The sequence below is a fragment of the Lottia gigantea genome (genome assembly GCF_000327385.1).
Source record: "Lottia gigantea unplaced genomic scaffold LOTGIsca_5, whole genome shotgun sequence".
Classification (NCBI taxonomy): domain Eukaryota; kingdom Metazoa; phylum Mollusca; class Gastropoda; family Lottiidae; genus Lottia; species Lottia gigantea.
The window spans coordinates 1,772,016-1,844,104 of record NW_008709715.1 but is presented as its reverse complement, the minus strand read 5'-3'; the positions used below and the strand labels follow the sequence as shown (position 1 = coordinate 1,844,104).

At 30.4% G+C, this 72,089-nt stretch overlaps 4 protein-coding genes across 4 annotated transcripts in view; 3 read left to right on the top strand and 1 right to left on the bottom strand.

Moving 5' to 3' along the window:
• Positions 1-11,607, bottom strand: part of LOTGIDRAFT_228970 (hypothetical protein) — a gene marked incomplete at both ends in the record, with an annotated part of 16,134 nt that extends 4,527 nt beyond the window's left edge. The window contains 8 exons of the mRNA XM_009061832.1: positions 133-276; positions 1,362-1,487; positions 2,263-2,391; positions 5,708-5,860; positions 7,603-7,728; positions 9,051-9,188; positions 11,312-11,410; positions 11,580-11,607. Coding sequence (XP_009060080.1) covers positions 133-276; positions 1,362-1,487; positions 2,263-2,391; positions 5,708-5,860; positions 7,603-7,728; positions 9,051-9,188; positions 11,312-11,410; positions 11,580-11,607 — 943 coding nt within the window. The remainder of the gene's footprint in view (positions 1-132; positions 277-1,361; positions 1,488-2,262; positions 2,392-5,707; positions 5,861-7,602; positions 7,729-9,050; positions 9,189-11,311; positions 11,411-11,579) is intronic.
• A 24,193-nt stretch (positions 11,608-35,800) lies between these two features.
• LOTGIDRAFT_154108 (hypothetical protein) lies at positions 35,801-38,560 on the top strand (the record flags this gene model as incomplete). Its single annotated transcript, XM_009061831.1, has 3 exons — positions 35,801-35,920; positions 38,183-38,334; positions 38,449-38,560. 3 exons carry the CDS (start codon positions 35,801-35,803, stop codon positions 38,558-38,560), a joined length of 384 nt encoding a protein of 127 aa, XP_009060079.1.
• Positions 38,561-43,595: 5,035 nt separating this feature from the next.
• Positions 43,596-46,479, top strand: LOTGIDRAFT_154107 (hypothetical protein; the record flags this gene model as incomplete). Its single annotated transcript, XM_009061830.1, has 6 exons — positions 43,596-43,642; positions 44,211-44,326; positions 44,608-44,700; positions 45,366-45,485; positions 45,675-45,797; positions 46,388-46,479. 6 exons carry the CDS (start codon positions 43,596-43,598, stop codon positions 46,477-46,479), a joined length of 591 nt encoding a protein of 196 aa, XP_009060078.1.
• An 885-nt stretch (positions 46,480-47,364) lies between these two features.
• Positions 47,365-65,132, top strand: LOTGIDRAFT_228968 (hypothetical protein; the record flags this gene model as incomplete). Its single annotated transcript, XM_009061829.1, has 17 exons — positions 47,365-47,536; positions 48,368-49,312; positions 51,291-51,341; positions 51,548-51,598; positions 52,123-52,206; positions 52,398-52,609; positions 52,774-53,035; positions 53,281-53,337; positions 54,329-54,525; positions 54,771-54,846; positions 55,445-55,492; positions 57,698-57,763; positions 58,723-58,770; positions 59,024-59,117; positions 60,734-60,851; positions 62,167-62,229; positions 65,088-65,132. 17 exons carry the CDS (start codon positions 47,365-47,367, stop codon positions 65,130-65,132), a joined length of 2,589 nt encoding a protein of 862 aa, XP_009060077.1.
• Positions 65,133-72,089: the final 6,957 nt, after the last annotated feature.

Here is a 72,089-nt window from a genome sequence, read left to right as displayed (position 1 = left end):
AAATACTCCATACTTTAATCGGAAAAACAACAACATTTAAAATAGAAAATGTTATCTGAAAAAAAACTTTTTTTCTGAAGATATAACTTTTTCACAGAACTGAATTTAGGAAACATTAGTAAAATTACTTACCACCAACTAAGAGTGAGACCAGAAGATCAGACGCCATTTTGATTATTTGTTGACTATCAGGATCAGATTTCCCGACATTTGATTGGATGATTTTGATTAAGTGATTACTGAGATCTGTACTCGCTAGATTATCTTTGATTGTTTCTGAAAACATAATAATAATATTATAACAAGAATTAATAATACAACATTATCTATGAAAGACTTTTAGGACTGTCTAGTTGTCATTTGACAGGACTCTTTAGCAAAAAAATAGTTACTCTCCGACCACTTTGATGTGGGTATGCACCAATTTATTTTAAGTTAGTTATTTTAAAACATCTATATCATAGTCTAAAAGCATAGTAAAAACTGAACATTATAGCGAACGAATTTTAAAATCAGACTCACTTTTAAAAAAGTTTATAAAACAATGATAACTCTTTATGTTTAGTCATTATTGACAAAACAGGTAATGATTTTTTAGTGATAACAAGGGTATAACCAATGGGCAAAATGCGATTCAAAAAATATTTGGTCACAGAGAAGCAACTAGCCTTTGGCACGAACACTTTTCTATTCTAATTGCCATTCTCATACCTTTATAATATATTTTCATGTTATAATAGGGAAATACATAAGTTTTAAACAAATACATCATCATGTGGCAATTTATGAAATAATTACATGTCTTAGTGGACATTTCAATCTGTAAATGAGACTATAATAAATGGTGATATCACATGGAATAAGACCATCTTCAGGAAAATAATTATATGATGTTGGAAACTAGCACAGTTTACATGTATATGGCTTTTCCAGCATGTAATTAAATCCAAACTTACAGAGAAAATTGGACTATTTTACTTTTAGAAAAATCAGTATAACCAACCCTATTCAAGAGGATAGTCTCACACTTGAATATGGACTCCTAAATAGGGTGCAACTAAACAATTAGGTTACTGTGGTTATTTCTTTTTAGAACATTTTTTATACATAATCTGAGAAAAAACAATTTGATATTTCATGTTTTTTCTGAGGGCAATGCAATCGATCAAGAATCCCGATAGGGGAAATTGAAATAAAAAGGTTGAAAACCCAAAGTAAACTTAAACCGTTTATATATTTAGCTGAGGTAGTTACATTTATTTTCATTTTAGTTATCTCAGATAATTTAGTTCATAATATTCTGACATGATGAACATGGGATGACACATGAGATAGATATTCTTATTAAGTTAATATCTTACCACATTCTGTTAACAATATGAGTATATCTAGAATAGTTTCTATATGTTCACTAACTTTCTCTTCTACTAATAAATTAACTAATGTTTTTAAAACTGGAGATTCACTAATTTTATCTCTTCCACTATCTGCAACAAAATAATAAAGAAACATTGTACAATAAGGTGAGTCTATTTCAGCCATAATTCCAAGACATATAACCAAAAATAGAATTTGAGCAAATCAATTGTGTATACCTCCGTTTCAGTGGCCTCTCACGCTTGTGAAAGGTCTTATTTGGTGTGAAATTAAACCTTCTACATGCTATCTGAAACCTGGCAGACTCCCAGCCTCACCTCAAAGAGACACTTCATAAATATGGCCTCCCCATCATGGAATTTTCTTTATACACCCCTGATCAGTTTATAAATACTTGGTATAAGATGGTAGCCGCATTGTTCTTCATGTAATTTCTCGGATTGTCATTCACAAACTCAAACAATTACACAAATGGTGACAAGCAAACTGATCTATTTACATCGTATTGTCATAGTTTAGAACAGTCAACTTAATTTCCACTGGTAGATTTTTGTCTTCAAAGTAAGAGTATGATATTCCATGTGGAATATCTTTAAATTTAATGCCATAAGGCAAAAAAAATATATGGCACTACATAAAGGCATTAAGAAGGAATTAGTCTTTAGAGAAGAAAATTTATTAGGTTCAGTATTTCAGATAACCTTGAAATTGACAGCAGATACATTATACTTTCTGTTTCTACAGCATGGCTATTTTCTTTTTCTCTTTATCATTTTGTCTCTACAATGATCTAGGTTTTTTTATTCTATCAAAGAATTACAACTTTTTTCGTATTTAATCACAGAATTCTGAAACTAATGCAAGAGATAAACTTGACATATTCACCTGAATCTGATAAACTACTGAGTGTTAATAAAGCCATATTAGTTAATCCTTCATCTTCTAGATGTTTCTTCAAACACAAATCTAATATATCTAATACACCATTCTCTAATGCTTTCTCTTGTAAAACATCTGAAAAAAAAACCTCCCCTATTTATCATGTGTGGATCCTCCAAAAGATGCAGCGTCAAGATTCTGTCTAGCAGTTCAGACATGAGAAAAAGGACTACTCAACCAGGTACAAAAATCCTTATACTAGTGAAACTCTTGTCACGTTTCAAGTTCTATTTAATATTTCTATTAATTAACATTTAAAGTTTCAATTTTTCTACAAATTGTTACATTATCTGGCCAAATTTTCTTACACATTTTAGAAAACTGTTGGTTTATTAATAAAACTCAAGTTAAGTTAATGTATTTTTTGAGTTGAAAAGATTAGGTAAGATTTTTTATAATCAAAAACATTGGTAAAATTATAAACCTACATCATTTTAAATTATTTATTTATTACTTTATCCTTACTATTATATATACTACATGTGTATAGGCCTAATGTATCATTACCTTAGAATGTAAATAAAAAAAATTACCTTTTTTTTGGATAAAACAGATTCTTGTGGGATAAATTTTCATTAAAATGTTCCATATCTGGTATCATGCAATAATATTATTCTTTATATTGAAATAGTTCTGTTTATTGATTTGTTGATTTGAGGGGTTTTGTAACACAGTCAGTTAGAGCATTGCAAACTTTATATGACATTGTTGCTTATTTTGAACAGATGGTGGTCATGAATTCTAATTTTGGTCAGTGAAAGAATTCTGAACTTTATTAAGTCCTCATTATTCCAGTCTACCCAGCTGTAAACAGATAATCTGGGATTGATAAATCACAAACTGGTCGATTATGGACTAGCTGGAAAGTTTTTATCATTGTAAAAAAGTTTCCTTTGATTAAAGTGTTCAAGACAAAATAAATTTTTGTGGCGAAAAAAAATGAATATTTGACCTCAATATGAAATTGTGAAGTGATAAGGGAAGATAAAATGCAAACTTTTATTCAACAAAAGTTTTAACCTTCATCTCTTTCATAAAGTCTTAATAGTCAATAATGTTAATTGGTGTTATCTTTTTCTTTACCTTTCATATGAAAGATGGTGTAATTCACATTTATGTCATACATGCACCAGCTGTAAAATGCATTATATTTTACCATGCACAGTGTCTATGAGTAATTTTGGCACAAATCAGACAGGCACAAATTGACCTGTATGAATAACAGAATTTCTTATAGAATATAAATAGATTACAAATTACTGTGTCATAGAATAATAAATTTAGAATAGGTAATAATATAATGAAAATATTGACCATCTGTTACAACTATATAAACTTATAACTACTTCATAAAAATTTCATATGATTTAGGCATAAGTCAATACCTTGTTCTGAATACATGTATTTCATAAACTAGCATGATGGAAAATCATTGCTTTTATGCTCAAATGTAAACTAGTTTCAAAATAGGAAATAAGAAATTTACTTTGTAGAAATTTTACAAAATCAGTATTTCTCCAAAATATGATCTCAAAGCTTAAACTGCCCAAAACAAGTTGAAAATAACAGAAAATGCCTGTTTACTAGAAATCAATCTTTTTTGAATTCATTTAAGTTCTATGCAAGACCAATGTCAGTAACTTTTACATGGGTCATTTACAGACGATATATTGTCAAGATATTCTGCAGTGTCAGCTAACTTACTGAAATTTTTTTGGTAAACAATATGTTATTCAAATAAAAATGAAAGGTATGGGAACAGGCTTTTGCCTATATCACCCTAATTTAGAATATAAAGCATTTCTTGATATTTCCTCATGTATTTTGAAAATTTTTGCTGAGTAAGGCATATTGAAAATGGACTGATAAATAGGTGTTTAAACCATGTGACAAATAAAATAATCAATACATATTCGAAATAATTAGACATAAAACGTAAACATTAGACTCTAACTGTCTGTCTTCTTAAACCACCCTTACTTCTACCTAAATACATAGAATATCTTTGTTTTTTCTCTCTATTGACTGTAGATTAAAGCAGATGAAAATAGACTGAAGGAATTCTGGATTATCACTAAACAAAGGTTACAATTTGACCTTTGTATTTCTACTAAGGTTAAATGTCTTATTACAAGGTACAGTGAGAACAGGTATGCACTATAGAGTGCAGACAAGAAAACTCATGTTTTCATTCACTCTGACATTTCAATCAATGTAACATGAAAGGATGTACATGCATGAATTTTTTGTTGTTGTATGAAATATCATTAAGTTGACATGTATTTCTAACTCTGAATTAACAACCTTGAGCATGACATATCTGGCAAATGGAATTAAGTGAGCTTAAGTTGTACTACAATAGATGAAAGATGTAAGCTAAAATATATGAAAATTGTGAACTTATATACATGCAAGTTGTCAGCGTATGAAGGTTATGAGCTAAAATATTGTATTATGGTTAATTACAGTAGAAATATTTTATTATTTTATCATATATATATATAAAGGGTGCAAATTAAAAATATGAAAGTTGTCATCTAAAATATATGAAAGTTGTCATCTAAAATATATGAAAGTTGTCATCTAAAATTTATGAAAGTTGTCATCTAAAATATATGAAAGTTGTCATCTAAAGTGTTCACTTATGACATGTATAATATGAAATTTATCAGCCTTGTGTCTCATGCTAGAAATCTTTTCAGCTCAGTTTAATTTAACCATAATTACAGAATTAATCAATTAATAAACATGTAGTTAAAAGAATGGTGATGCCTTTAAAATAAAGAATAGTGTTTTTAAGTGTTTAATATGCAGGTTTTCTTCCTATATCAATCATTGCAACACTGAAATATATCATTGTCTTAGATTATTGATTGCAGGATAAAAACTTATCTTAATACCATGATCATTATTCTATATTATCTCTACATAGACATCTTTATGTTTCTATTTAAACTCCTACTTATCACCTCTAAACATAAACTCATTTCATCAAGGTTGTTATAAAACTCTTTATATATACCTTGGGGAGAAATAGGATTGTAGGGCATGACTGGATGTTGTGTGTCAAAGTATCTAATTGTTGTGAGTCAAGGTATCTGACTGTTGTGAGTCAAAGCATTGGACTGTTGGTCTCTGAATGATGTGAGAGTATTTTGTTGTGAAACAAGGTGTTTGAATGTTTCAAATCACAGTATTTGGATGTCCTGAGTCAAGGTACATGAATGTTTTGAGTTGTGAGTCAATGTATCTAGAGGTTGTGGTTTAAAGTATTTGGAGGTTGTGATTTAAGGCATTTGTCAGTCTAAGTATGTTAATCCAGATATTGTGAAATTTGAGTCAACATAATTAGTTGATTTTCAATAAAAAAAACCCAGCAAGAATGACCTACCATGAGTATTGGTAAGATTGAGTAAGAAACCACAAGCAATAGTTCTTAATTTCTCACTTCCTTCATCCTTAATATCAATTTTAACTTGTGATCTCAATAAATCTGTTAATAATTTGATACCATTTAATTCATCTATTACATTTCTTCCTGCATCTACAATTTAAAAAGAATCTCTGAAACTTGGGTCTAAAAATTCTTTTTAGCTGAACAAGATTGGTAACAAGTTATAAAAAGAAGCCGCAGATACATATCAAAGAACAAAACAGTTCTGTGATGGTCTTGCTCTAGAATGTTTAAACCTGTGGACTCATTAGACTTGAGACATGCTGCAAAATTTTCAACATGCTTAGATAATGGCCTTCACAGACTGATAGTTTGATGATCTTTTTTCTTATTCATGTTCTATAAAAACAGATTAGAAATGTAAGAAACTTTAATCAACTTTTATGTGCCCACTTAAAATGTTTCATTAAATATTGCATTAGCACATATGTAAGGAATCTATCTATTAGAGAGAGAAGTAATAGAATTAGAGGTAAAGTATTCATAAATATTGAATAATCTGTTAACTATCACCTGTCTATGAAAATTCCTGCCATTAATAATAACTTTAACTGTTTATAGTACCATTAGACGACTGGTTTAAATTACTATTTTGTTTCTAGTTACCATTGATGTACCAGTACATATACTGTTATACTGTTAAATGTTTAAATTTAACCTTACAAAAATCTAGCTTTGTATCATGTTAATTATATTTAATTATTTACAAACATCATTTTATTCAATCTATGATGCATATATATTTTCTTTCAATATCAATTCAAAATCTATTAATTTTTTGGTTCTAATATGATTTCCTGGGAAATTTGGAAATTTTGTATCAAGGTACACCAGTAACAACATAAGGTACATTATATACCTGAGAATTAGAGTGGCAGACTTGAACTTACCAGATATATTAAACTAAACAGTAACTTAACTAGTAATTATACTATAGTTACACACAAGGTGATAAACAATTCCCTTCAGAAATCAATTTATTTTTAAGAGTGTTTTAGTTTAGAAGGTAAAAAACTTATCATCAATTTAGAAACCTAAAGACTATTTACAATATATTTATAATAACTTAGTTCTACTTATACCAAGAACATTATCTCAGTCTTAGATTCACCTAAATTACCATTCCCAAGTTAACAAACTATTTACTGGCCAGGTACAGATATAATCTGTTCTTAATCAAAACAATAATTTGACTCTTTCCACAAAATTCTTTACAGGATGATTACATATATAAGCTTAAATATTAAAATGATGATGAAGGGTTCAGAAAGGATAAGCAGGATATAACTTGACTGATGTTTAAAATAAGCACTACAAAACAATAATCGATTAAATTGAAACAGATTTTTCATCTTTTTTATGTGTTTGAAACAATTATAGGAGCTATTTACAACTGCCGTGTGTGGTTCAAGAAACTTAAGCTTGATTCTGACTGCAAACATTTTTATGACACCCTCCTTCCCCCTAAGTGTACCGCTGATTGTGAACTTCTGGAATGACAAACCATGTGACATTCCAGATAGTCAGCACCACAAAAGTCATTATCTGCAATAACGTTTCCTTTTTGGCTGAATGATATCACATTTATATTCTGGTTTAATATTTTTGAAGTACAGTAACAAATGTGTTGACAAAACCAGGAGAGTTTTGGATTTCAAAAGAGTAGAAACTCATCTGATGCTTAAAATAACCCATTGTACTTTTTGATTAACATTACTAATAAATTAAAAGATCATTAGTACTAACTGCAGGAGTTATAAGTAGTGGATGATAAAAATGGATGCACATACTTAATACCGATAGTAGTACTATAAGAATAAAATTTGACTTACCATTATCATAACAAATATTACCCAGGGCACGACAACACTGTGTAGGTAATAATATATAATCACTAGTTAAATTAATAAGTAATGGTTTAATAAAGTTCAAATCTACCAAGGGTTGGCGTAATGATTCTGAAAAAAGCAGAAATTTTAATATAAAATATTTACAATGAAGAAAGATTTATATTTTACATTCTCCACCCTATTGGCCTTCTGGATTAGCATTCTGCAGAAAACATCAGAGGAAATTTTGTCTAAGTATTGACATAAGCATAAACTAATTTCTGAGCACACTTCAACAATGACAAAAAAAAATACGAAAAATCAATGTTTTCATAATGTTAAAACCATCCGAAGCCATATCATTATATTTTCTTGTTTTACAGATTTTTTCTGGAGAATTCTATGAAGCCAGGAGAAAAAAGTGGAATAAAAGACAAAAATTGTGGAGGGGAAGAAGAGAAAAACAAACTAATAAGGGCAAGGATGACCTGGAATCTCCTATTTTCTCAGTATTAATTATTTAGTTTAATGGATATATCGTCTGGATAAAGATTCTATTCTTTGGTCATGGCATGAATATATACATTTGTTGACCAAGTTTGAGAATCTTAATTTTATGTCCATTCTAAGAGGTAGTATTCCCGTATTTGTCTAATCCTCTCTTTTAATCAATGGATTAAACATGACTCCATGTTACATATCAAGAACCAATTCTTCAAATTTGAAATATATGTACAAAATAACATGCAGGAAGCAATTACTGAGGAAAATGAAGCCTCTCTTATCATGTCAACTAGTTATAGTACATGTATCTATTTGTACTTTAATAGCTTTATCTTACACATTTTATTGAATAAACAGTTGTGAGATAACAAACATGAATTTTCATGCCAAAAACACAAAAACCTTGCCAATAATTTGTCATGTATGTTCAGAAATGTAGGTGTTGAAGTCGATGTAGATATAAACAATCTTATAAACAAAATGACCTGGACTAATTAGAACATTTCGGAATGAAATTAAATATGCATATTAATGAAATTAAAGAGTGGGTATGCATCAGTTTCTAAATATTAAGAGTCTCCCTTTCAACACAAATTTCTATTAATATTTCAAGGTACTTCTTGTTTTTTTAAAAATTTAATGTCATTATTCACCTGGGCACACACTTGCCAGGAAAGGTAACATACATCCACTCGCAGCTTACATCAAGAAGGCTATTCACGTATGTGTAATAGAAAATATACGCTTTCATAACCATATATCCATCAAATGTCCAAATCATAAGTGTGGGTGGGACAACCGGACAATACCTGTTACTTAAAGCAACAAGAATTGTGAGCATTGTTAATTTTGAGGAAAAATTGAAAGTTTGACAATAATTAGCATCCAAATCTCACCAATTATCTAGGGTTTGTAAATCAACATATAATATCAACAATAGAAACTACCTGATTTAGCCAGTTCAGCAATCAGTTGTGCACATTTAGCTGATAATTGTGGAGTTTGTGAGTTTTCTAATAATTGATGAACTTTTTGTAATATACCACTATCAACTAGTGATACAGCAATATCTTCACTTTTCTCTTCTACAATTAAAGAAATACATCAATTTTTAAAATAACAATTATACTTGTATCTAGTGATACATCAATATAAATACAGATTCAAAGTATTGATTTCTCTAAAACATTAGTTACACTAGTACTGGCATGGAAATTTTCAGTTTCATATTTTCTTAGAAAAATATAACATTCATTATCATTTGAACTACTCTGCAGATTGCTCTTTTTGGCAAAGACACTCCAGTTCTGATTGATTTTAGGTAATTTAGGCATACAAGTTTTCTAAATTTCCATTCAATATCAAATATAAATTACATAGTAGTGCAGAATAACAGTTGTTTACTCAATTTGGGTTCAATAGCCAACATTTTTGTCAAAAAAGCAATTTCTGCAACATAAAATTTGCATGAAAAAACTGTCAAACGATTTATATAAAATTACAAGATTATAAGTTTTCTAGCAAACTTCAGTTTTGCAAGTACATAATTTCTTTTGAACCCTGATATTTGTAGATGCAATAAATCAAACAAAACACAAGCTATATATAACAGAAAGATAAAGTAGAACTTTCTGCAATTAACTAAAATAAAAATTAAATAAACAAATTAAATGAAATAGTTATTTCAAATTTATAATAATTTAGCAACAAAGTTTTTTTTTCTCTGAAATTTCTAGATTAGGTGCCCCATTTTTGCAACCAATCTTACTTTGAGCCTTCAAATCCATGTGTGTCTGGAACTATCCAGAATGTTTGAAAGATAAAAAAAAAAGACCCCAAAATAATGCACCTGCCCCTTTTAGATACAGTGTACATCAAAGAGTGGAAAAAATAATAGTTGGCAGTCTCAGCAATTAATGCAAATTCAAATAACCAAATCTCCAAGGAGATTGAGAAGTCAGAGTTAATCAATCAAGTACGCTCTCTTCACAGAAAATATGCAAATTGACTGGAATTAGTCTGACCCAAGAAGACAGAATTTCCTTGAAATCATCGTTATATTTCTACCGTGTTTCACTGGGGCAGGTTAATTTTTTATTAGGTATTTATTTTTCAATCCATCTAATCAACAAGAAACAAAAAGATCATTTTACATTTTGATTTATATATATATATGTAACAAGCATGGAAAATAAATGAGAGTGGAAAGAATTAAGGAATTACAGATTCTGCAGTCCTGACGACAGATTTTATATATCTGAAATTTTGGGTTGTAACACAACAAGATCATGTCAATAATAAAAAAGAGGAAATTTCATTACCAATTCTACCCATGCTTATTGTCTAGGCATCTACAGCTCCAAGTTTAATTTGGTTGCCCAGGATATTCCTAGAATACTTTATGTAGAGAAATACAGAATTTGGTTTATTTAAATATCAATAATATCAGACATAAACCAATTCTATATTCTCTACATGCTCTTCTCTTAACATCACTGATTTATTGATCAATACAGTAATAATACAATTAGATACCAAATACATTGGTCAGATTGGCTTGACTGTGTAAGATTTGTCACCTAGTTTTCTGGTGCATGTATAAGAAGACACACATTCTAATGCATTAAAAACTAAACCTGTACAAACCAATACATGGGGGTCTTTTTACACAATTCGGCTTGCCTTACTTTCATTTGATCACATCAATATCAACAAGAAATATTGCTATAATCCAAAATCAGATACAGATTTCAATTAAATCATTGCATGCCTTTATTGATACAATACAAAATATACCAATTCAGTTTGTTTCAACAATACAAGGTAACTGTAACAATTCAACAATTTGAACAATACCTATTCCAATGGGCTGAAGGGCAAGATAAAATTTTTAAATTCAGCTGCTGACATAAGTCACTGATCATTTAGCAATATTCTTGGCAAAACGTACTGAGATAAAGCCATCTTTTAAGCTTCCAGACTCTTAGAATCTAGGATATTTTAGTTAATCTCTAACTATGTCTCTGAAAAGGTCTGTATATAGCCTGCTACTCATGTAAGCTTAAATGTCATGCATTAATTCTTTATTGAAATCTTTGACAATTGCATTTTTCAATATAACTGATACAATTATCAAGAAGGAATTTGCAGTTTTTCATATCCTTTTCACTCTCGCCTGTAAAAAGAGATAAAAGAGGATGTTCCTTACCATTATTGCCGATAATCTGTGTCAGTTCATCTAGACAATCAGCTTTCATACTGTCATCTTCTTCTACTTTTAACTTTTCTATTAATGGCAATAATTCATCTGTAAGATACAAAAACTTAAGCAGGTTTTTTTTTATTAGTAATGATGAGGGTTTCTATAAAAAGGCTTAAGAACTTGCTGTCTTTCTACCTTTGTCAGTCAATCAAATTTCAAATAGATTTTCATGCAAATTGGAATGAAAGTAGTGATCTTGTAAGAATGATTTTACTTTGTTTAAAGTCAGCACAGACTTTCATTTTGAAAACTTTTTATTACGGAAGGCAGGTAGACTTGAGGTCATAAATGGTCAGAATTTCTAGGTGTGTTTATATTAAATTCAAAGTTGATCAGCATAAATGAATTTACATGAAAATAAATGGTAAAAATACATTTTCTATCAAAATAAAGGTGAGAGAAATCATAAAAAGGTTTACAAAAGCTGAAGTTAACAACACATCATGTGAGTGTAAAAATCAGTTTGTAGCCAATTGGAATTCTATCTGCTGTAGAACAAAATTTGACTACCACATCAAGATTTTCGAAAAGTCATCACATTTGCAGCTAGGGCTGGGTAAAATGATTGAAATAATTGATTATCGATGCTGGGGATTTTTAATTTCGATTATCCATTATCAACTTTCATAATCGATGATATGTCACAGTAACACTTTCTCCACATTATCCATTAATAAGAAGTAATACTTCCTCATAGGTTCCCTTGAGCTCATAATTTACCCATAAGCTATACCAGTAACCAAACAAAGCAAGAATATACTACAGAAATAACCATGAAATTAAAACATTTGGCATGTTTTTAACTTAGTACCATACAGTGTTTCTCATTTAAATTTTTTCCGATTATTAATTGATTATTGATCAGTAGTCTGTTATCGATAATCGATCTCAATTTCAATTTCTTAATCGATACCCAGACCTATTTGCAGCTTTTCAACAAACTCCCACTATAAATTGTGGTTTTATTGCAATGCTCCTGTTTAATGAAAACATATTTTTTAAACAGAAGCAATATAATAATGGAATTTGGAATTTAAAAGTTACCTAACTAATTGATATAGGACAGAGTTCTCATTGCAGTAGTAAACACCAATGTAAGCATATTTTTCTGGCAGTTATTTTTTTATTTCTGAGAGCATAGAAAATTAACAGTATCTTAAACAAACATCAAGTCAACTGTTCAGATGAGAAAGATAATAGATCTACACTTAAATTTTATTTAGCCTAATCTTAAATCACATCATACTTTATGTAAAATTACTGCTGTCGAGACATCAAGTCTGAGCAAGAGTATAGTAATAGTAGAGGCTGGCCCAGCTTTGGCTCACTGCCCAGCTTCAAATTTATCATCATTGCGTTCTTAAATGCCTGGTGCTATTTTCCCCTTTGACAATTCTGTGGCCCATATTCGGCACTACACTACCTACACCCAATGCCACTAAGTGACTAATGGGCTAATGATTGCAAGTAACGCCACTGGCCATATTACGGTCTCCATGGATTTACACTATGTCATAACAGGCATAACAAAACAAACATAACTGACACAAGTCAATTTAGGAACAGGGGTATATATCTTGATCTTACATTTTTGAAAAAATTATCTCAATACTCAATCAATGAGTAGGCCTATCATTCAATTCGAAAAAAAAAAATGAAAATTGAAAAAGAAAATAGAATAACGAACCCATAGTATAATCTAGATGCAGCAAATTCAAACAATTTATTTGAAGCTGTACAAATTATTCCAGAAATCAGTGGAGTCAGTCAAAGACTTCGTCGTTTAAACATTTTTCTATAGTAATGATCAATGAATAAAATAATCAGTGGGCGCTGCCATGACACCGGAAGTAAACTGATTGGATGTTTCTTCGATCGACAAGACTGACGACACGTGCCCGTTCCTAAATAGAAACTACCCTCAAAATTTAAGCTATCTGACGTCATTAATGACATAATGAACTGACATAAGATGCATTTAATTAAGTAATCAAGCAGATGACATGGTTCTATTTCGATGCCATATGATTTTTTAAACTGTCAATCCTTATCTCTATCTCAATAACCTTTATTGGTTCAATGAACTTTTCCAGAATGTTTAATTTGACTTCAAATGGACTAGTCTATTAAGATTTGTAGGTACAGCAAGTTATTACTTTCATTCTATCAATTTGTGAGTATCCGTATTGCTGGTGTGTCTCTTCACCGAACTAAAATTGATTCATTGAAGTTATTTCGATTAGTTCGGATTAATTAAGATAATCTGTAATTGATAACAACTTATTTTCGATTTTGGATGAAGATTTGGAGATTCTTTATAAGTTCCTACAACTTTTGTAAACACCTGACTGAGATTGAGAAAACTTTTCCCTGGAACTTCTTCAACTTGGATTACTTTGAACTTGATGGCGGAATTGGTAAATTATGAGTAAATTTACTGTTGTTTTGAAAGGGGGACTTCCTTGGGGATTTCGACTGCAAGGAGGAGAAGAACCTGGTAACCCTATCGCAATTTCAAAGGTGAGCTATGACATTTATATAGTGAAAACGATATTTATGAATAGACACCAATATCCTACATTACATACGGTACATGTAATTTCTCTTGGGCTTGGGTAATTTTCAGACACATGATTGGTATGGATTGGATAATTATATTTTGTCATTGCCAGTGGTTCCTGTTATTGCAGAAGTTGATCTAACATTTAATCTATTGCATATATCATAGTTATATCAGCAGATCGATTGCGAAACATTTCATTTAAATAAAGCAGACGTTTTGATGACTGCATACCACACACACAACCCTCCTACTGTGAATATATCATCAGCCTACACACATTGACATAGATAGAATTTAAACTAATTCATATTGATAATGTCTGAACAACACTGAACTTTTTGTTTATGTTTTTGATATAAAAATCTTTGCAGAAATGGAATTCAGACTGCATCTTACAATCGATTCTGAAATATTGTCATCATACCCCAATTCTAAAAGTTTTTAGTGTCAAATCATGTACTGTAGGCCTACACCATATGACAGACTGAATAGTGAATATAATAGGATAAGATTTATTTAGACTACTTGTACTTGACAGGAAAGTGGATAATAGTCAATATGATACATCTTTTTAAGAAATGAGCAGTGGGATTGTTATTTCACTGAAATGGATATGTCCTGTGTTTTATTCCACATTTATAAAAATGTGTTTATTTGATACTGCATATTATACAAGATAGAATACATCTTTACATTTTATATATTCATTTATTACCATTTTTTAAAAAGATAAAGGTCAGATGATTGTAGCTATGTTAAGTTATGTTCAAATTATTGGATTAATGAAACAGTAATTAATGGAAAATAAGCAAATTATTGATAACTTCATTACAAAATTTTTACTAGAGAATTCTTCTCTTAAATAGCAAACTTAATTAAGATATATAAACCAAGATATCCCAGACATCTCTGACCAAAAATTGATGTGCATCATTGTCTCGACAATGTCTCTTTTACATAAGCATAGAGCAACCATTGCTATTGCCCTGAAACCTAAATTGTTGAAATGTTAACAACTTGCATAGCAGAGCAAAAAACTTTGCTCATGTATATGAATGAGAACCAAATCTTTCTACTATTACAAGCATAAATTATTAGTAATTCTAAAAATGGTACTGAAATATTTTTAAAAATATGGAAAATTTGTCAAAAGATAAACTAAGTAGATTGTAGGTTAAAAAACAAATATTTTAATAATCAGAATGACAGCTGTATATATTGTAGCTCCAATGTACTATGATTAGCATGCTTTGTTCAATCTGCTTTTCTCATATAATTTACATATCAATTCTGTCTCTAATACTGTGCAATAATACTGATTGCAAGGAAAACTGTGTGGAAGATTGAACTTGAGATGCAGGGATGTTGATTATCTTACATTAAAAATTTGCCAGTCATGTCTGATTGTCAGGCTTAAATTTGCTATTGCAGTTCCCAGATTTGTTTATTTTTGTTCATGAAAACAAGCTTGAATTAACTAATCAACTGTAAATTCATAAAATTGTATTATCCATGTTACAACCACCATTTTCTTTTGTCCAGTGGATTATGCATCTAAAAATACTAATTAATTATTATGATAGTGATCTGTATGTCTAGTTATCTAGACGATTAGTTTATGTCTTGCATGTCCGTTGGCAATAAATGCATTCTTATATTTTAAGTAAATTACTAGAGTGCCATGATGGAGAAATGGATATCATAGTAGAAGTTTGAAGTATGGTGTTTGAAGTTTGGTCTATGTTATGGTCATTATTAGTTCTAGTGTATGATTTTGATCAGTTAGAGGTGTTTTTAACAGATGTGTAAGGATAAAGTACATCAGTTAACCTGTGTGGAATGTTGAGGTAGTAGGACAACATTGGTATTCATTTGAATACTGGTACCGAACTTTTCATAAGGTTTATGTTTAAGACGTCTGTTGCATTTCAAATTTTTGTACTGGCGTTGGAAGTTTCCTACATGGCTTATTGCAGTAAGCAAACATTTGCTTTGAAATTGGATGGATGGTGAGCAGTATGTTGAGTGTTTGGAACTGTTTTTTTTGGGGGCAGGAAAACAGACCTTCAATATGCACCATTCCAATTTTCTAACCACGTCAGTGGTTCTAGCAATTTCACTAAAACTGGTAAGCATTTTATAACATCACTATCGAAAAGGGTCTTATATTATATTGGCAAATTTTGCGACAGTGATGTCATAAAGTGCTTAGTTTTAATGGAATTGCAAGAACCTCAAATGTCTGACGGAAAATTGGCAAATTTGAATTCTAACAGTGTACTTGAAACATTTAAAAAGTTTTACAATATCTTTGACTTTCAACTTATATTTTGTGGTAAACTTAATAAAACGGTATATTATGGTATGGTTATGCACTGCAATATATTAGGCCTACATATTTGAGTGTGTAAAGATATAGATATTAGGTCTATTGAGTTATAAATATGATATATGTAAAGAATGTTACTGATTTCACTAATATATCATCTTGTCACAATCTTCTCTTTTATTGATAGCTAGATATCGATCATTAAAATCACCAGGTTTATCTAGCTCTATCTACTTACTACGCTCTTGATTGATTTTGGATTGAAGTCAACCACCTGGTCCCATTAATATGTTTATCTTCAGTTTTCAGTTTGTGGTCTCTAGACATGAAACTTGGTCATATTTACGAATAATAATATATGTATATGCAGTTCTTTCATGTTGTTGCATCAAAATCAAGCCATGCCTTGTTGCATTGGTTGCGTCCAGTTTTCTAAATATTTAGTTTGTATGAAAATTTGACATTGTCCATAATTGTTAATTTTTTTTTTGGTCAAGATAATTGACATAAAAAGACAATTTAATTTTTTAACAGATATTTAACATGGTGCTACAATGGTATGGAATTTATTTTTGCCTACTTGCACAGCTAAATGCTACTTGTCTAATCTGTGTCACTCTCTAAACCACAATGGCCTCTTATAACATACTAGGTAATGTAGTAAATAAAATTGGTATAAATAATATGAATATTTTGACAAATAGTGTCTTCGTTTTTGTTTTAGTGTTATTTTAAACTTATCAAGAGTTATGATATGTTGATATAAGAATTGAAAGATAAGATAATTTTTCTGACTACTAAGTTAAAATGATCTAAAAATTTAAAGTGATTTGAGGGAAAGTACCACACCTTATTTTACCTTACTCAAATGTTTACATATGACCTATTTCTTTATCTTGTGGTATTGACAAATTAAAGCTATCTCTACAACTTACTGTTACTGTGTAATATTTGATAATGACTGGATAAAATCATTTAATCTGAATAGGTGGAAATAGTACCTATCACAGCTAGTCAGAAGCTAGTTATCCTTCAAATAGTTGGAAATAGTACAGATCACAGACAATCACAAGATATAGATATACTTCTTTAACTGGAATTTAGGCAACATATCATTAAATGCAGGAAAGCATTATTTCCTTATGTTTCATTTTGTGTGATTTCTGCATTTATTAGTTACCTGTTACCTTTTTTTTCATGGTTGCAACAAAACCAAACTTGTCCTTAAAGGCTTTCCATGGACCTACATGACAATGATTGGAGACTTCAAAATGATTGGTTTTCAGCATTTTTATATAGATCATTTCGAATGTCTTGAATAGAATGTCTTTTATACAATGTCTCTAAAAGAGCACAATTTTCAAGCACAATTGACGTAACAATCTTGAAATGATATGAATAATGTTTCTATGGTAGTTGATTTAGTTACTTGTGATTTATATGCTTCAACCTTCTGTGAATTTAACCAAGGAGTATTATTCATTGATTTGCCGCTTGATTTATGTTCACAAATAAGGAGTGTAGTAATTGTTTCCTGGTTTCGAGTCCGTAAGGTATTGAAAACCAGCCAATGACAGTAATATGTTTACGATTAAGTTTTATTTAGAATGAATTATGAATGCAACATTCCTGCATGTTATATTTTATACAAATCATATTCACGTTGAATTAAAGTTAACATGTTATTTTACTATTGGTCTTTGGGAGAGCCCATCTGACCTGTAGTCAATACATAATCATTCAAAACTAGTTCTTCTTCACCTTCTTTTCTTGGAGTTTTACGTTTGAATACAATCTAATATTTACATTTCTACTATCACTCCCTTCAATAAACCAGTTAGCCAAACTGGCGTTTATTTTCCAATAACTGTAGTTTGTCACGTGACAATAAGGCGTATGAATACATCGAAAACAAAAACAAGGATTGACCCAAGTTTTTTTTACCTAGAGTCTAATCTAATTTTACAATTTATTTAGATTTACAATTGTTGTTAATATTTCAATGGAATAATAAATATTTGATAATTCTGTCATCCAAATAAGACTGTCGATTTATAGAACTATATTGTTAGGAGCGGGTCGGTGAACTTGATTGACAGATATCGGTGAATTAAGCAACAACGGTTTCGGGTAATTTTACAATTAAAAAATAGAACATTTTAGCGTATTTTATCACAAAAGATAAACCAGTGGCCGGGTCATTTGTCTTGTCACATGATAAACCAGCGTTTATTTCCCCATAACGATAACAAGATCCACATTCATTCCTTAAATAAACGTAATAGGTGGGATAGACAAGACGGTTTCCAGTATGGTGTATGGTTTGAGAATATTGGAATGATTAACAGAATCATTTGTAAAACCAGTCTCAGTAAGAATACCACAGTTTTTTATATGCCCACATAAAATGTGGGGCGTATATTGTCCTCACCCATGTCCATCCATTCCGTCCGTCGTAAACACTCTACAAGACACAATTTTTGACTGATTTTGATGAAACTTGGTATGGATGTTTGTAATCACCCAAGGATGAACCCTTTAAAAATCACGAGAATAGAAAAATAATTAGTATGAGTTATTGCCCTTGTTCTTGAAAATGCATTCAATTTTAAGTTTGTAAACGCTCTAGAAGGTTCAATTCAAATATTTAGTATGAGTTATTGCCCTTGTTTGTAAAAACCCATTCAAGTTTTAGCCTGTAAACACTCTAAGAGGCCCAATTCTTGACAAATATTGATGAAACTTGGTAATATTATTCAGTATCGCCTCAAAAAGTTCAAAAGAAGTGTATGTCTAAAGGTTGAATATTTCATACTGGTAATAAAATTGTTACTGTACTGCCAAATATTTGTATTTAAAATCAAAGCTGCCTGTGTGCGTAGTATTACCTGGCAAGCTATCTTTGAAATTTAATTCTGTAATGGTTTTTGTGTTATCAATTAGTTTTTAGATCAGAATATTAAGGTAGCTTAAATTATATTTTAACTGGTTCAGGTTAGGGTTTATCAAATGAACGAGACTGTTTTAATCTTTTAATCTTTTAACAATAAATTTGAATATTACCAACATCAATGATATCTATTTTAGATGGTCATTTTTGTTTGGTGTATATAGGATATTGAAATGCCAAGAAAATGAATGTTGTCGTAAAAGCCAAAAAGGAAAAAAAAATGAAATTTGTTAATGGGTTTGAAAGAGTGAATATGCTTTGTTGGACATTGATTGAACATATTTCTATATATTGTTTACTACTGTTGTTAATACTATAGCTATTTGAAAGTTATCGAATAGTTTCTAGGTTGTAATTTCAATATTTGTAGTTTTATTGAGTTCAAATACTTTTTTTTATGATATTTATATTGGAAAACTATATGAGAGTGGTTTCAAGTTACCTTTGTTTACTACTTGTTGATGGGGAAAGGTCTCTCTTTTTAAGTCCTTAGAATGACATTTGAAGGTCAATTAGTAGGTGCTTTCCTTATGGCAAAATTTTAATTCTTGGCACCATTACAAAAATATTTACATTATGGAATTTTTTCATCGATCACTGAACTTTGGCTGACATAATCATTCTGTGGTTCCTTGATTTGACACAATGATACTGGTAACTCTGTTGCTTACCTACTTACCTTGTAACATCTCATACTCTTACCTATGTGATCGGAATCCTTTTAAGATAAGAAAAAATATCATCACTTCTGAATGAAGAGGCTCATAGTTTCAGGATGTAATTATGAGCCAATGTTTATGTTGAAGACTTGTATTATAATTTTTTGTCAGACCTTTTTTCAGATTACTAAAAGTGTACAAAATATTGTTGGTCATGGATTTCCTTCAAATGGTGCTATTGTTAAGAGTTTTATAGATATTACAGAGAAAGTGTTTACAATAGGTAGAATATTATAAAGTCAAGAGGAGAGAAAATAACTACCCAACTCTTATAATCAATATGTAAACAATGATGGCAAGATGTCAACAGACTATACAACAATCATCTTTTATTTTTAAACTCAGTTGATTTCTATAGGGTGTGTTCTAGTTGATGTTATGTTGTAGATTATCCCACCATTGTTAGTCTACTCGATCTGGCCAAAACGTCTACATTTGAACAAAGCAATGTAAAGCAAATGAGGAAATTGAGATTGACAAGTGAGATTTTAGAAGAGGAATTAGCGCCCAGGCTAGTTAGCATATGTGGATGGTTTGCTAAAGCTCATCCAAGATAATGAAAGAAACACAAAATGAGACCTGTTATATCATATTGTAAATACTAATTTGTTTTTTTTTAATGCAAATCAGGGACTTGATGATCCATACTACCTCTAAAATCTATAACTGTAAAAAACTTAGGGCAAGGAGAACTGTCTGTAATGGATATCAGTTGCCTGAGACCAATTTGTATACAAACAGACAGTTGTATTTTATCTGACCTCAGGTGAACTTTAGTGTATTAAATTTTTCCTAATTACACCAATTACTATAGACATACAGTGTATTTAATTACCATGACATAATGGCTGGATTTATAGCTTCTTTATGTTTATATTTATTATGGTTGAATAAACATCAATATTAGGTAGTTTATATCTTTCAAGTTATATAGTCATCTAATTTATATAGATGAAAATTAGTTCTACCTAACTTCAGATAGAAATAAGAGTTCCTGTCCAGTGTGTGTGTGCAATCAGAGTAAAAGTAATTGATTTATTTTATCAAAGTGTAGACAGTTAATTTCAAGTCAATTTTATTCAGATGTAAATAATCATGTTCCTTTAGTAATTGGAAGTCTGGATCCAAATAGAATGATTTCATTAGATTGTTATAGAGAAAACTAGAAACAGTTATGCGATCTACACAAAGCTTCAAGGATTTTAACTAGATCAAAACGAAAGATCTGAAGCGTCAGTTTGGATCTTCAAATTCTTAAAACATTGTTGTACAAAGAAAGGCTGAGATATCTTAGCTTACTTGCAGCGGTTGTTAAGAAGGTGTTTAAAGGACTACATCCCTTAAACATGCCTAAAAATACTCTAGTGTATAATCTTTAACCTTTACACAGCCTGTCATCTCTGATCTCACCCTACCATGTTAAAGATCACAGATACAAATCTTGTTTTTGTTAAAATATTCACACCTAATAACACTTCCTTTCATTTTTTAATAGCCACTTTATTCTTAAACCTTTATCATATATCTTGTGGTTGAGTTGTATTATGCCATTTTGTCATCCTGTACTGTATATCAGATGGAGGTAACTCTGCCAACATGACTTGGCAATCAAGGTTTGGTCCAATATCTGTAGATTTGTCAACATGTATTCCCCAAAATCCATGATGTAGGTAGATGAGCAAAGTTTCTAGTCCTTTAATAAGATTAATTAGTGGTGGTTTGGTATCTGAGTATAATTGTGTCTAGTTGAATCAATGTAGCCTGACCAGGAATAAGCATCTTTTATCATTTTATCTTTTTGAACCATAGTTTGATATGAAATTAGTAGATATCAAATCAAAAGTTTGATTGTAACTGTTTATCAATGAGAAAAAGTAATTTATTTGTATAGCTAGATAAAGAGATAGAGAGATATTTGGCAATAGATAAAAGATGTCTAGAATTTACTGTCCATCATCACAACCCTTATATTCTCTTCTTTTATTTCTTTAAGGTGAACATTTCATCGATCCCTTACCTTCAGTTATACCATTTACTATCTAGTGTATTTTATTATTAGTAGTCATTCTGGTACATGTATGTGGTTTGGTACACATGTGGTATTATTCTACTGTTCACAGGAAGTGTGCATGGCAGTGTTTAAAATTTAATGCAGTAACCAAATGGATGGATCTCTGATGTAAAATAACATGTAGGGCAATAGTTAGTTACAATATTATATAATTCATTCCAAATAAGTTAACCATGATGAAAACCAGATAAAACAATATTTGAGAAATCCAGATAAACAAGTATACCCTGGAGTCTATTAACTAACTAAAAATAACATAATATGCATTTCAAGACACATAATCATGGTATAGACATGACATAAAATTGCAAGATGGTTAACAGAAAACTCAATTAAAAAGATCACAAGAAATTTCAACAGGACACATAATACAATTATATTATAAAAGAACTCAAGAAGCTATTGATGTGTTGGCAGAATTTTTGATTCAAAATCACCTGTAGGCTCATGATGAAAGCTAATTGTAGTGAATGAAATTCCATTAACGGGAAAATGATAGGACATAATTAAGCCTAAAAAAGCCATCACAGATCAATTAAGAAGGAAGTCAAAGACAAACACTTGTTTGTGTGCAAAAAGTAAATCCTTTTAGTCAGGTTAACCACAACATAAAACATTGGTGACTATAAAAGAAGGACTCTTAGAAAACATACATCAGTATTCAGTTTCAATATGAACATTCATTTGGTCAAGATTTTCAAAGGCTATGTCAGAGAAAATTGATTTTTCATTTTCAGACAAGATCCCCTCAAAAATTGATTTCCTTGTTCCTAATCCATAATGTGGAGATTTATTTTGGCTAAAATGTTATTCAGATCTAATCATCACACATTCTTGACATTTTTTGCATCAAAAGGAAGTTGGTCGAGGCATATCAAATTTGTTTACAGATAGACCAAGCAACAGTATCACAAACTATATAGAATCTACTGACCAACATTAAAATATAGTGTAAAAACTCTGTTCTTTGTTGTTAGAAATAACATATTTAGAATTCTAGACAGGGAAAGAGTGGTCAATTATGAATAATGACTCAAATTACATTGAATTGGTGAATTGTGATTTGTACTCTGTATTGAAGTGGATTATGTCAATAGACATGTGTCATAAAAAACACCCTCAAATTAAACAAAAAACATGGTTGTCTCATAGTAAAGTTATTTTCAGTTCAACAAAATATAATTCAAACAGCAGTCCTAACATATGTCTTTGTATTCAATCACTCCTTTAAGTGCATGTCAAAATTTATAAGGATTGTATGTAGATGCTTGTTTACATCTAAAGCATTTGAAAGAAATTATTAAGACAGAATTTACATCCATCTCACGTATAGATTTCAATAGAATTCATTTTTTTTTTCAACTCACTGTTATACCGTTTATACATCATAATATTTGCAATGGCACCCAAAATGACTGAAAGACGAAGACAGAATTTGAGAACTATGGATTTCTCCTGATGGTATAGGGGCGAAATCATTGTGCTTTCCATACACATTTCTATCTTAATATATGTATGAAATTAAAAATGTAATTGTCTTGTAGTTGTATCTATTGTAGAGAGATCATTATGACATTACCAACTAGGCTATAAGTAGTATTAGGTACTCAACTGACATTTCAATCTGGTTGCCATTAATCTGTATATAAATATATATATATCTATATACTATTTCATTCATTACAAGAAGATCTAAACAGGAAAATCATATACAATATTCAGTCTATTTTGATATTATTTTGGGTGTAATTTGTCAATCTGATAATTCTTTGCTTTTACTGTTGACATCAAATGTCTGAAACCTCCTTTGAATCAAACAGTATGAGTAATGACTTGTAGAAACTGGCTGTTTTATAAATGTTCCGCATAGATAAGTCAGAATAAAATTTGCTGCACTACTGAGATAGAGACTTTTTGACACTACATCTTCAGTGTTGTCAAGATTGGCAGATTACACTAAGCCCAGACCATACTGTGTAATGATATGTATAAATTCATTATTCAGATCATCTTACTCTATATTATATTGTAATATATTCAGGTATTTTACATGCCGAGTGGTTTTAAAAGTCACTAGTGTGTATATATATTAACTATTAGATTACTGACTTCTGTAATCTTCTTTATATTAAATCATTGCTTTCTTTCTTTAGCCTTTCATATTTCCTTTCTTTATTCTTTACCTTGCCTATGAAATCCATGTAATACATACATAATTCAGACTTAATTTTTTGTCGCTGCGCTGTGTTCATTTATCCTTGTTGTGAAACCATAGTTTTGTTTTTATGTTTATTTGTTCGTTAAGGAATTTCCTTTTATTGCCCTTGACTTAATTTCATATATACCCTTTCAATTGTCAACTACATAATTTATGCACATACTAAATGGCTTATGTGAAGTTGGAGCTGCTCAACTAAAGAAGCTCGTTGTTAACGTTGTTGTTCTTGATAGGCAATGAAATAGGAATTACAGATTTTAACACTGTTTGCCTCTATCAGTGATGCAGATCAGATTGGATGAACAAACTGAGACAGAATTCTATGGTCCTGTGTGTCCTTATGATGAAATGGAACTGTTAGCTGATAAAATGACCCTATTTTCATATAATCTTATGATCCAATATGTACAACTATTTTGTTTTTAAGAATGTAAGTTCATTTGGATTAAAAAAATCATCTTGGGTCTTGTTATACAAACTTAACTTCGAATTTACATGTTAAGAATTTGTTTATCTGATTTGCTAATTAAAACAATTTAAAGCAATCGTAGCAAATTGACCACTAGAAGACATGAATGAATACTAAAATTATTTGAGGTAAATTTTTGCGGAACAGGCCCCTGAAGACTTAATTATTGTTTTAAACAATCAGACACAAGTTTACCATTTTCTGTGTTCTACTTTGAACTCTTTATGATTGAAGGTAGATATCATTAAGGGGAGATAAGTGAAGAAGTACTAAAGAAGTTTCACTTTAGTTAAGACAGAACAGTTAAATGTTTTTAGTTATCACCAAGGGGTATATTAATTAACAATAAATATTATAACAAAAAAAGCTTAGTTAAAATTCAATATTTACACAACAGCATCTGTTTATATTTCATAATCAACAATTGAATATAAATTAATTAAGTCTATTGTTGATTAAAATTGCAAATTCTGGTGAATGCTTATAAATGAATAATTTGTGGAGTGTTCAAGGGTAATTTGTACATAATCATTCATCATCATCATATATTAACTTAATTGATAAATAATCCTCTATCAATCCAGCTCAAAATAACTTCATGTCATCTTTAAATATCAGTATTCTCCAAAATGTTCAAGGCTTTTGTTTTCTGAGGATTGCTTTTAAGTCTTAAGTACATGCATCAAATTAGACTTCTTCTTGTCCATTTTTAAGCAGCTGTACATCTGACCTCAAGCCATAATATTGGGAAGCCAACATAAGATATCCCTGTTGCTAAACCAACTGTTGTGATGAGGATTTTTCTATATACCAGTAATATCAAGCATGAGATGAGATCTTGATCTGGAAAAGTGGGGTAGATGGTAGATAGCCAATGATAAAAATGAATGCTCCAAGATAAAAAGAAAAAGACACTGAATTTAAATACTAATAAAATACAATTATTCAAAGTTTCCTGTTCGAAAATTGAAGCTGCAAATCATATTGATATAATTTGTGGCTACTAATCACTGTTTGATGAACAAAATTTGACACGAAAACATCCCTTTCATTCCAAACTAGTAGAGTAGGTTAATTGATAGATTTTTTATTTGATAACCACTTCTGAACCTGGTATAGCTCTTCAATATGAAGGTAAACTAGGTTAATGATCTGGAGCTGGTTTTCTTTGTTTCAAAACTTTCCTCCGGAATGAAAATAAATTCAATTTTAAACTATTTAAGATCGTGACAGCTTCAATGTATGAAGTAAGTTTGGCACTGTGCCTGCTTTATTTACTCATCCTGTCTTAAAATAGTTCCTATTACTGCTAGTCTATTTTGGTAGTCTCTGAAGTGATAAGGCTTCACAGAAGTATACTGACACTCAACACATGTGTAGACTGTCAGACGGCAACCAGTTATCTTCTTCTGCAAGTTTCCTGCATTGAAGATAAGAAAGTGAAACTATAATGGCGTCTGCTAAAGTATAAAATTAAATTAAATATTCCACCATTCTCTTTAGTATTTGATAAATTAGATTACTATTCTACCTGTACTGTCCTGTATAGTTCCATTATAATATTAGTACCAGTAAACATTGTGGCCTATGATCTAAGAGGTCTGTGCCATATATGGGGTGTGTGGTTACCAGGCATCAAGGGTAAAGATGAGTAATCATGTGACTTCTGAGGCAATCCACTGAATATACCTCTGTTTGTGATTCATCTAATTTTCGTGTGTTTGTGAAAAAGAATTTTGGGACTAGAGATTTTTCGGAAGTAAGGTTGTGGTGTGAAGTAACAGGTAGGTTTTTGCTATGTGCTTAGTTTTTTCCATGTGTTAGTGTGGGTGGAGCTAGATGCCGGTACTGTAGATCTATACCTATCAGATTTCAGGTAGCCATCATGGTATATAGCCAGAATGTTCAATAGAAATTCCCCACCTGGTTTATTTCACCTTTACAATTTATTTACCATCAGGATATAATAATATAAACTTTTTGGTCAATTTAGATGATAAAGGTGAATTTTATTACTGATATCTATTATTAGATTGTCAATTACATTCATCTATACCTCTCTGTCAGAACTTCAGGAATTGAAAGAATTTAGTTTTGATGGAATTTATTTGAATTTATAGGATGATGCTTTTGTCAATTTTAAGATTTTGAAGTACAAGCCCTCTTATTTTGAAAACATGCCTAAAACTTGATACATTCTCTTGATAGGATATTGACAGCCTGAAATCAATAAGATGTACATTTGCAAAGTAGCAGCTTCATACCAGCTCTTATACATATTTCATAATTAAATTATTTTAAAGTATCACTGTGTTTATATCAAATAATATAAAATACCTTAACCTTATAAAAAAAAATAAAGGTAAAGATAATTCTTGAAATAAAGATTACACACAGAATTTACACATTTGATCAAGAATGTCAAGAATGAAAAAAAATCATTTAAGTAGGTCAGTAAACTAGCCAGCCTTATGCCTGCTTCTTAGCCCTGAGGTACAAATTTGAGGCAAATGCACCCAGGTGTGCATATTCAGCTCTCAAGGTTTTTGAGTCTGATTTACCTTCTAATCTTTATCAGACAGATAATTTTGCCACTGAACTTTGATTGAACTTACAGCAACTTTGATTGTTTCATAACATTATTTGAAGGATTACTCATGAAGCAATAAACAATAGAAATGTTTCTTTCTTATTTGGTCATTAGTAAGCAGGGACCAAAAAGGATCTTGCTGTACTTAAAGCCCAGCCTGTTGAGTTTAACGTAAAATGTTGAAGAAAATTGGTAAATTATCAATAGATCTGTCATCAAAATGTTCAATAGAAAAAGATGAAGAAAAATCTCAAGAAATTTAATCCTCATTTGAAATCTATTCATTGAGTTGTGTAATAGAAAGTTAATAACATCCCCACTTATAATAATAATAGACATTGTGCGCTTCACTGATGTTAGGATATGTGGTATTGTATGTAATGCTTTATACCACAATATCCCAGTTGAAACGGAAGAAAAGGGGGTTTGTATACTCATGTATATAATTACATTGACATTAACATTTTTACTATATACTACACTGGTCCAGTGTGTTATCACATTTACTCAGTTATTAACGATGTTTTAAACCACAGGAAATCAATGGATTATTGATAACAATATAAATCATGGAAGATATAACCTATCAAGTAAGATTTGTGCTCAGTTTTTTTTTCTACAATATCTTAATATATTATATAATTTTTCTATCTATTAGACTGGAAAATTTTAAGATGAACACTCTAGCTTCAATGCATCTATAGATGATAGTGAGATATATTACTATAAATGCACTTACATTGACTTACTTTGAAAAAGAAATTTACAACAATATTTCAATATTTATAGTACAATGATGAATGGAGTTAAAAAATTGGTTTTTAATTGAAAAATGACAAGGTTTTCAGTGGTATTTTTCCTTTGCATATTTAAATATCATGAAACTTGAGGTATGAATACCATTATAGAACTAATATTAATATCACTGATGCCATGATACGACTTGGAATCTCTTAAAGCTGATTAGGTCTATTTGGTATATATTTGTATATTTCTATTCACCTACAGAAATGCTCAATTTTGGAAACTTTCTAAGCTGGGATGTCATTCATTATTTTATAAATAAGTAAGAAATAGATCAAACAGTATAATTATATTTCTTTGGCCTCAATCTATATTTAGTACTAGAATTCAATATGGCAACGCTAATAAGTAAGAGAAATTGATTAAATTTAAAGGTAGATACAGGTAGACTAGATCTTTAGGTAAGATTATAAACAGATTTCTCCTCCTCATTAAGTACAACAATCCATTAGAAATCTTGGTGTCTCGTGTCATACTGTCATGTATCATGTTTATTGTAATCTTATTAGAGCAGAACGTCATACTGTCATGTATCATGTTTATTGTAATCTTATTAGAGCAGAACGTTATTTTTTAAACCTTGGGTGTTAAACAGACACGATAACCTGTTGTGTTGGTTTTAAAGAGACAGTCTTTTTTAAATCTCTTTATTGAAAGCATTGTAGTAAAGAATTTCAATTCAATCATTGAAGATTCAAGTCAATGCCATATTTATCTGATACTGTCCTTGCTGTAGCTAAATTCTCCTGATTGTGAAAAAGATTGCATGTATGACCGAAATTCATTTGCAAATCTGAACATATAAAGGTTATGGTCAACTGATTTTTAGTAAAAAGCTGATAAAACTTAATGTTGGACACCCATTGAGTTGTTCAGAATGTATACCAGTATCTGATCTTGAAGGATTTGTCTGTTTTAACCAGCTCTTAAGCAGAAATAAAAGGCCTTGACTGATATTATTAAAATGTCAATTGATTAAAGTCCTTCAGACGTCATTTATTCAATTTTGAAAAGCTTCGATTAGCATTCTTTGAATGTTCACGCTAATTGTATTATACTTATGTGTATCATGCAAGCATAGTACATTGCATTGTGTTTATTAGTTGTTGTGCACATTAACAAATGTATTTCAAATTGAAATCCAATATAATGTTAAATCATTAATGAATGTACATATTCTGTTATAATGGGCCCAGGTTTAGTAGTATATTATAGGTCATTGTATGCTATTGTACCTAAACTTTCATCATACAGTGCGTTACTTCGTATTTTGAAAGAGTCCCATATTGAATAGTGATAGTAGTACCGTTGCTAACTGAATAGTGACACCTCATTGACAATGAAAGCTCTATACACCAAGCTATGAATTAATATTGGTTAACATTGATAATATGGTCAATTATGTACCTCTTGTTACATACTGTGGTGAGAAAATTTCCATTTGTGTCGAAAGGTAAGTTGATTTCTTTAATGGAGTTACAGATACATAATCCTCATCAGTACAGGCAATTTTTGTAACAGTGGTTTACCATCACCTAGTGTATGAGGAGTGGAATTGAATTCTATTCTGATTTACTGCTATTTTTTTTTTTCCACACAACTTAACATCGATTTGTTATCATTTCTTGTAAGAAATATGTGAAAAAAAATCCTCAAAAATATATACAGTATTTCAAACACCAAAGAAACAAATTTTGTTGTTAGATAGAAAAGGGGTTAGGTTTGAAAACACTCTTTGATTAAAGAGATTTATAAAAAAAATTATGTGGACAGTGGAAGCTTCTATTGTTCCTGCAATTCCACTTCAATGTGTTGTATTAGATCACTATCCCAAACTTCCTTGTATATCATTAGAGCTTTGGTGATAGTGACATCATAAAATGCTTACTTTTAGTGGAATTGAAAGAGCCACGGATGTCTGACAAATTGGAATAGTGTAAATCAATGCTATCATTGTCCCCTATTTACATAGACATCTTTATAATCTCTCTACAGAAGTATGATTGTTGTAAACTTATGTTAAATCATGTTATTGTAATAGAAGATAGCAACTGACCCCAACCAGACATTGTTTATACCAAATACTTTCTAAATGTTTAGATTTTTGGTATTTTAGGTATTTGTTGGTCAGTGAATTAGGTCAGAACATGACATTCTTACTAAACTGTGTTAATTATTAGAAATTCCCCTTAATTAGTCCGCCATGTTGATTAGTATTGCCTGGGGTGAATAGTTAAGAATGATTAGGATGTATATTATATAATATTTACCTACATTGACCCTTCTTTTAGCAGTATTTTACTATTATATTATATCAGAGTTCATTCATATCTCATACACTCAACAATAACTCTTACTGACCTTAATCCAGATGTCTTTCAAACAATTTGAAAAGGAAATGGTTTCAAAGGTATGACACATTTTGCCTTTCACTTTCTTATCTGGTATTATAATGAACATGCTATTCTGTAATATCTTGAATAACAGAATCTTCATAACAAAGACTTTATCTAAACTGCCAGGACAAGTACCTTGCCTTACAGTTATGGTAAAAATGCAATATCTATTAAAGGAGTTGTAAAAAGGCATTCTAATTTTTTATGTGTATAGGACACTGATTGCATCAATTTGTACCATTCCAATTTTCAATCAAATATCTGTGGTTCCTGCAATTGCAATAAAACTGAGTGTTTGATGAGTTCACTAATGCAAAAAAAACTTGTTTCATAAAAGGCCCTATGCAATTAGTGACATCATCAAACACTGAGTTTTAGTGCAACTCGGGAACCACAGACGTCTGATTGAAAATTAGAATGGTGCAAATTGATTCCATCAGTGTCCCTGATACATAAAAAAAGTTTCAGGACAATAATAATTTATGTTTCTTCAATTATTTTGTCTTTTAAATATGATTTAACTTTCTGGTATTAATATAATATAGCTGTTAAATAGTGTTAAATATGTAGATTATGATGTAGCATAAAATTTGATCTTGTTCACATATTGATTGACATTTCTGTATCTTTTTTTTTCTATGGAATATTACATCATCTCATTATTTTGTTCAAAAAAAGGTGTCATTATAAGAACCAGATAATGAAATCACTGGCAGTTGCCAATAAATATCTGTGATTTGCTTTCCTAGTTTCTGCTTATCATTGATGAAGTTAACTTTGAAACTTTTTGTTTGGATGGACAACAATTCACAAATATATTTACTGCGTTTCTAATGAATATTAAATAGAATTCATTCTGATTCAGAATCATCCAAGAGAGATAAAAATGATTGAAGTATTATAGGATGGGGGAGATGCCAGTATCTGTAATGATAAGTACAGATGAAGAAGTTAAAAATGTATAATTAGTAGCAGATGTTAGTCAGATGGTCAGTCAGTTAGTTAGCTAGTACAGGTACTCAGGATGTATTAGTACTATCAGTAGGTTTAATTTTGTTATCTTACTGAATATTTATACTAATATTTGGAGTAGCAGACTTGTGGAATTGATGAAATCATTTAAGGTATGTTAGATATGATTTCTGTTTGTTTGGAAAACTTTGATTATTTTCCTGGTCTGGATGAATATTGTTTTATTAATATTAATTCAGTTGTAACTTGTTATTGTGGTATGGTACTGAAACATTGAAATTCTCTGATGAAACTTCTAAAACATCACACAGGTTCCACACTTACATCTGCCTACGACTTCAGAAAGTTGAGATAGTCATGCATTCATGTTCATCGTGTAAGCTTATTGCATGTGGTGGCTTGATACATTTAAGTTTTTATCATAGTTCAAATTAACTGCAAAATTACAATCATTTGTATGCAAGGTCACAGACTTGTTCGATAAATGGTGCCTGATAGTTGTCCTATATATAATAGTTGGTTTGAAGTATAAAATGTTAAGTGTATCCCATTTCTGTAAATTGAATAACGTGCATTGTTGAATACATTTTAAGCCATTTAAGTTTTTCTCTTGTATAAATATTTAAAATATGTAGTGTTACGCTATGTAGTGTGAGAAATTTGTTCATGCTTGAGATCTTTGTGATATTCTAACTAAGAGTTGTATTCATATACTCTCATATTTCTATAGATAATATTTAACCTTTAATCTTAAAATAGGACAGATCTAAATTCCGATCTTTTAAATAGATTAGTGTTAAATAATAAACACTAACTTGAGTATTAAACCAGTGTTTATATTGGATCTAGAATTAGTTACAGACCATAGACTATAATCATCACACAATCTTCTTTCATTTTTTACATCAATTCTTTTAATGTTTCTAATAAATTCAAGGCTGGTGGTAATTGATGTTTGGTGAGATGATGAAAGATTTCAGCATGTCCAAAGCAAATGACAACACAAGACTCTCTGCATTTTTTGATCAATCAGCTTGTGCAGTCATTGGAGAAAATGTTCACTTTAAACATCACTTCAGAGCATTTTGTGTTGATTCATATGTATGGAACTTCTGATGCTTACAAATATGTATGGTCAATTTGACATGAATTCTACAAAATCATCTCACCAGAGGACTCAGATATAAACCTTCAAACATTTGGAATACATATTATAAAAAATTGACATGTAGATAGTTTATAATAAACATGCTGTTTATATATTATAACAGGAACATCTAATATAAACATTACCACATGTTATTAATTAATTAGTCAATATTATAAACTATTATTAGTCTTATACCTAATAACATCATAACTTATATAAACTCATAGCTTATTTTCCTACCAATATGTTAATTACTATATTAATTATTTTACTAGTATAATAACTATATAATGACTATACCAAACGCAATGGTCTTAAAATCAAAATTTTCCTTAGGGACGTGATTGGAATCCATGGCACTGAATTGTCTGGCAGACCCCCATCCACCTTCAGAGGTGATTTCAGTTAGAACTAGACCAAATTCATTACACTCTCAACAGCATATATTTATTTTGTAGCTAATTGATACAAAATGATTAATGCACCTAATTTGACTCTGTTCCAGTGGCATGGCCAGCCTTCTGATACTTGGGTTACAAATTTGGGGGAGACTGACTGAATCGTTAGTTGGTATTCCCACTTGTGTTGCCACTGGTTTGTTTTAAGTTGAAAATAATGATTCATAATAATGCTTTTTGCAGTTTGCTTTTAATTGCACATTTCGTTGATTCTGGTTTATTATGCTGGATATTATTAATATGTTTATGCAGGAAGCTGTTTATCTAAGGAATGTTAAACACTGGTCTATTTCAAGCTTTTTATTTAACTTGATAGTTTGAAATTAGACAGTATACTTTAAACCAATGAATGGAAGAAGTGTTATTTTTAGGTTATTTTTTTACCAATCTTATCAAACAAGTTAATACAGAACAGTTCAACATAAAATTCTCTTAGATTACATATTTATGTGAAATATTTATCAGTTTGATAAACTCCCGAGTTCACCAAGCTAAACTTTATTACCTTTATATGAGAAGATAGCTCTTTCTGAGACAAATTCAGTGTATACCAGTCATGTAAATGGAATCTATGTCAGTGGTTCCTAACTCTCTACAGACAGCATGTGTCTGGCAGCCGTGTTTCCTGTAACTTAACGCCAACCTATAGTTTTGTCTTCTGCTATATATGGTTGGAAGTTGAAAACAGTTGTACAGGTGTACTAATTGAGCTTATAATAATTAAAGATCTGACACAAAGAACAAACCATCATGTACCTATTCAATTTGCAATCCAATGAAAGTCAATGTCCACAAATAGTTGATATGAGTTCAATAATCACCCTGTTTCATTCAAGAGAGACAAATTAGAAAATTCAGTTCGAATTTATTTACATTAGAACATTCTCTATAATATTTTCATGGTGTTAGCCAGTTAGTTCAGGACAAAATCTTAAGAATTTGAGACTAAATATGCGTTGTTCCTGTAAATCATACATTTGTAATCCTCCATGGATGATGGATATTAGTCATTCCAGTACTACCTACCTAGTCCTTATGATGAATCCTCTTGTCTCAGCAACATTAGGATATACTTTACCAATTAAATAACTGCTGCAATCTTATCTATGTAGATATTGTAATAATATGGTAATCTAACAGAATTAAAAATATGTTTATCATAGGTTTTCATTGCTCAACAGGTTGTTCTTGTTAGTTTTGGCAACAATGGTGAGACTTGTTATATAATTAGAAGAGGTTCTACTTTAGAGTTCAAGCTATAATACAAGAATAGAATACATCTATAGTCAGAGCCTAGCTAACAGACTATACTCTTGTTATCCTACCTATATTTAATGCTTCATTCAAAAGCTGGCTTGTAGATACTTCAGAATGCTAAAGATCTGTACACACTGACTGATTTTTTGAAGCCGATAATATCAGACATATTCTAGATGCTCTCAATGCGAGTTTAATAATTGATAAGTGTGCGCTGACATTAAGGCATCCTGTCAAAATATCAGCTACTGTCCTCCGGCCTTGATAATATACAGGAGATAAAATTGACTATGGGGATGAAGAACAAGTTTCTTTTCCTGAAAAAGAAAGGTTATTCTCTTAGAGATAAATGATTTCAAAATCATAGGGCCTATAAATATGAATTAAGTGCAAAGTCAGTAAACTCTAATATGATTAGTATCTATTTTACTCAAACTTTTCAGTTGATTTTTTAGAAATAAGATTGTATCAGAAAAGGAATTTTTACATGTTATGTTGAAAAATCAGATTACACAGCAATCTTTTTTAGTGAAGAGATTGTAGTGATTTTGTTGGATTTAAATTTGAGATATCATATAACCTGTAATTGTATAAGAATGTAGGTTAGATAGTAATCTTAGACAGTGGTCTTTAATGACTAATATATCACATAATATAGAGCTTTAAAACAACAATTTATAGTTTGTCTAGTTTGATCACATATAGCCTATTTTTCTTTGATATTCATTTGTAACTTTTCAAAAAATGTCAGGAAACACTGTCACTGAAAAAATCAATATTAATTTGTAAATCAGTAAATGTTCTAAAGACATGAATTAGAACAGTTGTTGAAATTAGCTTGTATAAGATTGTGCAGGTGCACACGAAAGCAAATAGTTCAGACAGAATTCATTGATGCACTTCTTCTTAAACGATAGCATCAGTGTGCAGGTAAATTGGTGTAAAATTTTTGTCGTATGCTGCAAAAAGTTCAAAATCATTTCTGATTTAAGTAGTGTTTTGTTCTAGATTTAAGGAATCTAGATAAATAATGTTTACTAATTCTAGAGATAAATAACATGTTGATTCTAATCCTATCTATCAGTAACTATTATCAGTATATTAGTTAAGATGAAATGATGTAGAAACTATTTGAATATTTTATATATAGCCTATCAGAGTGTTTTGAAAGATATGAAATGGGGTGTGACAATAATAATAGAATATAACCTCACCAAACATAAGTATCAGATGTTGGGTTTCTTTTACCTAATTTAAAAGGAACATACCTGATTCTTTTCTCCAAATTACAAAAATGAAATCCAATTCCACAACTGATATGACAAATCGGGGTGATGTGTTTTCCTAATAAACTATTGGCTTTATTTATTAGAGTTTCCTTTGTACAAGGCTGTGATAAAGCCGACCTGGCTGGAATCAAATGTGCCAGTGAAATGAACCAAGAACGATTTGAAATTGCATAACTTTTGTATGGTCAAAGGAGTTAATAATGACTAGATGCAGTATTGAAGGATATAAACATGTTCATGAAAGCTCTAGTGAAAAAGAATGGGATCAAAATTTTAAGAAATATACTGATGATATACTTCAAAGTTATTCTGTACAGAAAGTGAAATGGGTTCAGATGTATCTGGATGGACATGCAAGATAATATGCTGAAAACTCTTGTTAATGAAAGATTTATATTATTTGTCTGTTTTGGAGATTTCAGTTGATATTATGGACAAAAAACTAATCAGTAAGAGGTGGTAGCCCATCTTTAAATACCTGAGGGTAAACAATTGATACTGGCCAGTTGTGAGAAGAAGTATTTATAGTATCACTTATTGTCTCTTAAAAAATACTTACGATTAGGTACTGAAATTTGATGATTATAATTAGATTCTAAGATTTTTCAGGTGGTGATGTAAGTACTCTATACTAATTGTGATATTTACAATAGGTTTTGTTGATACAAGGAGCATTTGCCATAACCATCACTCACCATGCCAGTTCTTCGTCTTTAGCTTATTTAGCAAAAACCTCTTGGCAAAACTGCCTCCTAAAGACGTCTTTTAATGTGCCAAGGAGATTAATGATTATGATATATCTTAAGTACTGATTGTATTAGAAGCCACCTTCTAAACTTGATAGAGTGTAGCTATGGAAGCACTATTTATTTTGATACCAGGTCAATGATCAGACCAAGATTTATTATAAGTAGATCTGAAGATTGAATCAAATTTCTGGGTTTTCACCATCTGTTTAGTTGTTGAAGTAACATGTATTGAAGTTGTAGGGAACTGGCCACCATGGTTTGGTTTGACTGGTTGTTTATTTTAGTCTAAATGTTTATCATTCTCTAGCTAGTATCAGTGTTGGTAAATAGTGCTACTGGTTGCTAATAACTACTGCTCACTTGATATGTATCTTGTTGCCCCTAGAGAAAATGGTCAAAGGTCATGGACCTGAATTTAAGGATTATATCTCAGTATGACATGTTTGATATTCTAATCCCTATTTAATAGAGTAGTCTGACATTTATTGGTCTATCACAGATAATAACTTCTTTCAATTTATTGTTATGTAGAATAATAAGGAAAACTTTGTTATGCTTACAAACCTCGTCCTTTTGTCTTATGAATCACCTGCCATTTTGTGATATAAGTAAGAAACCTTAGACAAAGCAAGATTGAAACTATGCCAGTGTGTGTATTCTTAACTCTTAGTACTGTGTCTTTGAGAGATATTTTTTTCTGACAAGTTCTGTGACGTTCTCGGGAACTGTATATGTATATGACTACCAGTTATACAAACATTAATGCGTGATATGAAATAGATCAAAGAAATGATAACCTACTAATATATAATCTTACTGACAGTAGGACGTCTGATCAAGATGTTTACACCTTCATGGTAACTTCTTAATATGCTGTGGGCTTTCAGGCTACAAAGGGCCCTTACTGTTCTTCAGTAGCAATGATTAATTGATTCTTCATTCATTTATTTGCCTTAGTTCTATAATGATTACTGACTATGAAGTATTTCTAGTTCAAATTGCATTCCTGGCACTCAGATTAGCAGAAACTATTAATAGAACAAAGTAGATTTACTCAACTCTTTACCTGGGCTGAATTTACCTTAAATAAATAGCGTAGCAGAAGTAATTGACTTATAATGATTCTAACAGATGGGAATGTTTAAGATGAGTCTTTGACCATGATCAAGTTTTGACTAAGATCTAAGCATCATATCTTTTACTCCGTTTTACCGTAGACACTCCTTAGTTATTAACTTAAAAACTATTTTATTGGAGGCTATACTCATAACACTAACTTTTTTCGTATGAGAAACAAATAGTGGCCTCAGGTCTTCTGGCTGGTTTTCGATAATATGAAGGTTAGATTATTTGAATTTTTCCAGATGTGAAGGAATTTAATACAGCATGTGTGTCTGTTTTATATTAAATCTTGTGAAAATAAGACAACAGAGAAATGGAAAGTGTTTAATTTTCAACAAGGAAATAACCTAGTGTACTGAAAACAACTTGAATTTTTAGATAACCTACTGAATATAATCCTAACTTAGGAAATAACCTACTCTGTCAAGTGTAAATGTATTCAACTGTGTTTAAGTAACCAAGTATCATTACCTAGGATATAGTTATAACTTCCTGAGAATATAACCTCTTGAGTATATTACTTATCTAGTATCATCTTTACCTACACAAGAAATAATCTAAACCATTTAACCTGCCGAGTACATATAGCCTACCTGGTTTAACCTACTGGGTACAATTAATATCCTACAAAGTTTAACTTTAAGAGTAAAAAAACCTCAGAAATAACCTAGCTAATACAAAAAGTTTAAAAATTGTGTTTATTAATTACAGATTAATCCTAACAGTAAGGCGTATAATGAGGGAGTACAAGTAGGGGACTATTTAGAAACAGTCAATGGTCATCCAACACAGAACCTTAATATTGGAGACACCCAGCAAATCATTAAAAATTCTAAGGATGAACTTCTTCTTGAACTGAGAAGGTAAGTTATTTTTCTTTTATTTTTAATGATTCTATTGAACCAAACATAATTGTGATCTCTAGTATATATACAATAAGTAATGTTCCATTGTATCAGTTTCATTTATTTCTGAAGGAGTTTACTGTTGGATGTGGACCATGCTGTTAATATGAAACTAAGAATGAGTTTAGTTCTTAAGGTTTCACTATCAAATGTAGACAATGCTGTAAACAAATGGTTGAGTTGAGTTCTAATGTCTTTCACTGTCAGGTGGTTAACTGGATGGCACTATATCCCTACCTTTAACAATCAGAGTCATGGCTAGATATTGATTCTGGACTATATATTGTCACTTATGTTGTTGTAGAAAACACTGTCTTTAACTTTTACATAAGTTTGAAATTGGTCCAATTTTATATGCAATTACCATTATATCATTATCTTCTTCACCACATTACCTTGTAGGAATTCTTGACATTGATAGTCATTATCATTTAAAGATAAAGTCAGACTAGAAACTGGCTGCCATTTTGAAACTTAGAAATAACATTATGATAACTAACTGCATGTGGTTATGTTTACTGAACTCTGGCAATCTGTAATGTTGGTATATTTGTTGAATATGCAATGCCAAGCAAATTTTAGTATATTGAAATGCTGATATTATTAACAGTGGTTTTATTGTCAACTCAAATTCTTGACTTCATACCCAAATTATGTTACAGAACTTAAATACTTACATATACTTATACTAACTAGTTAACATAGATATAGTGGGTGAAACCTCGTATATGCAATATTTGGTCATTTTGACTTTTTGTTACCGTTCAAAAGCGCGGATCTTATGATCAAAACTTCTTATTCTTAACTTGATTGTAACTAACCCAAAAACCACTAATTAAATAACATGTATATAAACAGTCAGATTTAAAACCTCGTAAAATATTATATCATACAAGGTTCAATGTTCCTTTTTCTGCAGATGAAAACGAAAAACCTTGTATACTGTACTATTATATGAGTTATTGGTTGAATAAGTCGGAGTACTCAAATTGTTATACGAGGTATAAATCTTCAAAGAATAAGAAACCATGTTAAGCGGTAAAAAATTATAAAAAAGATTTTTAACAAAATTAGCGTACAAATAGTTTTTTGCGTTTTTCTCAAAAGTAATTTCGCGTCATATATCATTATATGAGGTTTCAAGCGGTCACCCACGATATGTCATGCCAAGATTGATAACGTTAGATACCTTAAGCACCTCATTATGTAACAGGACGTTTAATAACAACATTTTCTGATCTGGAACCACTTCCCAATATATTTAAAAATTTAAATTCCAATATTTTTTACATAGTATTCTTTGAAATTCAGAATATTGTTATATATCTCAATATCAATTGTATTACAATACCAATATCAAGTTTTTTCCACTCTTTAACCTTGTCTGCTATTTTCCAGACAATTATAACTTCATATAATACTGGCATTTGTCCATCTTTGTTTCTTTTCCATTTTACTTTAGTTTATATCTATAACAGACCTGTACTTTTCTTTTTGTTTTGATGATTAATAATCTGTCAAACTTATTTGTCTCTTAAACTCTACAGGTGAATTTCTGAAATCATTGAGAGAAAATAATTAATGATTTGTATTCCTGGTCAGTCAAGGATTTTCTTGAATCTTAACCTGTGACCAAGTAATGAGAGTATTTATTGTAAAACGAAGGAAAATTAAATGGTTTTTGAACAATACAAAGCCTAGTTAATGACACGACCTCTCAAGACTATAATAATAAAATGTTGACAGATGTTATGATTGAAATAGAAGTATGATGTCTGGCTTGATGCCTGATTTATCATAGTTATAAAAAATTGATCTTTTTTCTTTTCTTAGAAAATCTTTTTAAAAAGGGATATAGTCATCTATTTATTTACAAAATTATTCTTTTAAAACTGTCAAGAATGGTTTACATGAAAGGAATTGACATAAGATATTTGTGCCATCATTTGAATTTGGATCAGGGATTAAGTAAAGTAGATTTTCATCTGAAATGCTAAGGGTAACTAATGCTGAATTGTACCAAATGTAAAATTTAGAGGACTACATACCTTCAACTTTTATATTGACTAAACTTATTCAAGTGATGTATGGTATTAGTTAATAATGAACCATAAAATAACCATTGAACACAAAATCTCATCAACCATGATTTCTTTGATCTCAAACTGTTAGCTTTAATGTTGTCTTTTACCAATGTCTATTTCTGACTCAATGCTTTTAACTAATGATAATGAACATTTGATGCATAGTTACTGTGATGAGTTTGTTTCATTCATTTGCTGCCAATTTTATCTATTTTCTTTCATAGTTCTCGAATGATTTCTCACTATTACCATCATAAGTATTTATCTGAATTTCATGTTTGGATAGTGAAAAGTTCATTGCATTGTAGAATAATGTAACTTTCCAAAATTTTTACACTGTGGGTTCATCTTATATATCGAGTAGATGAAGGGTTTTTCTTTTTCTTAACAATTGACAACTGATGACCTATTTCTGAATTCTTTATGAGGTAGTATGAGGAGAAGGAGATTGAAAACACATATTTCAATGTAGCTAAATTAGGCTTTGGAATGGGTCAAAATAGTAATAAAGTCAAGAACTATTGCTGTTAAGTAATATAGCAGTTTGAATGAACTGAATGAAGATTCACCAGGAACTGTTCAGCTTCAGGAAAGTGATTAAGTTAATGTTTTAGACAGCTGTTGTGGATTAATTTCTCATTTCTACCTTTTAATATTATCTCTTTATATATTACCTTTCTACTTACCACATTACTATATTTAATCAATGTGAAGGCGTTTTTTATCATCTGATAGCTATCATCTTGACCTAACCTACATACTTTAAAACTTATTTCATATGATTGAACATTGTAAAGGGAGCATGCAGTGAAAAAACTAGGTTACTGAGTGCTGATATAAAATCATTGCCAGACATTTTTTAGCATCAGAAAGCTTTTAAACATGATAAAATACTATTGAATTGTCATGGAGATCTATTCTATGCTCTATGTTTGAAAATGGAACATTTTAAGGAAGATTGACAGTCCTTCTCCAGCTGTTAGTGGTAAGTTGGACTGGACAGACTCCTTCTCTATGTGGTTAGACTTGGCAGTCTCATTCTCTTTTTGGATTTTTGACTTGACATTTTACTTCTAAATGTGGTTAGTTTGATTCAGGTGTCTCCTTCTCTTTGTGGTTAGTTGGACTTGACTTCAGTCTCCTTCTCTTTGTGGTTAGTTGGACTTGACAGCAGTCTCCTTCTCTTTGTGGTAAGTTGGACTTGACAGCAGTCTCCTTTTTTTTTCTTTTCTTTTCTAACAGAAACATTGCCTTAGAGTGCAATTGTATGAACTATACTGAATTAAAAAGTAGGATAGAGAACTGTGAGAATGTGGATGTGAAGGGTTAGATATACAAAAACTTGTTATTTTGGGCGTTGAATAGACAATTCAACGTAACCTTGACAATATAAAGAAATATATAGGCTAGAGTTAGGTCTAGTATTGTCTAACAGGTAGAGTTGAAATTATTTCCACTCAATACCATCATTCCAAACAAGCCAATCACGTAAAGTTAGGGTAGTTCCACATTGTATTTATCACATATGTTGTAGGTCATATTCTGACACATCATTATCGTGATAGGTAGAATCTAGCACTTCCCTGTTTTCAATATACTTCAATACTTAGTTTTACCATGCAGCTCTTCTGCAGATTTTAATAATAGTTGACTTAATGACTGCATCCACCTCATTACCTTTATTGTGATTCTTTCGACAACATCTGCTGCTCCATTGTATTCTTCTCTTACCAAATATGGATATACCTGGTCTGTGAATGGAATTATCAATTGTTTTTTATTTCAATGGAAGTGATTGGAATATATTGAATTATTGTGATAATGTGAAATTTTTCTGTTCGTTATTTTTTCATATTTTGTAAATATTGTGAAAATTAATATTCAAAATGTCATATCAACTGAAAGTTTTCTCTGTAAAGTAAGTGTTTGTTTTGGTTATTTTCTTTTGAAAGTTTTCATCACAATGTATGTCATATGTTTACTTGTATATTTCATATTCTCATTTTAAATTGTCCATGTCTTACACTTACATAGGTTGACACACATGTGCTTTTGATGTCAAAACTACTTGTATGAGTTTGATCAGTTCATCACTGATTTATTAAATGGTTATGTACCTAGCAATAATGAAATATGCTGCTGTGGGTGCATATTTATGTGACCAAAATAAGATTATACATCAGTTAAATACTAGGCCTACTTGCTTGTACTAACAACTGCCACCTAACATTGTCATTATGCAAGTTCTTGGATGGTCCAGGAAAGCTTTGAGATTTAGTTTGGAAACTGTTCATCAGATTGTCTTTGCATCTTCAGCTAGAGTAAAAATAAAGGACATGAAGATATAACTTAATGACCAATAACCTATTTGACCTATTTTGTCAAAGATGTAATTTAAGTTCTAGAGTGTAATCAATATGATAAATAAACAAACATGAAACAATCACCAGATGTCCTATATTCTAATATTTTAACACTTGCCAAATAAACATTCTATATTTATAATTAATTTGAAACGTCAAATATACGCCAGTATTTATAACATGGTCTGGTCAGTATGTATACAAGGTCTGGTCAGTTTGTATAAAAAGGTCTGGTCTGGTCAGTATGTATAACAAGGTCTGGTCAGTATGTATACATGGTCTGGTCAGTACCTATAACAAGGTCTGGTCAGTATGTATAACAAGGTCTGGTCTGTATGTATAACAAGGTCTGGTCTGTATGTATAACAAGGTCTGGTCAGTATGTATACATGGTCTGGTCAGAACCTATAACAAGGTCTGATCAGTATGTATAACAAGGTCTGGTCTGTATGTATACAAGGTCTGGTCAGTATGTATATATGGTCTGGTCAGTACCTATAACAAGGTCTGGTCTGTATGTATAACAAGGTCTGATCAGTATATATAACAAGATCTGGTCAGTATTTATAACAATGACTGGTCAGTAAAAGTAACAAGAATGTAGTATGTATAGGTCAGTATGTATAACAAGGTCTTGTCAATGTGTGTAACAAGGTCTGATCAATATGGATAACAAGGTCTGATCAATATGGATAACAAGGTCACCGTGTTAATATTAAGTCTGGTCAGTAAAAAACAACAAGAATGTAGTATGTAACTGCGATTGGTCAGCATGTATAACAATATGGATAACAAGGTCTGGTCAATGTGGATAACAAGGTCTGTGTGTATAACACCGTCCTGGTGAAGACAAGGTTGTAGTATGTAACTGGTTATTGGTCTGTATGTAGAAGAAGGAAAGAAGGAATGTTACTAATTTTCCTCTTGTGTTTGATGAATACTAGGTTTATTGTCTATCAGTACATTAGTAACCTACAAGGGTACATTGGTCTTTGTAATGAAATAGTTGTAAGTTAAGTGTGATGAAAGTTGAATGAAAATGGTTAATGGTCACTACTATCTTCAAGATTCTACTCTGACCTTTCGATGGTTTTTAAAAGGTTACAATGGCCCTATAGATGGCTATGAATTCTAAACTTATAAAGTGCCACTAGAATAATTAGAAGTACCTTAAAATGTTATTAAGATTTGTTGACTAAATAAAACATAACATGCCAAAACTATTTTCTTGTTCTTCATAAGATATCGAAAAAAAATATGATATCTAGTGTTCATAATGTAATTACTCTACAAATGCCTTGAGTAATTATTTATCATTAAGTTGTACAACTCCAAAGTTTCTTCAGTATCATTTATCATGACATGAAATCAAATTTCTTTCTTTCAGGAGTGAACCTACAACAAACGGAGTATTAAATGGTCATGTCCATCATCATAATTCATTAAATTCACAACATCAACCACAACAACAGCAACAACAACTACAAAATCATATCAACTCAGGTAAGATTGTCTTTATTGTTGTTAGCTTTTTTTTTTCTACTGTGTATTTTACAGTTTTTATAATTAATAGATGTGAATTTAAGCTGTATTTTTAAACAGACTTGATATTGTACAGTGATTATTGAGATGAAGAAACAAGATAAATATTGCTATTATGATAAGGAATCAATGTGAAAGGAATAGCAGAACCAGAAAAAATCCTGTTACCATCTGGTTATAGACCAATAAAGATGAAACAGATCTCTAAATAGTAACATTGTATTGACTCAACTTATTTTCAGGTGCAGGATTGCAACCTGCATTTACATCAAATAAAATGGATTCATATCGTAAAACTCCCTTCTCATCTAACTCAGGGTGGTCACAATATGGTGGTTCGTTTCTATCAACATGATTACCCCCCTTTAATCTCTTTTCTCTAATTTGTTAAGGAAATGGTTTCAATGTATCTTTCATGTTCTATGATCATCTTTATATCATGACAATCAAAAACTGTTGAACAAAAGAAAACAGTAAACTGAATTTAGCCATCTCTTCACAATTAGGTTATGGCATTTGATTTATTCACTTGAATAACTACAGTTCCAGGATATGAAATTCTGGTATTTATTTTAAAATTTCTTGCTGACAGTCATTCATGAACTATATAGTACATGAAACCATTTTCTGTCCAACCAATATTTGTAATGTGTATGTCATATTAATGATATTTTATCTTGTTTAAACTTCAAACACAATTCACTTTCCTTTCTTCTAAACGCAAGAAACTGTACCAGATTTTTTTTATTTCTTAAAATTTTAAAAAGTGAACAATGAATGAGCTTGAAATTTGTCTACATCTGTTCTTTATCCTCTGGTACAATTTCTTAAAAATAACAAATTTTTATTTGAAGAAAATATCTTTCTTCTCTTGTCTTATGTAACTGAATATCTATCTTTCTTGAACTGTAAAAACAAGCAATTAAGAAATTCCTCTTGCAGCTTACCATATTAATCCCTCTAGCTATTAATATTAGTGCTCACCTTTCAATACTTACAGGTAGAAAAGATTCAGGCAAGCAGATTGCTCCTGTTTCTATAACTACAACTAATACTTCACCTTCAACAATGACTTCACCTACCCAACCTATTAGTATGAAAGATTTTATCAATTATGAAGGTATCCATTAGTTACCTTTTAGATTTCACCACTTCAATTCCAATGTAATTTAATATAGCTCATTGATTAGTATATAGATCAAAAGTTCCCAACAAAATTTCCTGCAAAAGTAGTAAATTTACCATTTTTGAAACATATCACTATGCTGCACCATACTGATCTCTAATGGCTGACTTTTCACTTCTGCAGCAGATGCAGTTTTCAGCCAATCACCACCAACTATACCAAAGTATAAACAATCAATAAGTCTGCCCATGTCACCAACATCATCAGAAAGATCATTCTCTATACAAAGACAGCCATTAAGTCCAGGTAGGCAATAGTGTGCTGCATGTTGCCCAACTAATAGATAACCTGATCCTGAAATGCTTATGAAATCTACACCAAGAGTCATAAATCTACAACTTGAAATCTTCTCTGAGCATCAGAAATCTACACCCTTGCACCAAACATTGAAATTCTTCACCAAATGTGTGAAATTTGTTCAAGCATCTGAACGAAGTCTTACTTAAAGCATCTCAAATTGACTCCCCAAATATTTCCAGAACCTAGATTTGTTGAACTATATTCAAACATTCCTATTCTAATTGAATTTGCCTTCTATAAACTAGTGATTTGAAGCTGTCTGTGTTGATTACTGATGAATTCTAGACATTTTATCTCAATCACCTGTTTACCTCATTCCATATAGCAGGCTTTTAATTCTCCTATGCCAGATATTATTAGAAATATATCCTTCTGCTTTGTAGAGCTACAGTCATCCCAGAGCAAATACTAACAAACTTTAGCTCATATCCTTTCCTTCTCTGATTTTCTTTCCTTCTCTGATTTTCTTTCCTTCTCTGATTTTTTATCCTAGCTATGACCTTTTGCTGAGATATTTTTTCTGATCTGATTTTCAGGAAGCCACCAAAATCCAGCCATGTCTGGTTCCTATGAAAGAGCTACTAGGCCTTTAGGTACAACATTGTCTATGCATGACTCCTCATGTTGATAAAATGTCATAAATTTCTAACCATGAATATTGTTAAAATCTTAGATTAGATATTATTTTGATCATCATTCAGTATTTACAACAATAATTCATCTGGTTCGCGGTGGCTTAACTACCATACGGACAGGTTGAACCATAAACCACAGGCCCCCCACCTTCAAAAAAAAAAATACAAATGAAACAGCATTAATACAGACTGAAAATCTTTAAATCTTCCATTAATAGGCATTAAATTGAATTCCAAAGGGGTCTCGGAATGCAAGAGAGCATTATGTTTAAATAAAAATTTGCAGGGATAGGGGCTCCAATGGGCTTATATCCATGGACCCCCACAGATCTAGTTGAGCCACTGCTCATTTTGTCATAATCATTGAGTTATTTACTGCAGTATTATTACAATTGTTCTAAAATTAAGGCAATTCTAAATTTGGAAGGAAAATTATTTCAATTAGCAGAAATTGTAAAAAAATTTCATTCTAAAATCCAAACTTATTTTCATTATTCTCCAGACTAAGTATAAATTTTCATTATCAATATTACACAAATCTTCTAGAATATCATATATTATAGCCTTCAAAGCTGAAAATATATAGAAAATTTTGTGCTTGCTATTTTCCCATTAGGCGTAGAATATCTAATTTGAAATGTTGTATTATATAATTGTATAATAATGTGTGTGTTTAATGCTTTGCTTCTACATAAAAGCATTGACATTGACTGGATATATTGTTCAGCTTTCGAATGTAATTTCACATCTCTCTATAAACTGACACTTTTTAGATTTTCAACAACCCACATGTACTGTAGATAGTTATAAATATATTTTTTTGTTTTTCCCTCTGTAAATTAGATTTACGATGGGGCCAGAAACGTCATAAGTCGAGCATGCTACAGCAGTGGGGAACAAGTAAAAAAGATAAAACTGTGTTGCCTAAACCTGTTGTCAATTTTGATGTGATACTACCTGGACCTGATAGTACAGCTAGTAGACTTTCTCCTAGACTCTCACCTGCTGGTAGTAGATCCAGACGCATGATGCAAGCTCAATATAGTGGAGGTAGATTTAACTTGCTTCTAAAGCATGTCCACCTCTTTAACCACTAGATGTGTTGTCAACCTCTTCAGAAGTCATTTTTAACACGTCATTACCACTTTCTTGTTATCTTTTTTGAATTCAGAAACATCAAACCCAATATTAACATACATCATTAAGTTTCCTTACAAATGTAAAAACATTTTTAACTTTCTATTTTAAAAATCAAATATAGCTCAAATGATGAACCCCAATTGAGATTCCTAATCTGCATTTCTTTAGCATTTCTACAATTTAGTTGGTGAAAAGGAGAATAAAGATGATAATGTAATTGAAAATTTCATCAGAACCTGAAAAAATTATTAAATAACACACTGGTTTACTTCACTTGATGATTCATTTTATTCTTTTTTCCAAATGTTATTGAAATATTGCCAAACTCTACTAAATATACCAGAATAAAGTAGCACATTGAAGCTGTTTAAGATATGTAAGCTACTTGACTGGGTTTGTGAGGCAACTTTTTGTTATATTCTTGAGAATCTTCTGAAACAATATTGGATGTGTTTTTTGAATGCAGTATTTGATTCGTGAATACTTAAATAAATGTTAAGTTGTAACACCCTGAATTTTATTATCGCATGTATATATATAATTAAATTAATTTCAGAGATTTCAAACTGATAATGACCTTAAGTGATGTACTTGTTATTAAATGAAAAGTCAAATTAACTTATGACAATATTGCAGTAATGAATGTGTCTGTTATTAAGCTATGGGAAACACCCAGATGACCTTTTTTTAGCAAGTTATATGATGCTCAGTGTATTCTTATTTCAATTTATTTATTAATAGAAATCAAAGTGGATCATCCCAATCAATTCTCTCAGCCACCACAACCAGGACAAATGGCCGTACCTTATTATACGCCTTCCCGTCATGCTGGAAGACCAGTACCTCAGAAAGATTCTCATGAAAGGAATGTTCCAATAACTGTGTTATCACCACAACAAAATAGAAACAGAAGTTATAGTGAAAGTGACCCCTATGGATTTAATATTGGACAAGTTTTAGAGCCTGAACGTCAACCTTGGCGTGCTGGTCCATCTGAACCACCTAAGCCAAATTATGGTTCAGCTGGATCTTATGCAACATTACCAGTGAAACGAGCAGCCAAACAACAGCCAGTAGTTAAAAAAGCTAGTGACACTAATGCAATTCAACATAATGATCAACGCTATGATTTTAATATGTATTCCACATTACCTACAATTAAACCTTTAAAATCAACTCAAAAAATAGACACAAGTGATAGTTATAAACAAAATCAAAGCTTTGATTATTCTCAGCCATTATGGACCAATCAGGAAACACCAAGAGTTTCATCCTCTTTTCCAAAATCTCAACAAGGTGCGTTTGGTGACAGTACACCCTCAGCTAGTTCAACTTTAACCAGTTCAGATTCTCATGATACAATCGTTAGTGGTACTAGTTCTAAAGACTTTCGTAAACCCATCAATGTTATACATGAAGAAATGAAACCTATACAAGTTGTCCATGAAGAGAGGGCTCCAAGTAAACCTATAAAATATACTTATCAAGATTTTATGAAACCTCAAAGAGCCGTTCGTGAAGACTTCAAACAAGAGCCTCAAGAAGAATTTATTAAACCTCAGAAAGTTGTAAGAGAAGAATCTAAACCTCGAGCTAGACAACCTATACAACCATCTGGACCTGCTGAGGTTCAAGAAGAAATGATTGTTCCTCAGAAGAAAGAGGATGTTCAGATGTATAAAAGAGGTATTTTACTCTATGCCTGATGAGAATGGTTGTACTTGCATCGTTTGTTATGATGATATGGACTGTTTGAGTGAATCTTGGAATGACAATAACCTCAGAATGATTTTTACACTAATCTGATTTCATCATATCATTTTGATTCAGACTTTGATTATAACATGCATGGAAAGGGATTGAAACTGTTCTTTTTGAATAAATAATGCATGATCAATTTGCCATTTTTTTTCCTTTACTTTTCTGCATCTTTAAGTACCTCAAGTGTTGTTTGGACATTGCTACTCAGAATGGAAAAGAATCACTTTACTTAACAGTAGGCTGTATCTATTTCTCTTTTTGTTTCCAGGCTTGTGGCATTTATGAAAATGTACTAGGATCAAACCTGAATTTTCATATTTCTTAATGTACTTTTATTTGATTGGTATACAGTCAAGTAACCTAATTTTGTGGAAACCTATTATTCGTGGATTTCCGGAAAGAATTAATAATTTACATGAGCGACCTTGCGCGACCTCCGCATTAGTTTGTTTTGATAAACATGGGTTTTCTCTGCAATTTCAGCTAGTAGAATGAATCCAGTAGTTTCAAGCAAGGTAAAATGTATTAATGTATACTTTGACAAATACAAAATGGCGGATTTCAGTTATTACCAAACGTCACCATTTATTATTGGCCGAAATTCCTTATAATCCCAAGCGGTAATCGGAATTCCAAGTGTCGTCTGCTAGAATGTAGTCCAACGAATGAAGTCACGTGATCAACTAACGGATTCCGTGTCAGTTGAAAATTTCTATGGAACACAAAGTGGACCATATTCTTATGTTATTTCAGTGACTTTTAGCAATAAATCACGCTACGTATCTTATTTTGTCAGTCACAATTTTATTTTAAAATCGTGGTTCTTTCAAGGAATTGTCACTAGTTATAATGAATTGATATTAAAGATAAATACTAAGAGAAGTTAATTATACCACCCGGTATCCATACAACGTGTTTTTCTAGACTTATTTATAGATCAAACATTGTACACGAAAATAGGTGAGGCATTCTGCCTCCGTTACGGAGTTGGTTGCTCATGAAATATGGGTCAAAGTGAAGGATTGATAAATAAAATCGAAACAGACCAATTTTTATTATTTTGTAGAATATCTGAGGAAACATCTAGACATAAAACTTTTTTTTCGTTTTTTTGACTTTGACGAAATTCGGTGTTGAATCCTTATATGCACGAAAATAGGTTACACCACTGTAATAAATGAATGTGTTGTTTTCGTCCTGTAATGGCATGTACTAAAGAATCCTTATCTTCTGTCATATTTTGAATCTAACATATATTTATGAAAAGTTTTTGTGAGATTAAATGATATATACCTTGTCATGTATTTGAATTTGAGTCTTTTTGAGGAACCATGATTGAAACTTGCAATTTTGACATACGGCCCTTCTGCTATAATGCTATCTATAATAGCTATGACCTTTATACAAAATCAAACATAAACTTGAGTATTTTGTTAAATGATATTATTTGGATCAATCAAAATCTAATGCTAATGTAAGCCAATGGCCAGCTTTATCTACCTGAAAATGATAAACCTTTAAAACAATGATTCTATATTGATTGGGACAACTCCAATTTACAGTAGTTGTCATGACCACCTCATTATTGTTGACATTTTTTAAACCAATATTTGTCAATATTTATAAATATTAGATCCATTTCCTCTCAATGATTTCTATTGAAACCAATTTCAACTATTGAACTTTATAGATAGAGCTGTGTTTGTACCTTGGTATCATAATATGACATCTAACCTTTAAATAGTAGTTAGTATCAACCAGTACATTTCTTATATATTGAGTTTGGTTATAACTAGACATAACAATTTGTTGAACTTAAATCAACTGTTACCATTGAAGGTTGATAGACTAACTAAAGATTTAGCTAGATTTTCAATAACTAATCATATTTTTCTAATTTCAGCTCCCGATTTTGGCAGTTTACCAAAGACTAAATCACCCAATCAAAAGAAAGGTTTGTACATGAATTCCTCACTTTAAAGACTTTTTTTTGTCCAATGTACTTAAATGAACTTACTTTCCCTGAGAATTGTATAATTGATTTTTTATGACCTTACACAATGAGAACCTTGACAAGAATATAACCATGACACCATTTTTAGCTACATGTGAACCAATGTTACACTCAGTATTAGTAACGATTCTACCTTCTTCTTGCAGATATTGGAACATTTCACACTCTTCCATCCAAATCATCTTCTTCACCTTCAGGTACTGTTCATTTTACCTTTTCATTTTAAATAACTGTTATGTGAAATGCACCAAGATGACACTGAATTAATAGAACTTGCCTAATCTTTTATGATGAAACAGCTGACTGATCAGAGTTGCTACATAGCATTATAATTTAGATCAAAATGATATCTTGTACAAAACTTAATTAGTGACAGGGTCTGATAGGTGTTTAACAGGCATTGGCAATCACATGAGATGGTCATATTAGGAAATGATTAAAAACAAAAACAAGTTCTTGTATCTGGCAGTCATGACAATTGTTGGTCAATAACATCCATGGTCTGTAGTTCATGAGATAACCAACAGAATTGGTATAAGCATTGGTATTCAAACTACAATCTATATGCCAGATTCTCAATATGAAAATTGCTATAGATAGCTAAGATTGAGCCCTTTCAGCCTTTTAAAGGGTATATTTTATTGACTTTATCTCTGATGTCCCTCTATTTTGTGTTGCTTCATACAATTGATGCTGATGGTAAATTACATTTATATTTTAGCTAAACCAACAGCACCTGTAGTTAATGGTAATGTTACTAGTCATCATACATTAGGTCCCTTATCACCAACATCATCTAAACAAGGTTAGTTAGACATTATTAGATGTACTTAATATCCAAATTCAAAAATATCTTCTTCTTGGTGATGATCAAATATTACGGTTCTGGTGCTATATTTTTTTCATGGTTCAGATACGTTCTCATGTATGAATAACGTTGTCAGGAGAACAATAGTTGTTGAAAATTCCTCTTCAATTGTGTTTATTTCTTTGCAGGAGTGTGGTCACCTGGAACAAAACCATCAACTTTTGTCAAGGCAGCACCAGAAATAAGTCCTAGACCAGTCCAACCAGAACCATCATTTAATGTGAAGCCTGTTTGGACACCTGGTGGTAGTCCGTCTGGTGCTAGAAAAGAATTTAAACCAGTTAAATTAAATACCAATGTTAGTTATAAACCTGTAGAAAAGCCTAAACCAAAACCAAAAGTAGGTCTTCAATGATGCTGTATCATTATCCAATAAACAGAAAAACAATTTGTGGAATAGCCAAATTGTTTCACTTTAATTTACACTTCTTGGGTGAATTAGCCCCATGCTTCTTTAGGTTTACACTGGTTTTGTTGATATATTAAATTATATTGTTTCTGCAGGTAATTTCCCCGTCAGTAAGACCAGATGACGGTTTTTCTTGGCAACCTCCAGACAGTCCTAGCAGTAGAGATCCAACTAAATTACCAACTAGTGCAGTTCAGTACCAATTAGCTAGCTCTAAATTAGAATCATTATTACCAGAAGCTATAGAAAATGCACCTCCTATGAATGGTCTAGATACATCTTTTGATTCTACTAAGGATGACCTCCATTTACCACAGACACAGAGTCCTTATATAACTTTATTACAGAAGAGTAGAGGTAGGAATAATTGATGATCTGAAAATTTAATTTTGTTCTGTATTGTTTGTTCCTAAGACTGACAGTGTGGTTCTATTTGTTGGTATTGGTACTGCCAATAATGGTTTTGAAATGAACTTAAAAGGCATGTTCTTGGAGTTGGTGTTCATTTTCATATTTTGCCACCCACTATTTCATTCATGGTCAATATAATAAATTTATGAGTGTTTGGGGACTTCATCTGTTTGATTTGCATGTTATTTCAGAAATAGAACAACTGAGTGATATATCTAACATAAAACAACCAGTTATGGTTATGGATGGTAAGACAATACTGAACAGATCTTTAGTAACTAATCCTCAAATATCAAGCTCTTGTAGCAGCACCTTTTGTTTTTGTTTGCTTATTAGTGCTTAAGATTTACTTGTACTAATTTAAGGACTATTTTTTTTTTGGTACTCTGGTATTATGCGGTTCTAACCTGTATGTTGATACACATTCAGGAAAGGGTTAAAATCATTTGAACACTCATCTTCATACTTTTGATTGAAAATAGTAGTTTTGTACATGCACATGCACTCCACTCTTCAAAGACTTGAACAATGTATACAATGTGATCAGGTTTCAATGGTGAAGGCTAATGCTTGGTGTGAGATAAACATTCACTAGCTTATAGATGGATAAGATATTAGTTTGTTTTTTCATAGATTGCTTTTCAGTCACTTATGTGTATTTAATAATAACTTACAGCTTTTAGAAAGCATGCTTAGGGGATTTTTTGAGGTGAAATTTTACCATGGGATCTTATTCAGTTAAATATGATTTTTATTAGAGCCCTTACCACAGGGATATTACATAACAACTAAGAAGGTTATATCTTAAAATGTATTGATCTTGGGAGATTCTGCTTATAGAGCTTTTGGCAATACGTCATAGCTATTAACTTAATCATGATATGATAGATATATTTTAAATTGTAATTTTAGTATTTAGATATATCAATATATTAACCATGCTTAATTTTAACAATTTATTTACCTTCATACATTTGGATAATTCTGTATTCATTTTTATATCCACTGCAATGTCTCCTGAAATCTGTTATGTTTTGTGATGTGATATCAGAAAGGCTTTTGTAAAAGGCTTGTTTCCCAAAGAGAATCTAAAAAATAGTCCTTATAAAAATGTCCAAAATTTTAAGAGTAATCAATGTTCATGATGGAAGACAGCATATAGATCATAACAAATGATTTACTTGTGTTCAACTTTAGATGGTCAACAATTCTATACTCTATCTTTGATGTATATTGTAGAAGGCCAGTTCCCTAAAGGTGCTAAATATATTGGTAAAGTGGAAAGAGTAGAGGGTGATCAGAAACATACAGATACCTACTATACTACTAAAACTGTAGAAGAAGAAGCCTCTAGTAAAGTTATTGAACAAAAACCAAAAATATTTGATGGAATTGGTCCTGTAGATCAGGAAGGCGTTCCATTAGCATTTAGGAAAGTAAGTATATATTATATTCGATTTCAGATTAAGTGAATAAGATTTTTTCAAATTCCCTGAATTTATAGTAGTGATATGTAGTAGGTAAAATTTCATTTCATTTTCTAAGTAGCATGATTAAATGCAACAATTCAAGTGTATCTATTTTATGATTTTGTGTTGAAAATTAAAAGGGCTGTAACAATTAAAAAGATTTTTCTATAAAATATTGAAATCCAAATAAAAAACATCTTTCCTTATTTCAGAATATAGATGAAAAGAATCAACATGCATGGTACAGACAGATGTATAAAAATTTGCATAAAACAGAGAAAAAAGATGGTATGTATTATTATTGTTTATCAATATTGTGATTTTAAAATGAAAGATATGAGTCCATATTTTTCAGATACCCTCACTTTTATTATTTGTAATAAAATTCTATTATTTATATGTTGTATTCTTTGTATTTCCTTTATTTTTAATCAATATTTTCAATAACACAAATTGACTCTATCTTCCTTTTCATACTTTAAATACTTATCCACATCTTTTTATTAACAATTTGTGACTTCCAGGCAGATTATAAAGAAGTTCATTGACAAAGTTAATTTGTTGAAAAACTTTCATAGTGCATAATGATAACATTTTACATGAAAAAAAAAACCAAAATTTGCTATGCTTTGAAACTTTGATAAGAATTTAATACGGCCATTATTGTATGAATTTTTTATCATTAACCATGATCATTTTCCTAACACTATTTGCCGATCACTTTGATTTTATTCCTCACTCTTATAACTGGATATTCATTTTCTTTGCTTAGTATTAATCAGCCCTTCTACTGCCTTGAAGTTACATTTCTTTTAATTTGATGCTTTCATTATTAACCCACTGGTGAAGGTATATATATATATTGTTCCAACTTATTTTATTACAGAATTATTGGGAATTAATGACATCATAGATTCTATTTTCGAGGATGCAGGTGCTTATATTTATGAATTATTTGTTTGTGACTGCATGTGTTCATGTCTAGTCTGCAGAAATCAAATTAATATCATTTGTTGTATGTTTATTTAAAAAAAAAAAAACAATTCCAGTGTGAACATATTTGATAACTAAATTTAAAGCATATCCTGAATTTTTGGACATAAAACATCCAAGTTTAATAATATAAATCTATCAATGTGCATCTAAAATGAAAGATTGATTGCTTAAGATTGTTAACAACTAAATTTCTTAGGAACTCTTCTAACTCTTGACATTGACATGCTAGGACTAACAATATCTATTTACAGCAGGGTCAAGTGGGGTATCCTCAGCCTTTCACATACTGAGGGAGATAGGAATCCAATCAAATGTCATATTGTCTCTGAATTTTACTGACTGAGGTATTGGTACAACATGCCATACATAATAGATATGAGACTTTCAATTTTAGACATTTGGCTTCAAGCAATGGATTCTAGTACGCAAAAGGCTTTATTGATAATAAACATTTTGAGCACTATTAAATAAATTTGGTACTAACTAAGTGTAACCTGCTTGACCATTTACCACATTTATACTTAATACATATTTTCAGATATATAGAAAACATGTTTACCTTGCTTTCGTTTTTCCTAATTCAAATTATCATATTTTGCATCCGTGTTATATCTTTGGACAATTAAGCAGTGAACTAAATAGATAATTCAACTTAACCAATTTCTGGATTTAATAAGCATGCTGCTTAATTCTACCCTTATATATATTTGCATTGTTTTAATTTTAAACATTTGCAAGGACACAAATTTTTACAAAATGCTCTTTTTAGATGTTTAATACATTTTATGCCCACAAGTATATCATGTTGAATCTGTAACAATATATGACCCAATGTATCTGTATGTTATATCACTATATTACTAGTACATATGTTATTATTTTCTATTTTGCATGGTTTACAGTTAAAAATATAGGTAAGCACTGGATAGCAAGATACATGTTTAATTATGTTGCTGCTTTTGTCACATTTATTGCTTTGGTGGTAGAAACTTTTCTGTCCATCATGCCATATATAGTTATATTTTTTTAACCAAAGATACATGCACTTTGAGTGTGAGAAAGAAGTTTTGAATGCATGTCTATAGAAATATGTCCAAAAAAGAGTAGATAGAAAGTTGAAAATGTGGTATTCTACATTACCAATTTCAATAAATCAAAAGAATTAAATAGATGTTTTGGTCAGAGTTAAAAAAAAAAACATTTTTTTGGTGGGTTTTTGCAGTATTTTAGTATCAGGAATATGTTAGATTTGGATTTGTTTCCACAACGGGTTTTTTCCAAATTTGTGAACATTACTGTAAATGGAAATTATTTTGGTGCTGTGATTTTGTATTGTGTGAATGTCTGCTATTGTTTTGAAATCTCCATTTTGTTTGTCAATTGTATAGTTGACAATTTTTTATTACTGTAGTAGACAAATCTGACCAAGTTTGGAAATTTTGATTTAAGTCAGTGTTGCTGCAGTCAGCTTTCAATATTTTTAATATGCTCAAATAAATATGTTGAATTTATTAGGAATAATTGGTACTAATTCACTTTTATAAACAACCAACTTTCATTTCTTATAATGCTATTTATATCACTATTTATTTGCAAACATCACAGTCTTTTATTTTGGTTTTTGTAATTCTCAAATAGGAACAGGATTAAAAATTCATGTTTTCTTAACTCAACTGAATGTTTTAAAGGGATTGTAAAGAGGTTTTGTAAAATTTTTATGTGTCTCTGATAGCTTCAATTTGCACCATTCCAACTTTCAATCAGACGTCTGTGGGCCAAAGGGCCTTATGTGATACAAGCATATTTTGCGATTAGTGACGTCATCAAGCACTTAGATTAAGTGGAATTGCAGGAATCACAGACATCTGATTGAAATTTGGAGTGGTACAACTGATGATATCAGTGTCCCTGATACACAATTTTTTTTTTTAGAAATTCTCTTTGCAATCCATTTCAAATTTTATTTACTTTCTTGAAATTATTTTTTTCTAATCAAATGAACTAGAAGTTAATAGAAATCTGTACAAGCTAAACAAAATGTATGTTTTGATTTTTGACAATGTTCTCTTATAAACATATGGTTAATTATGAGAAATATTTATTTGTTTCCACATATAATATTTACCTCCATTATTTTTTGTAGAAGACAATGATTATACACCAACATATAGATTTCCAGAAGAAATATCAGATACAAGATCAGAAGAAGGTCAGTAGTTATAGATATTAGTATATATTGTTCATCCTGATTCCTACATTATCAAGTCATATCATTGTAAAATGGTTATGTATTTAGTCAATTTAAAAACACAGTTTTGAAATAATATACAACTGAAATTCATTTACCAAGCCTAGTTTTCAATGTCTGCTATTGCAGTTCTTTGAGTGCAGAAGCTGTAAATCAGTTAAACAATATATTTAGTACAAAACGATATGCTTTTTCCCTTATGGTCACGATTAACTAAAATACCAAAACAAGATGCAAAAAACAATAGCTATATATAGCAAAACCAAAATCTGTGTCACATCAGCATCAGATCTTCATCTTTCTTATTTCTAACTTTCATATAGCCAAGATTAAGGAAACCACAAATAATGAAGTCAATAGTAGTAAGTCATTCCACAGAAACATTTGCAATATCATGCTTTATAATGCTTTCTTCTTAGACTCAACTTGCTTTATTTCACCATATTTCATTTCAATATCTTTATTTTACACTTCATCACCATTCTAATTGTTAATTTAGTTAATTCTAATTCTGGTTCAGGTTCCATCATAAAGTTTTATTTATGTACTTAGTAAAATTTTAATATTTTTCACCACTTTTACCAATTTTCTTGGCAACAGACAACTCTTAATGGTGGTTACTTTTTCAATCTATGATAATGTTTTTTGTCTCTTTACTATGTTAAATTCTCTAAGGTTTGTTCTGCTTAAAGACTCCATCTCGAAGCTAGAAGACATTATTGGACATAAAGAGCTAACATGATTATATATGCTTAGCTTTATACATCCTCATGTAAGGGGCATAACTCTATGTTAGATGCTTCAACAGGCTGCATAGTTAGTTTTATTAGTTAACTAGTCATATTTATTGCTAATGATTCTTGTATGAAAGATATGATGCCATTACAAAATAACTGTATTGTACAATGATGATATTTCAGAAGTGAATCCATACAGACCGAGCTATGAAATACCATCACGATTTATTGGTATGTTACATTTTATCAATGCTTTAAGTACAAAATGTATGATTACAGTATTCTGATTCAAATGTAATAGTTGAAACTTTAGAAATATAGGAGCTAGAAGGGAATGGTTGAAACAGGCAGGTTTAGACAAAACGGAAAAATAAAGTTCATTCAATCAAAACCTTGGTTGTATAGTATACAGGCAGAATATTCAGTATTACTGTATCAGGATGTCCGATGTAAAGAAAATCAATATATCTCATCTATTTTGTAGATGATGCTGGCTATAGATCAGAACCAGAGGGTAAATCAAAGAATTTGTTTAAAAATAGAAGTAAAAGCACCTCTTCAGATGAGAGCAGAAGATTGTAAGTTAGTTTACTTTTAGTTGTAGGTATAAAAAGATAGAAAGACAGATCTTAAGGCAATTGATGGTTAAAGAGTGAATGAATTAATTCTGCTATTCTGTGAACTGTCCAAGCTGAAGAACATTAGCTTTAATTCATTTTGTTTTCCAAGTTTTGTTATTTATTTTAACATGAAGCTCTACAGATGAAAGTGTTTTCAGGATGAATGAGTCTTGATGAGGAAACCTTTACCCAGTACTAAGGTGGAACTTCTCACAGATTCACACCTGCTTTACAATATTTGATATTTGGCTGTGGGCCATTTGTAATTTGATAGAAACCATTGTTATTCACATGATAAATTAATCATCTCCAGAATAATGATTGTCATTATGTAAGATAATTATCAAGTTTTAATCAATTAGTGATTAATATTTTATTTCTTTCTTGAAATAACCATCTGCTTATCTTGCGCACAAACCCACCTGCAACTAGACAGTTTACTAATGAATAAGAATTGAAATAAGGAAATATTACTGGTAATTTGAATCTAGCTACATGTAAATCTATTTTGAAATTTGGATAATGTTGCATGTATTTGAAATACAAATTATATTACTTGTATAAGAATCTTCTTTGAAATAAGATGATGTTATGGTAATTTAAAAAATTGGATAATGTTACTTTTGAACAAATTTTAATTTGAAATTTGAAGCATTTTACTGGTAACAAAAATTAGATTTTAAAATTAAAATAATGTTACTTATGAAAAATTAGATTTATAAATAAGATAATGTTTTTTTTTTTTTTTTTGCAATTAAGATGATGATTAAAAATCTAGACCAATTTGAAATCGTTAACAAACAGATTCTCAGATATTTTATTGAGGTCTGTTTTTATGAAAGGGAAGTGCAATCATTTGGAAGTAGATATTATCAAGTAAAATGATATTTTCTCACTGATGATAAATACAAACTGTAACTGTATAACACATGCATACTTATTTTAATACAGTCATTTAAAAACAAATGTCAAAAATACCTGAGTTGATATGTGTAAAATCTGACAGGACTTATTTTATGTTTTATTACACCTTAATACTGCTACATGACACACTCTAATTTTAATCATTTTGGTTTCATCTCTTATATGAAAATAGTGTAACGTAAGAAACATGATCATGTATTCTAGTGAATATATCAAATATATGTAAGTTGTCTAATCAGCAATTTATATACATAATCTTTATTTTTATTATTGATTTGGACAATTGTTTCAGAATATTTAAATTTAATGATATTATCTTTTATTTATAATATGAAAGATGTCAAATCAGCAATTTTTATTGTTTCATTCAAATTGTAATGATTTTATTTTTATCTCTTTATTGATGTTTACAGAACAGGATAAATTGCCAAATTCAATATAAAAGTAGCCAAGTATGTTAAATTTGTGGTGGATATAAATAAACTTTCACTAGACTAATGGAGCCCCTCTGACTAGTATTCATTGATATATATATATCATATTTCCATGTGGATTGAATTTATGAATATTGAATAAGTTTGATACTCCTCAATGCAAATACTCTTCAATATGACTATTATTTTGTAATTGTCTGGTATATGTATTTTCAGATATAACTATCCTCCACCTAATGTTCAGTCTAAAATTGAAGTGTATAGAAATCAGCCAAGAAGTATCATGGAATATGAACCAGGATTCTCTTCTTTGGCCTTCCAGGAAGCTAAAACGGTAAGCATATTTCCTTTTTTTTTTAAATGAATTTAAGTAAGCATGAAGTTAAGTCAGAAAATGTGTTCTATATGTTCATAACTCTAAGCATGTTTTCTTGATTGATTATTATATATTTGATACTTTCTGAATTAAAGATAATTGGTAATTAAAAGTAGTATATTATGCTCATCTAAAATAATTGACAGATGTAAATTCTGTAGAGAACATAAAATAAGAATATGTTGCTTGCTTCAATTCAAGTACTAATTAAGGATAGCATGTTAGTTAGGTGACAGGTGATCAAATTTTATGATGCTATGATCTCCAGATCAGACATCTCTAGATCAGAAGCAGAAAACAACAATAGAAATAAAAAAGTGATATTTCCTGCAATTATATGTGATAATTATTATATCATGTGGCAAGAGCGTGTTAAAGAAAAATGTTAACATTCCTTATATATGTGCTGATTTTGAACATAATAAAAGTGAACATTTTTAATGAGTCAGTCAGAGTAATTTATTCTTAAGATTTAATAACCTACAAACAGCCCAGTTTTATACCAAAATTACTATTTTGACAAAGTTGATTTTCTTTCAAATACATAACAATAGAAGAATCGAACAATGGTAGTTTAAAGTCTGAAGTGTACAGATGTGTCTAGAATAATCAATAAATAAACTGTGTATATTGATTAATATAGCCTCGTTTTAAAGCCACTGTTATTTCACATGGGGTATTATTACCTGTAATTAACGTGTTGACAACCGTTTTAACTCAGGTTTTAAAACTTGATCTATGTACACAGTTTTGTGTGTTGTTGACACGGATTAGCAGACGCACTGTTTTAACATCCGTTTGACTGGAAGTTAACAAGGGTAAGGTTCTTTGTTCTCTTTACCTGCTTAACAATGGAATAATCAGTTCTACAGGTACCATTGTTTTATTCTTCTTTTGTCTACTTTCACTTTGTGACAAATTTGATATGATAGTTTTGTTTCATACAAATTTGATGTTTATTTTAAATTTTGATCTGATTTTAGAAATTTAAAAAAATAACTAAAGATTCTATGGTGTTAATGCTATTTGAATGTTTTTAGCAATAACAGACAGATTTTGAATGATAACTATAATCTAAATCTTGTGCATGGATTTGGAAATTTCTCAAATATCAGACTCTGCCACACCCCACTTGTTCTTGTTATTCTTATTGATTTTTGTCTAGTTTAATATCTATGCTATTTTATATAATTTATATACTATGACTTCAGTATGACTCAACTATATAGCATGATTCCTAATCCTTCAATGTTTTTTATTATGTTCACTGTAGAAATCTCCGGAGGTGAGGCAACGTTCACATTCTGTACATTCAACGCCACCCAGAAAATTTAAGGTAAATCACCAACTAGTGTGATAGCTTATTGAGGGGTATCAAATCTGATATTTATTATGACACAGCTTTACAACGCTTTATCTTTTTATCTTTTCTAGTAGATAGTAGTTTTTAAGTGGTGGTTTTTCTTTTTACTGTTTGTGGTCTCACACACCCAACATGCTTTGTAGTCTTTAGTTATCTTTACAGGAATTTCTTATCTGCACTGTTTACATTTTTTTTTATAACAAATCCTCTTAAACTGCAGTCATAACAAATTACATCCAACAAATTCTGTTTGGATGTAAGAAATCTTTTTGAGGGGAAAATCATTATATCTGTTTGAAGCAAAATTATGTATATCAAAAGTCATATGTTCCAATGCTGACTATTTTGGTATTTATTTTGATAACATGGTATATGGTATAGTAATAGTGAACACAGCAGGTTTGAAATAGTGTGATTATAGTCACTTAAGGTGGGGCAGTTTGTCTACAGATTCAAAGTTACTCATTTGATTCGCAACATTTTGAGGGAAAAATTCATATCGAAAAATTCACTGACTTATGACAACTGGGTGGTAACATAGATTCTGACTCCTCAAGTTGAGAGCATATCAAGACATCAACTAAAATATAGATAACTGACAGCAACTGCAATCTTTCAGTAGTCTCATCTGGGCTCTCAAATGAATCTAGCGATTGACCAGATACTACAAGATACTACCAGTTGCTAACATTTGTCAAAATCCAGTAGCTCTCAGATTCTGTTAACGGCAAGTCACCTTAACCACCTAAAAATCTTTTAACTTTGAGGAAGCGTAGCAAGTTGTCAATGATGCCCTAACTTAAGTTGATATCCCCTGAAAAATTGGGGCAGTTAATATTCAATGTTAAAAAGGACATGCAACATAAGGACAAAACAATATTTATGTGAAACACATATGTAAAAGTATTTATCAATATATATAATAATTTATATATTGATAGTTTTGACAGCTGGTACATTCTTACTGTCATATATATATATATATATATATATCTATAATGTTATAGCTTTTTTACTCTCTGTATTTATATCTAGATAATCTATAGATGAAATATAATTTATGTATAATGTCTTGTCATCAGGACTATTGTCAAAATGGTTGCCAGACATGATGAATTGTGATTCTAAATGATTTAATGTAATTTGTACATTATGGTAGTATTTTGATGAGAAGAAGTTCTTGCTTCAAAATTCTATTTACTTACCACTGACAAAGAGTTTTAAGAACTACTGTGTTTGGTAGGAGCAAAAGGACATTAGTGTTAAAAATTTAGTATTAAGATATTTAAAAGTTATGTTCAAAAATGGAATCAATAATATTTTTCAAATCATTTTGTATCTATGGATTTAAACTTTAAGCAAAGCTCACAGTGACTTTATCGACCACTTGAGAACTAATCAGAGGGGTTTAGAAACAAACAGATTTTCAGTTTGAAAGTTTACATTAAACTAAATATGTCTAGGAACAACACTGGTATTTTCTTTCTCTGTACTTACTTTTTAAATATTTGCTTTCTTTTTTAAAATTTGGTGAAAAGATGTCTATTATCTCTATAATTATAAGATCAAAATATTGTGATCTTAGCTTTGATACTTTATGAATATTCCTGAAATAGTTGTTGTTTTTTCTGGGCCACTGTCAGTGTTTTCACTTGATTGAGCTTACGTTCAATTATCCTTAGCAACTTTCTAAATGGAACAAAGTTGTCCTAGGTTCGACTTCCAGGTAGTTGTTAACATACACACTTACATTCTCTCATGACCTGGAAGTGGGTCAAAAACCCTGATGGTGTGTTGTTATTGAAATATTGGAGAAGCAGACGTGGGATTTACTACTTCTGAAAAGTACTTGCACAGCTCTATTATGTATTTTGGTAATGCAAAAATATTGATGACTAAATGCCCATTTACCAAGGGTCAGTGCTAGTGACTATAAAAAGTCATGTTGGATAGTCAGGATGACTATCTCAATTACATCACTGATGGTGGTATCAGGTGGAATAATTATAAAGATAACAGAGGAATATAATGAGTAGTTGGCTAGGCTAGTCTATACTATTTTATTATATTGATTCCATTTCTATTAATCAATATTGTTTAATCATCAAAATGACATGCTGAAATTCGATTTTCAACTATATAATGTCTAAGATAATTGATTGATGAATCAGGTGGAAAAAAATCTTTTATTTAGCTTTATCTAATAAGATTTTATACAAGTTTGATATTACTTGATTTTTCATCTTTTACCCCAGAAAGATGCTATATTATTTCCAGTTTCAATGATGAATATAGACATTAAAGTTTAATATTTGAAAAGCTAAAATTTGATATATTATTTATAGCTATAGTCAGATAACAGTTTTATTGACTAAATTCTAAGTTGATAGTATTCTCTATAATTTATAGGAATATTGTACAAACAATATGAAAGATTGATGATAGTAGGTTATGTCAGGGCTAGATTGATAAATATAGGTGTGTCTGTAATACTACATTGAAATCATGCAATCTTGGACTTCTATTTGAAAATCTGTAAGGTTTTTTTTTTATATAATCCTTTTCAGTGGTTTGCTTTGAAGTGTTTTTTTCACTAGCCTTTCCAGAATCTTTGTCATTTGAATTCTTTTTTTCAGCCTAAAGGGAATTATTCTCAGATGACAGGACTTACTTATTTTTGTTCAAAATAATCTTTGATATTATATTTAAGTACTCTATTTAAATATTAAGTCATTATGTATGTATGCATATCAATTAGAATGTTCATTATTGAAGATTAATTACCATATTACCAATAATTTGTTATTAAATATAAATGTTTATATTTATAGGTACATAATCCACCAGCAGATAAACCAGGCCAATTCAGTAATTAGTAAGTATTATTTATGGTATTTTATGAATTGCAAAATAAACATATTATACACCCATTCATTCAGTCTGAATGCATAACCAGATTTATAGTAGCCTACCATTGACAAACCTTCTAGAAACTTATACATAGCCACATATGTATGTATGTGGCTATCTAATGCATTTAGCTCCATGATAAAACCTGACATAAATAGTGTATGCAGCTACATGATAATACCTGATGTATGTAGCCACAACATACATCACATCATAAAACCTAGCTACATTGTAAAACCTCATGTATGTAGCTATATGCATTTCATAAAATACTTTACAATGTTCAAAATACCAAGATAGGTCACTGAAAAACATGAAATACGTGTCTATTTTCATCCACATACATAAATAGCAAATCCAAAGTACGTAGCCACAACAATATTGATTATAGATTTAGACTTTCCAATAGCTTTCTCTATACAATGTCAATTACATCATACAACTTGAAGTTATATTGACATTTTACTTCCTTTAAATGTCATAGAAATTAATTTATAATTCATACTCCATATCATTAGGCAGAGTAGAAATTAATGGTTTGTTTAATTTTACCACCTCTTTCAACATACACATAAATATATCTCAATATATTTGTACATGCCATTAATAGTATATTGTCCCAGACACTGGGATTTGACTAATTTGTCATTTTTTAGCCAAAAAAAACTTTACATTGGTATGTTTTTTTCTAAACTTTATGAGCAAAGTTGGCTGGGCAAAAATCACTTGTGTCTTTAGCAGATGTTTGGAGTTGTAATTCTTGAATTACCCTGGATAGTTATGGGACTTTGTGTCATCAGATTTTGTAACCTCAAGGAGATTTGGAAACCCCGGAAAGACAGTTGTTATAAAGATATTTTTACTGTATTTAAAACATAAAGGATGGTGGCACAAGCATGAAAGGGCCTGATCAACAGATGAAATACATTATTTTGGTATCTATACAGTCGAGTAACCTAATTTCATGGAAACCTATTATTCGTGGATTTCCGGAAAGGATTAATAATTTACATGAGCGACCTTGCGCGACCTCCGCATTAGTTTGTTTTGATAAACATGGGTTTTCTCTACAATGTCAGCTAGTAGAATGAATCCAGTAGTTTCAAGCAAGGTAAAATGTATTAATGTATACTTTGACAAATACAACATGGCGGATTTCAGTTATTACCAAACGTCACCATTTTTTATTGGCGGAATTTCCTTATAATCCCAAGCGGTAATCGGAATTCCAAGTGTCATCTGCTAGAATATATTTCAACAAATGAAGTCACATGATCAACTAGCAGATTCCGTGTCAGCAGAAAATTTCTATGGAACACAAAGTGGACCATATTCTTATGTTGTTTCAGTGACTTTTAGCAATAAATCACGCTACGTATCTTATTTTGTCAGTCACTATTTTTTTTTAAATCGTGGTTCTTTGAAGGAATTGTCACTAGTTATAATGAATTGATATTAAAGATAAACCCTAAGAGAAGTTAATTGTACCACCCCGTATCCATACAACGAGTTTTTCTAGACTTATTTATAGTTCAAACATTGTACACGAAAATAGGTTACGCATTCTGCCGCCGTTGCCGAGTTGGTTGCTTATGAAATATGGGTCAAAGTGAAGGATTCATAAAGAAAATCGAAATAAACCAATTTTAGTTATTTTGTAGAATATCTGAGGAAACATCTAAGACATAAAAACAAATTTTCGTTCTTTTAACCTTGACGAAATTTGGTGTTGAATCCTTATATCCACGAAAATAGGTTACACCACTGTATTATTTCATAGATTTATTTATATTTTTTCTCCTTGAAAATCGTTGATTGTATAGATAGAGCATTGAATTTAAAGTGAATGTTAAACACATTTAAAACAGCTCAATTCAAATTGTTTATTATTTGAATAAATAAATTGAAGAATAAAATTTGAATCACCAGACACATGTTGAAATTCAGATGACTTCTGGGATATAAAAGTCTATTGTTTTAACCCTAAATAAATTCAAACCAGCTGTTAGAAGACTTTTTAATGATGATTTCTGTGAGTGGAATGTACCAAGCCAAAAGGTTTCTTTTGATCACCAGTTAAATGATTTGGTGATTCTGAAATAATGAAGACTGAGGTTAAAACATGTTGTTTACTTGAAATTGTGTAATATGTCGGACATCACTTACATTCTAGTAGAAAACATCCTTTGTGTTTGATAATCCTGACTAAATACTATTGTTTGAAGGTGAGAAGATATCCCCTATTTCTCTCTTGTAAACATCTTAATCTTTCACTTCAAACTACTGTAAGCTTAAACCGTTACAAACTAACTATTGTGTGGTCTTTATCATGTAAATCACTTCAAAGTTGACATTGAGTAGCAGACGGGAATATTCATGAATAGAGTTATCTGCCCTCACAGTGTGTTGGTGTATTGAAGGCTAGTAAATGTTGAAGACAGTTTGTGACCTAGTTCCTAGACCACTGACAGTTAAGGATAGCTGTAGTGTAAGATGAACAGATTAGGGATTATGAGATTAACAGTTAGTCATTTATGATGACAGTGCTGGATTATCATTCTATGTTAAGTGATTATGTGATATGATTTAAAGGCATGTGTTGTTACTATAGGATATTTTCATAGTAAAATGTTACAGCTAGTAGAAGCACTATATAGTACCAAGAGGTTAGTATTGATAGAACTAAGATGGACATTTAATCTGAGAGTGAATGGTCAAGCTTGATGATAGATTTGATAGTTAACCAATTTATTCAATCAATCCATTTAAAGATGTTGATTAGATTCTCTAGTTCTACAATATTTTTTTATTGATCCTTTTATTTATTGAAAAATCCTATGCATATCGACAACTTCGCTATTTTTCCTATTTCAGTAATGATATATTGGAACTATATCCGTCCATTTTCAACCATGGAACGCATAGAAAGAAAAATCCTTATCATTTTTAGTTCTTCACAACTTCTTTAATGCATCAGATATATGTGTATTATTGTTCATGCATCAAAGCATCGAAAATGACAATTTAATTTGAAATTATGAGTATCTTGCAAGTTATGGTCATTCCCTAGTGAGACATTATGATATGATATCAACATGATGTAGATGTAAATAACAATGAACTAGTGTAAATATTGAGCATTTACACTATACCTTGATAATATATAGAACTTGATTGATTATAGTACTAGAAAAAAAATACATCAACTCCATCACTATTGACATTGTTAGATAGAACAAAATAGGTAAAATAATAAATTTGACCATCAATTAAGTCAATACTGTTTACTTTGGCTTTAGTCACTATCTTGACAAAATTACCAATTAACTATACTACCTGTATGTCAGTTTAGCGAAAGTCAATAAATTAAACTGTAGATAAGACTTTAAAGTTAAAAATATTTATCGTTTTATCTATGTTAATAAAAAGTATCATGCAGAAAAATAAATTTGTTGCTATTTCTAGATGATTTAAATTTTGAGTAAATGTACAAGAGTAGAGTAATATTAACTTCAGGTAGAGAATTAGATTATGACTGGAATTATAGTGAAATTTTCTTTTCAAGTCAAAGCAATGCAGACCTAGTTTTTCTGAACCAGTTAAAATGATATGTATTGAAAAAACCTAATCAAAAGAACATTAGTAACATAAAAGAGTATAAGTAACGTGATTGTAGATGGTTTCAATTCTAAAGATTGTCACTTATTAAAGGTGTTGTCAATGTATTTACCAATTGATGATGTTTATCTAAACACTTTCAAAGATTTGAAAACAACAGACCTTTGAGATCCATGGCATGTGAACCAGGGGTAACTTAGAACAGAATTATCATGGACATGACACATTCCTAAAGCACTTTAAACCATTGTTTTTCACCATTGTTTTCCTCCCTTTAAATTTCTTTTTTAAGTTTTATAATTTAAACCCTTGTGTTTGGCTTTTCAATTCCTACAGATTTCTCTGGTATTAACATATTAAATTGATAGAAATATCACATGGTTTTCCTGTGTTGAAATAACATATTAAACAGGAAGAATTTCATAGTGGAAAAACTGACTTAGTATTTAAACTGTAACAGAAATCAATGCTAACTTAATTTTTGGGATGAAAATAGAACAAAGTTGTGTTATTTTTAATTGAAATTCCTGCAGGCGGATCCTCTTAGAGTATTTTACATGAAATGTTTATTTTATTCATAAATTGAGCTACAGTCATTTTAAGTAGCATCGTTAAAATAACAAATGTCTGATAGTTGGAAGTTTTGTCTGAATTAATGAAGTACAACCAGAACCACTTGTTTCATTACTGGCTAGTTTGTCGTCTGCTAGTAATTTTCTCTCCATTAATTCTATTGATCGAGTGGAGGCTGATTGTGTAAGGTATTGATACAAAGAAAGGGATTGGTAACTATCATTACTGATTTAAAGGTCATTACATGATTGATTGGCAGATTGCATTGAGATCCCAGATAATACTCAAAGTTAAGATCTTGTCATCATGGCCCTCTCTAACCTGATTTTCCAAAATAACGCTTATAAGCTGCCATTAGACCAATCAACATTTGACAAGTAATTGCCTTTTCAAATCTTCTCATTTTCTTTCTAATTCTGTACAATTATTCAAATGACCATCATTATAGTCATTTTACTTCTGTATTAATATAAGGAGCTATTTGCCATATGCCTTGCTCATTGAATATTCTCGATTAATTCAAAATCAATAAAGAGTGATTAAAGTTTGCTGTTCTAGTAAAATTTTACCTTAATGTATACTGCACGACATTGGATTATTTCTAAGTTGATCTATTTGAATTATCATTTTATTTCCCCAAAAATGTATTCATAGTCCATGTAATTGTATGATTTAAACTAAACGTTTAAAGTATTATTGTGTGTATTGTAAAGTGTTGGTGTAAAGTTGTTGTGTTAAAAGTGACACCAAGTTTATTTTAAACCACGCCTACTGTTAATATAACATGTTACACAGTGCATTATAATTCTTACACATTTCTTTGAACATGATCTTAGTTCAAGTTGGGGTCAAAATAAGATAATCAAAATGTGACCAATATTTCTTTGGGAAGCAGAGTCACTAGAAAAACGCTAAACTAAAATTAGATTTAGCAGAATAAACTGCATTTATGAAATTCTTGAAATGATATACCAACATATATATCTGTGAACTCACCAAAATTGATTCTGAAAACACATCCTGAGTTACAAAAGTTGTTTCAGGAGTATAAGGGTTTGGAGTAGACAAGGTACGGTGTCCGGACCTGTACCCATGTGTGTTCACTTGTTCTACTGCATCGATCATCCCGCACCTCACACAGCACCGTGCATTGTCTATTCCCACCTTTAGCTATATCTTGCTATTGCTGGCTTTGCATGTACATTCATTTGAAAATTTTAAATGCTTTTGAAAATCTGGAATATCTTTAAATGTTAAAGAACTTGAATTAAGAAGCACTATTACTTATTCAAAGAATGGTTTTATTATCAACTCTGAATCAATTTTATACACTATCACTAATTGTATTAAATCTCATAGGAAGGTATCATAAATGTTTTGGAAATTATCCAAGAAAATTTTGACAATTTTACCAGATATTTTGTAAGTACCAGATACATACACATAAAACAGGTAATTATGTTAAATTCCTGCTCCTTATTCACTTGTTATTGGCATTTCTCCAGGTAAAACAATATTCATGATATGTAGAACTTTCAAATTTGTTATGTTGTTAGTTAAAATTCTGAAAAATTACCTAAGTTACTAGCTAGTTTTATCTCTGTATGTATATCCTATGTAAGTTGATCAACATATTTTTGGAACTTTGAGAATAAGTTTAAAATGAAATATTTTCACTCACAATGATTTAACAAAAACATGTTAGAAAGTAAGATGGCACAAAGTAAGCACATGGTATAGCTGACTAATTGAACGCCAAATTTCAAAGTATCCATCATTTGCCATATCTGGACAAGAAAGTAGGATGTAAGAATCTAATATCAGAGCATAAAGCATATTTATCCTAATTTTCATCTCAGAGATGTATGACTGCATTAATCACTCTACGACTCCAGTACTACAGATTTGAAGTTGCTGGAACTGTACAATATGAAAGAGAATTCTATGATTTCTGTTTGAAGGGGAAATTCTTCAAAAGTTAAAAACAAGTGTAATATATATGCAGATACAAACAATGGGTGTGTTATTTAAATAAAATGTAATATAATACTTACTTGTTATTGAGTCTACATGAGGGAATCATACAGGTTGACTTTCAAATTCAATTTTTAATAAAAAAAGTAAATGACAAGCAACTGGCTGCAGTCAGTGGATTCCATTCAATAATGACAACGTTTGAATTTCTTTAAGTTATTAGAGGTGGAATATTCATTGAAATGTGATATTTTATTAAAAGTCAGATATAAATATGAGTGACATTTATTATTGTTTGTCATTGAAGTTGTGTCCTGTCTAAGTTTACTATCTAACTTTTGATATTTGTTTCTTGTCTCATATCAGACATACCAGTTTATTTTATTTTCAAAACTGAGTAATAGCTTCACTTTATTTTTTATCTAGCAAATCTCTTTATTAATGAAATTGGTGATCTTGGTCAGTGCTTTATATAGCATTTTCTATGAACTTCTTCACTTTTAATACCAAATTACAAGCACCATATTATTGTTACCACCATATTATATAAAGTTGTTATTCAGGTATAATGGAGGAACTGTGTTACAAGGTAATGAGAAATGGTAACATGAAATTGTTGATAAACATGAAAAACTCTCTAAGTCTATTGGTGATTAGAGATTATATTATTGATTTCTATGTCTTTATTAGGTAATTACGGTAATATATTGCCAAATGAATCTCCAGTCAAATTTCTTCTCTATTTATCTGATAATTAG